Raw genomic sequence first — 72,089 nt, 5'->3', positions numbered from 1 at the left:
TTCATGGACATTTATCAGTTCCCAAATAATACTCTTATAATTTCCTACACCTATCTTACTTTAATCTCTTAATCCTGTTATCTTCGTAAGCTGAGGATGTACGTCACCTCAGGACCACCATTGTAAAAATTGATTGTAAAACATGTGTGTTTGAACAATATGAAATCAGTGCACCTTGAAAGAACAGAATAACAGCAAATTTAGGGAACAAGGTAAGACAACTATTAAAGTCTGACTGCCTGCGGAGTCAGGCAGAATAGAACCATATTTTTCTTCTTACAGAGAGCCTATAAATGGACATGCAAGTAGGAGAGCTATAGCTAAATTCTTTTCCTAGCAAGGGATATAATATTAAGACCCTAGGAAAAGATTGCATTCCTGGGGGAAGGTCTGTAAAAGGCCTCTCTGAGAGTGTCTGTCTTATGTGGTTGAGATAAGGACTGAAATACACCTTGGTCTCCTGCAGTACCCTCAGGCTCACCAGGGTGGGGAAAAACCCCACCCTGGTGAATTTGAGGTCAGACCAGTTCTCTGCTCTCAAACAACAAGGTTTGAGAAAACAAGTTCTGTTGTTTAAGGTGTTTATCAAGACAATACATGCACAGCTGAACAGAGACCTTCATCAGTAATTCTAATTTTGCCCTTTGCCTTGTGATCTTTATTGGCCTCAGAAGCATGTGATCTTTGTGACCTACTCCCTGTTCATACACCCTCTCCCCTTTTGGAGTCCTTAATAAAAACCTACTGGTTTTGCAGCTCAGGTGGGCATCACAGACTGACCAATACGTGAGGTCACCCCCAGAGGCCCAGCTGTAAAATTCCTCTCTTTGTACCCTTTGTCTCTATTTCTCAGACCGGCTGACACTTAGGGAAAATAGAAAGAACCTATGTTGAAATATTGGGGGCATGTTCCCCCTATACCAGTACCGTACTGTTTAGATTATAGCTTCGTAGTATATTTTGAAATCAGGAAGTGCGATGCCTCCAGTTTTGTTCTTTTTGCTCAAGATTGCTTTCAGGGTCATTTGTGGTTCCATATGAACTTCATGATTTTTTTCTATTTCTGTGAAAAATGCCATTGGAATATTGATATGGATTGCATGGAATCTGTAGATCATTTTGGGTAGAGGAGGCATTTTAACAATATTAATTCTTCCAATTCATGAACATGGAATACCTTTCTATGTATTGTGTTTTCTTCCATTTTTTTTTATCAGTGCTTTATAGTTTTCAGTCTACAGATCTTTTCCCACTTTGGTTAAATTTATTATTTTATGCTAACATAAATGGGATTGTTTTCTTAATTTCTTTTTCCAATGGCTCACTGTTAGTGTATAGAAATGTAATTTATATGTTGAATTAAGTATCCTGAACTTTACTGAATTCTTTTAATAGTTCTAACCACCTACTGGTGGTATCTTTAGTTTTGTATATGTAAGATCATGTTGTCTACAAATAGACAATTTTACTTCTTCCTTTCTGATTTCGTTTTTTTTCTTTTTCCTGCCTAATTACTCTGGCTAGGACTTCCAGTACTATGATGAAGAGAAGAGTAAAGAAAAAACACTTTTGTTCTGTTCTGATCTTAGAGGAAAGGCTTTCAGCTTTTCATCATTCCATGTGATGTTACCATATATGATCTTGTCATATATGGCCTTTATTATGTTTAGCTACATTATCTCTATATTCAATTTGCTGAGTTTTTATCATGAAAAGATGTTAAATTTTGTCAAACGCTTTTTCTGCATCTACTGAGATAATCATACAATTTTTTATCCTTTATTCTATTAATGTAAAGTATCACATCTATGAGCTTGCATATATTGAACCAACTTCACATCCCAGGGATAAATTCCACTTGATGATGGTATATGATCCTTTTTATGTACTTTTCAATTCAGTTTCCTATTATTGTGTTGAAGATTTTTGCATCTATGTTCACCAGGGATTTTGGCCTGTAATTTTCTTTCTTGTAGTATCCTTGCCTGGCTTTGGTATCAGGATAATGCTGGATTTGTAAAAGGAGTTTGGAAGTAATTCTCTCTTCAATTCCTTGGAAGAGTTTGAGAATGATTGGTGTTAATTCTTTAAATAATTGGTAGAATTTAGCAGTGAAACCATTGGGTGCAAGGCTTTTCTTTGATGAAAGACTTTTTATTATTGATGCTATCTTCTTATCCATTTTTGATAAGTTCAGATATTCTACTTCTTTATGATGCAGGGATTTATCCATGTCTTTTGGGTAATTCAATTTTTAGTATAAAATTACTTCTAGTGATCTCTTATGATCCTTTGTGTTTCTACGACATCAGCTATAATGTCTCCTCTTTCATTTTTAATGTTATTTATTTAAACCATCTCCTTTTTTAGTCTATCTAAAGGTATGCCAATTTTGTTTATTTTTTCAAACCAACTCAGTTCTATTGATCTTTTCTACTATTTTTCTAGTCACTATTTCATTTATTTCTGCTATGGTCTTTATTGTTTTCTTTTTCCGCTAAGTTTGAGGTTAGTTCATTCTTCTTTTTCAAGTTTCCTGCAGTATAAAGTTAGGCTATTTATTGAGATCTTTAATTTTTCTTAATGTAGGCAATTATTTCAATAAACTGCCTTCTTAAAACTGCTTTTGCTGCATTTCATAAGATTTGGCATGTTGTGTTTCCATTTTCATTAGTCTGAAGATTTTTTTTATTTCTCTTTTGATTTCTTCTTTGATTCCTTGATTGTTCAACCACATGTTAATATTCATGTATTTGTGAATTTTCCTTTTTTTCTACTATTTATTTCTAGTTTTATATCATTGTGGTTGAAAAAAATGCTTCATATATTTTAATCATTTAAAATTTGTTAGGATTTGTTTTATGGCCTAACACATGATCTATCCTGGAGAATGTTTTGTCTGCACTTGAGAAGAATGTGTATTCGGTTGCTATTGGATAGAATGTTCTGTGTATGCCTAATAGGTTCATTTCTTTTACAGTGTCATTCAAATACACTGTTTTCTTATTTTAGGTCTAGGTGAGCTATCCATTGTTGAAAGTTGTGTATTGAAGTCCTGTAACACGATTGTATTTCTGTCTATTTCTCCCTTCAATTTTGGTAATATTTGCTTTAGATCTTTAGGTTTTCTGATGTTGGTAGCATATATATTTATAAGCATTTTTTTTTTCCTGATGGACTGATCCTTTTATCACTATAAAATGACCTTTTTGTCTATTTTTATCATTAAAGTGTATTTTATCTGATGTAATTATAAGCACTCCTGTTCTCTTGTAGTTACCATTTGCATAAAATATCTTTTTCCACCTCTTCACTTTTAACCTATGTGCCTTTAAAGCTAAAATTAGTCACTTATAGGCTGTAGATAAGGAATATTTTGTAGTTTTTAAAAATCAGTTCAACAACCCTATGTCTATTAACTGGTGACTTTAATTCATTTACATTTAAAGTAATTTGTTCCTTGTTTCCTGACTGTTTTGTACCTACTTTGTTCCTTTTTTCTTTCTTCTTGACTGTGAATTGATGGTTTCATGTAGTAGAATGCATTAATTCCTTTATCTTTTGTGTATCTTCTACAAGTTTTTTCTCTATAATTACCATGAGGCTTACATAAAACATCTTAATAGTTACAGCAGTCTATTTTAAGCTGATAACCACCTAACTTCAATGGCATAAAGAAACTACTTTTTAATTTCTCTTCCTTCAAGATTTTGTTATGACTGTCACAATTTACATGTTTTATATATTATGTCTCCATTGACAAATTATTGCAGTTTTAGTTATTTTAATACTCTTGGCTTTTAACTTTTACACTAGAATTAAAAGTGATATATACACTGCCTTTACAGTATTAGAATACTCTGAATTTGACTATATTCTTACCTTTACAGTGAGTTTTATACCCTCATATGTTTTCATTTTGTTAATTAGCATCCTTTCATGTTATTTGAAGAAATCCTTTCAACATTTCAGGTAAAACATTTCTCACAAGTAATAATAAATGCCCTCAGCTTTTATCTGAGAAACTCTTTGTTTCTTAAGAACAGATTTTCCAGGCATAGTATTATTGGTTGGCATTTTTTTCCTTCCACAGTTTGACTATATTATCCCACTCTTTCCTGGCCAACAGGGTTTCTGCTGAGAAAGTTTTATGGGGCTTCCTTGTATGTGATGGTTCAATATTCTCTTGATGCTTTCAAAATTATTTGTCTTTGAATCTTGAGAATTTGATTATAATGTATCTCAGTAGAGATCTCCTTACATTTAATCTATCTAGGCTTCTTTGGAAATCATGGATCTCACTGTTTATTTCTTTCTCTGGATTTGGGGAGTTTTTTGTCACTATTTTTTTTTTCTTTTTCTTTTTTTTTTTTTTTTTTTTTTGTGACGGAGTCTCGCTCTGTCGCCCAAGCTGGAGTGCAGTGGCCGGATCTCAGCTCACTGCAAGCTCCGCCTCCCGGGTTCACGCCATTCTCGTGCCTCAGCCTCCCGAGTAGCTGGGACTACAGGCGCCCGCCACCTCACCCGGCTAGTTTTTTGTACTTTTTTTTTTTTTTAGTAGAGACGGGGTTTCACTGTGTTAGCCAGGATGGTCTCGATCTCCTGACCTTGTGATCCGCCCGCCTCGGCCTCCCAGAGTGCTGGGATTACAGGCTTGAGCCACCGCGCCCGGCCCGTCACTATTTTTTAAAAAGCTTTCTTCCCCTTTCTTTTTTTCTACTTCTTCTGGGATTCTGAGAAGATACAATTTGTAAATTGACTCACTTGGTGGCTTCCCATAAGTCTCATAGGCTTTCTTCACTCTTTTTCATTATTTTTTCTTCCTGTTTCTCTGACTGGACAATTTTAAATGACCTGTCTTTGAGCTCACTGTTTCTTTCTTCTGCCTATTCAAATATGCTGCTGCTGCAGCTCTCTGTGTAATATTTCAGTTTAGTCATTTTGTTTAGCTCCCGAATATCTGGTTAGTTATGATGGTTTCTATGTCTTTGCTGAATTTCTCATTTTATTCATGTATTGTTTTCCTGATTTCATTTAGTTGTCTATCTGTGTTCCCTTGTAGTTCATTGAACTTCTTAAAGAGATTATATTGAAATATTTGTCAGGCAATTCATATACCTCTATTTCTTAAGGTTTGTTACTGGCACTTTATTTTATCCCTTTGGTTGTGTCATGATCTCTGTGTTCTACAATTAGTGTCTGAATATTTGAGGAAGTAGGCATCTTTTCTAGTCTTTGCAGACTGGCCTGGCAGGGAAAGCTCTTCCTCAGTCATCCCATCAAGAGAGTCTGAGCAAGCTAGCTAGCTGAGTTTGCAAGCAGGCTTGCCTGGTGTGTGAGTCAGTTCATGGTGGGCCTGGAGCCTAAGTCCACAGGGACAGGCCAGCACTCAGATCTAATAGGGTGGGCATGGCCCCTAAGCCTATTGAAGCGGGCTTCAACACTGGGTCCACTGGAGCCTAGTATCACAGGAGCCAGTCTGGAGCCTGGGGCCATGGGGACTTGCCTGACATTAGGGCACGCTTGAAGCCTACATCTGTGAAGGCCAGTCTGGCTCTGAGGTATGCCTGGAGCTTAAGATTGCAGAGGTGTACCTGGAGCTTGGGGCTTCAACGACCAGGATGATGCTGTGGCAGGTCTGGATCCTGGGTCTGCAGGGACCAACTTGTAACCTGGGACCGTGAGGACCAGCCTGGCACTGAGATGGGTCTAGTGCTGGGGATGCTCATTTCACTCTCCTTCCCCTATGGTGAGGGTATCTCTCCTTGTGCTGCTCTGTGCAGGATTTGAGGAGTGGCACAGATAATGGGAAACTGTCCTTTCTACCATCTTTAGTGTGTATTTTCTTATTTCTGTGTTCTACTCAGGTGGCATTATTAACTGAATTCATTGTGAAGTTATTTTTATTTATAAATACTTATTCAAATTGATGTTTCTCCAAGAGGATAAGCACTAAAATTCCTATTCTGCCATCTTGCTGATGTCACATGGTTGTTGGCTCATCACAAGTTCATAGTGTAGACAGGTTTCTATAAAGGTACATTCAGGTCCCAGTAATGCATGTCCAAAGCTCTGACACTTCTGATCTAACTGAAGACTTCAACCTCAGGCCAGTAGCAAGATGGTATACAGCCACCTGAATGTTACATACAGCCTGACAAATTCTATTTCACACAATTTCCACCAGAAAAAATTTTTAAAACATGTTATAAAATTACATATTGCACCATTACATACTGCATTATTAACACTATTTTTGAGAATATTGATAGAAAACAAATTCTCCAATTATAGTTTATACCCATGATCATTAGAAAAATTCTCCACAGACTTATTTCTGGATCCATACCATGCAAACATTGTTTTTGTTCCATTAGACACATAATTTAGAAGCTGACCAACTTAAATATATTCATATCACATATTCATATTACGTTGGTTACATACTAGTGAGTCATGACATTAATCATGTTGGCAGAGTGATCAATAGGAGTACATCTGGAAGCTATTTGTATGCTAGAATGAGGAAGTGGTAACTTAAATATATGTGAAGTAATTGTCTGAAACATTTAAATATATTCCACTAAACCAAACTAAAATATATGTTCCACCCAAATTTCCTTAGAGACACATTGTATGAGGTCACTCCCAAACCACAGAAATGTACTGGAAGAAAAGTCAGAGAGAACAAAACAGACCCAATTTGTTGCAGTTAAATATCTAGCAAAAAAAAATTAAAATTGGTATGGTCAAATTTACATATTGCTAGGGTACCTCTTGAGGTATTCTTATACGTAATGGGCCCTAAAGTTCAAGTTTTATTAGCTTCAAGGTAGAGCCACCTCCAATCTGCCCCCCTCTTCCTGGTTTTCTTCCCCTTTCAATCTCAGAAGAAGCAATAAATTATTTGAGCCCCTTTGGAATCTTACTTTTCTAACCCAAGTGCTTTTCCAATTTGTGGTCACATTCATTTTTTTTCCATTCTCTTTGCTTCCACACTTCAGAACCTGAATTTCATGGTGTTGCAAGCCACCAGAAAAGATAATTGCTTGGGTGTGATAATGGTAACTGACAATTTCATCTCCATGCTATTTATCAGTTCACACTCCATATACCAGGAATCAAGAAAACATGACCTCTCTTGTCAGTAAAACAAAAAAAAGTATTGTGACAGTATTTCAATTGAATTTTTCACCTGGCACTCAGCACATTATTATTCAGGTAAAATGCCTCCATTTATTATTCCAAAAAAATTTTGATGCACTAGACAAAGTAAATGAATTTATACACAAATATACAAAAGCTGATACTCCACATGATCTAGGTTTTCACCATTTTCAAAGTAACATGTCTTAATTATTACAACTTTTTTCATTTGCTTGCAACAATAAGTCAATCACAGGTTCTTCTTTTCTATAAGTGAGTTATTCTTTTCAGCAGAAGATGACTATTGTGCAAAACAGTAAGCAAAACATGTCAGTCTCAAAGCTCAACCTAAAGTGTCTTTTCATTACTTCTAAATTATGGTAAAGATGTCAGTCCAAAATTTATGTAAACTCTCAAATGGCCTGACTGCTGTCCTTGTCTAATGTGAAGCTCAGACTTCTGATGGTTTGGGTAACTTCTCAAAAGTTGTCTGAAAAATAGACTGCCCTGTATCCCAATGCACTCTCCTCTTTTATTCCCAAGGACACTTCTTAGCCTTCAGGAATCAGTGGATTGTGGTGGTACAAGTCATGAGCTGAACTAGAAAGTCACATGCAAGTGTGTTTACTTTACAGCTCTGCCATGATTGGTGGTAACTAGGAAAACTGATCAAATCCTGTGACCCTCAATTTTTTAGTTTATACATTTATAAGTTATTTTATAAATTATAATGTTCTTTGTGAAGTAGTTGAATAGATTAAGTTAGCCGATATACATAATTTAGCACATTGACTGGCAAAATGTATAATCACTTTGAATTATGCTTTCCCGCTTATATTTTCAAATTAAAATTGTCATTTTGTTCTCTGAAAGAGCATTAGAAAGTGACCTAATAAAAATGGAAAAGCAAGTCAACCTGTTCTTATAGAATTGACCCTAGTTTTCTATCCTAACCACCTGAGCTGAAGTACTCCAAAGCAAAAGCTTTCTATCATTTTTACCTTGCATACCACTTTAGTTTTTTGATAAACCCATCATGACTATCAAAATTCACCTGTATAATAAACAATTTTTGAGGGATTTTAAAGTTTTTTATAAAAGACATTTTATGAGACAGACTTTGTCTCTTCAGTTTTTCATGTATATCTCATTCCAAATATATCTTCTCTTCATACATGTTTTTCCAAAAGAACAAGTACAAAGATGAAAAATAAATTTAGCTCATCAAGTTGTATTAAAAATACTAAACCAAACTTCCAGTTCCAAAATGGCAGCATAGAAGCAAGCTAGCCTCATTCCTTCCCTCACTGAAAACCAAAACCAAGTACACACTGCCAAGATTCTCACCAGCAATATCTAAGAACTCAAATATGAGGGAAAACAGTTCCCAGGGCCATAGAGAAGTGAAAAAACTTCAAGCAGATGACAAAAGAATCAAACTTATATATCTATATCCCCTCCCCACAATCTACCCAGCACTAAGTGTGTGGAAAATTTCCCCCTGACTCACAGTGCCTACAATAGAAAAAGCGAGATTGAGGTGGGCAACCAGCTTCTCCACCATCTTAGGTTACCTGGCAGAAGATCTGTCTTTGCCTTAACCCATGAGAAACACCAAGAATGCCTGATGGGAGAAACATCCCTGAGGACAGACTGAGCTGGTGATGTGGGGGCGGGGCAAGACTACCATCCCCAACCCTGGAAACTCTGCTCTCTATCTTCACAGATTGGCCAACAGAGATGTCAAATCGGAGTGGCTGTTCAGAAGCACCACATTGTAGAAGGTTCATTCCACAGCCTCTCTTGGCACAAACCCCTAGCCAGCCTTCTCACACAGCTCGGATAACCATTTATGGACCTTTCCGATTCAGGATGGGTAGTGCTCTGATCATTTACTAGAGCTGAGGCAAACTGAGGCTTAAGGCACCAAGCAGTGTCAAAAAGGAGGCAGTAATATAATGGGGAAAAAGAAAGAAATTCAACAGGTAAATTACAAAGTATCTCTAAACAAATGTATCCAATGAAAACAAACAAACAAACAAAAAAAATGAACAGAGAAGAAATAAACAAATAATGCTTCAATGCAAAGACATAGACATCTATCCGTAAGAAACAACAGCAAACAGGGAACCATTACCTCAAACAGACAAAGTAAGGAACCAGTGACTGACTCTAATGAGATGCCAATATGTGAGCTCTCTGACCAATAACTCAAGATATCAGTTTTAAGGAAACTTGGTGATCCCCAAGAAAGGACAGAAAAGCAATGCAGAAATTTGTCAGAGAATTTTAACAAATAGATTTAAATAATTTTTTAAATAGAAATTTTAGAACTGAAAAACACATTTGCCAAACTGAAAAATTTATTAGATGCTCTCAACAGCAGACTGAATCAAGCAGAGACAAGAATCAGTGAACTGGACGACAGCCTATTTGAATATATACAGTCAGAGGAGAAGAAGCAGTGAAAAGGAATGAATGAAGAGCACCTACAAGATATAAAAAATTACCTCAAAAGACCAAAATGAAGAATAACTGGTGTTCAAGAGGGAGCCGAGCAAGAGAAAAGGCAAGAAAACCTATTCAAAAAAATAACAGAAAACTTTCAAAAACCTGAGATCTAAATATCTAGGTATAGGAATATCAGAGAACACCAAATAGATCTTACCCAAATAGGACCACCACAAAACATATAATAGTCTATCTCTTAAAGGTCAAGGACAACAAGAGGATCTTAAAAGCAGTAGAGAAAGCAAGCAAATAGCATATAAAGGAGCTCAATTTGTCTGGCAACAGACTTCTCAAAAGAAACCATATGTACCAGGAGGGAATATTATGACATTTTCAAAGCATTGAAAGAAAAAAAAAAATAAAAAGTTAATCCAAGAATAATATAGCCAGAAAAGCTGTCCTTCAACATAAAAGAGAGACAGAGTCTTATCCAGACAAACAAAGATAATTCACCACCACCAGACCCATCTTACAAGAAATGCTAAAGGGAGTTCTTCAATTTGAAGAGAAATACACACCACACAGACACACACACACACACACACTTACATTCAAACAAAAAGAAGAAAAAGAAGAAGGAGGAGGAGGAGGAGGAGGAGGAAGGAGGAGGAGGAGGAGAAGGAGGAGGAGAAGAGGAAGAAACATTTGAAGACATAAAACCGACTGGTGAAAGTAAGCACATTGACAAACCCATAATACTCTATTGCTGTAACTGCTATGCAAGCCATTCATAAGTCTGGTTTGAAGCCCAAAGCAAATCAATCAAAAACAGTAACAGTTACAGCAACCTGTTAAGAGATATGCAATGGAAAAATATGTAAATTGAGACAACAAAATTTCAAAATGTAGGAAGGATAAAGTTAAAGTGTGGAAGTCTTTTTTTTCTACTTTTTTCTTTGCTTGTTTCTATTCTTTTTTGATATACTTTAAGTTCTAGGGTACATGTACACAATGTGCAGGTTTGTTACATACATATACATGTGCCACGTTGGTGTGCTGCACCCATTAACTTGTCATTTACATTAGGTATGTCTCCTAATGCTATCCCTCTCCTCTCCCTCCACCCCACAACAGGCTCCGGTGTGTGATGTTCCCCACCCAGTGTCCCAGTGTCCTCATTGTTCAATTCCAACCTATGAGTGAGAACATGCGGTATTTGGTTTTCTGTCCTTGTGATAGTTTGCTCAGAATGATGGTTTCCAGTTTCACCCATGTCCCTACAAAGGACATGAACTCATCCTTTTTAATAGCTGCATAGTATTCCATGGTGTATATGTGCCACATTTTCTTAATCCAGTGTATCATTGATGGACATTTGGTTCCAAGTCTTTGCTATTGTGAATAGTACCGCAATAAACACATATGTGCATGTGTCTTTATAGCAGCATGATTTATAATCCTTTGAGTATATACCCAGTAATGGGATGGCTGGGTCAAATGGTATTTCTAGTTCTAGATTCTTATGGCCAGTGATGATGAGCATTTTTTCATGTGTCTGTTCACTGCATAAATGTCTTTTTTTGAGAAGTGTCTGTTCATATCCTTTGTCCACTTTTTGATGGGGTTGTTTGTTTTTTTATTGTAAATTTGTTTAAGTTCTTTGTAGATTCTGGATATTAGCCCTCTGTCAGGTGGGTAGACTGCAAAAATTTTCTCCCATTCTTTAGGTTGCCTGTTCACTTTGATGGTAGTTTCTTTTGCTGTGCAGAAGCTCTTTAGTTTAATTAAATCCCATTTGTCAGTTTTGGCTTTTGTTGCCATTGCTTTTCGTGTTTTAGTCATGAAGTCCTTTCCCATGCATATGTTCTGAATGGTATTGCCTAGGTTTTCTTCTAGGGTTTTTATGGTTTTAGGTCTAAGATTTAAGTCTTTAATCCATCTTGAATTAATGTTTGTATAAGGTGTAAGGAAGGGATCCAGTTTCAGCTTTCTACATATTGTTAGCCAGTTTTCCCAGCACCATTTATTAAATAGGGAATCCTTTCCCCATTTCTTGTTTTTGTCAGGTTTGTCAAAGATCAGATGGTTGTAGATGTTGGTATTGTTTCTGAGGGCTCTGTTCTGTTCTATTGGTCTATATCTCTGTTTTGGTACCAGTACCATACTGTTTTGATTACTGTAGCCTTGAAGTATAGTCTGAAGTCAGCGTGATGCCTCCAGCTTTGTTGTTTTGGCTTAGGATTGTCCTGACAATGTGGGCTCTTTTTTAGTTCCATATGAACTTTAAAGTAGTTTTTTCCAATTCTGTGAAGAAAGTCATTGGTGGCTTGATGGGGATGGCATTGAATCTATAAATTTCCTTGGGCAGTATGGTCATTTTCATGATATTGATTATTCGTATCCATGAGCATGGAATGTTCTACCATTTGTTTGTGTCCTCTTTTATTTTGTTGAGCAGTGGTTTGTAGTTCTCCTTGAAGAGGTCCTTCACATCCCTTGTAAATTGGATTCCTAGATATTTTATTCTCTTTGAAGCAATTGTGAATGGGAGTTCACTCATGATTTGGCTCTCTGTTTGTCTGTTATTGGTGTATAGGAATACTTGTGATTTTTGCACGTTGATTTTGTATCCTGAGATTTTGCTGAAGTTGCTTATCAGCTTAAGGAGATTTAGGACTGAGAAGACGGGGTTTTCTAAATATAAAATCATGTCATCTGGAAATAGGGACAATTTGACTTGCTCTTTTCCTAATTGAACACCATTTATTTTTTTCTCCTGACTTATTGCCCTGGCCACAACTTCCAACACTATATTGAATAGGAGTGGTGAGAGAGGGCATCCCTGTTCTGTGCCAGTTTTCAAAGGGAATTCTTCCAGTTTTTACCCATTCAGTATGATATTAGTTGAGGGTTTGTCACAAATAGCTGTTATTATTTTATGATACATCCCATGAATAACTAGTTTATTGAGAGTTTTTAGCATGAAGGGCTGTTGAATTTTGTCAAAGGCCTTTTCTGCATCTATTGAGATAATCATGTGTTTTTTTTGTCTTTAGTTCTGTTTATATGATGAATTACATTTATTGATTTATGTATGTTGAACCAGCCTTGCATTCCAGGGATGAAGCCAATTTGAATGTGGTGGATAAGCTTTTTGATGTGCTACTGGATTCAGATTGAAGTATTTTATTGAGGATTTTTGCATCGATGTTCACCAGGGATATTGGTCTAAAATTCTCTTGTATTGTTGTGTCTCTGCAAGGTTTTGGAATCTGGATGATGCTGGCCTCATACAATGAGTTAGGGAAGATTCTCTCCTTTTCTGTTGATGGGAATAGTTTCAGAAGGAATGGTACCAGCCCCTCTTTGTACCTCTGTTAGAATTCGGCTGTGAATCTGTGTGGTCCTGGCCTTTTTTGTTGTTGTTGTTGTTGGTAGGTTATTAATTATTGCCTCAATTTCAGAGAAGGAAAACTAACAAACAGAAAGGACATCCACACCAAAATTCCATCTGTACGTCACCATTGTCAAAGACCAAAGGTAGATAAAACCACAAAGATGGGGAGAAATCAGAGTAGAAAAGCTAAAAATTCTAAAAATCAGAGCACCTCTTCTCCTCCAAAGGAATGCAGCTCTTTACCTGCAATGAAACAGAACTGGATGGAGAATGACTTTGATGAGATGAGAGAAGAAGGCTTCAGACAATCAATAATAACAAACTTTTCCGAGCTAAACGAGGATGTCCAAACCCATCACAAAGAAGCTAAAAACCTTGAAAAAAGATTAGACGAATGGCTAACTAGAATAAACAGCGTAGAGAAGACCTTAAATGAACTGATGGAGCTGAAAACCATGGTGCGAGAACTATGTGATGCATTCACAAGCCTCAGTAGCCGATTTGATCAAGTGGAAGAAAGGATATCAATGATTGAAGATCAAATGAATGAAATGAAGCGAGAAGAGAAGTTTACAGAAAAAAGAGTAAAAAGAAACAAACAAAGCCTCCAAGAAATATGGGACTATGTCTGATTGGTGTACCTGAAAGTGACGGTAAGAATGGAGCCAAGTTGGAAAACACTCTTTAGGATATTATCCAGGAGAACTTCCCCAACCTAGCAAGGCAAGCCAACATTTAAATTCAGGAAATACAGAGAAAGCCACAAAGATACTCCTCGAGAAGAGCAACTGTAAGACAAGTAATTGTCAGATTCACCAAAGTTGAAATGAAGGAAAAAATGTTAAGGGCAGCCAGAGAGAAAGGTCGGGTTACCCACAAAGGGAAGCCCATCAGACTAACAGCAGATCTCTCCGCAGAAACTCTAGAGCCAGAAGAGAGTGGGGACCAATATTCAACATTCTTAAAGAAAAGAATTTTCAACCCAGAATTCACATCTAGCCAAACTAAGCTTCATAAGTGAAGGAGAAATAAAATCCTTTACAGACAAGCAAATGCTGAGAGATTTTGTTACCACCAGGCCTGCCTTACAAGAGCTCCTGAAGGATGCACTAAAGATGGAAAGGAACAACCAGTACCAACCACTGCAAAAACATGCCAAATTGTAAAGACCATCAATGCTAGGAAGAAACTGCATCAATTAACAGGCAAAATAACCAGCTAACATCATAATGACAGGATCAAATTCACACATAACAATATTAACCTTAAATGTAAATGGGTTAAATGCTCTAATTAAAAGACACAGACTCTCAAACTGGATAAAGAGTCAAGACCCATCAGTTTGCTATATTCATGAGACCCATCTCACGTGCAGAGACACACATAGGTTCAAAATAAAGGGATGGAGGAAGATCTATCAAGCAAATGGAAAAAAAAAAAAAAAGCAGGGCTTGCAATCCTAGTCTCTGATAAAACAGACTTTAAACCAACAAAGATCAAAAGAGACAAAGAAGGCCATTATATAATGGTAAAGGGATCAATTCAACAAGAAGAGCTAACTATCCTAAATATACATGCACCCAGTACAGGTGCTCCCAGATTCATAAAGCAAGTCCTTAAAGACCTACAAAGAGACTTAGACTCCCACACAATAATAATGGGAGACTTTTACACACCACTGTCAACATTAGACAGATCAACAAGACAGAAAGTTAACAAGATATCCAGGAACTGAACTCAACTCTGCACCAAGAGGACCTAAGAGACATCTACAGAACTCTCCACCCCAAATTAAGAGAATATACATTCTTCTCAGTACCACATTGCAGTTATTCCAAAATTGACCACACAGTTGGAAGTAAAGCACTCCTCAGCAAATGTCAAAGAACAGAAATTACAACAAACTGTCTCTCAGACCACAGTGCAATCAAACTAGAACTCAAGATTTAAAAACTCACTCAAAACCGCTCAACTACATGAAACTGAACAACCTGCTCCTGAACGACTACTGGGTACATAACAAAATGAAGGCAGAAATAAAGATGTTCTTCAAAAGCAATGAGAACAAAGACACAACATACCAGAATCTCTGGGACACATTTAAAGCAGTGTGTAGAGGGAAATTTATAGCACTAAATGCCCACAAGAGAAAGCAGGAAAGATCTAAAATTGACACCCTAACATCACAATTAAAAGAACTAGAGAAGCAAGAGTAAACACATTCAAAAGCTAGCAGAAGGCAAGAAATAACTAAGATCAGAGCAGAACTGAAGGAGATAGAGACACTAAAAAAACCCTTCAAAAAATCACTGAATCCAGGAGCTGGTTTTTTTGAAAAGATGAACAAAATTGATAGACTGTTAGCAGGACTAATAAAGACAAAAAGAGAGAAGAATCAAATAGACACAATAAAAAAATGAGAAAGGGGATATCATCACCAATCCCACAGAAATACAAACTACCATCAGAGAATACTATAAACACCTCTATGCAAATAAACTAGAAAATCTAGAAGAAATGGATAAATTCCTGGACACATACACCCTCCCAGGACTAAACCAGGAAGAAGTTGAATCTCTGAATGGACCAATAATAGGCTCTGAAATCAAGCTTGTTTCTATTATTTTCCTTGTGGTTTAAGATAAGTTGCTGTGTCTTTAAAATACTTGTTCTCCATGTATCTTTGGGACCTGTCAGTTGTGGCAGTCTCCCTTCCTAGCCATGGAAGAGCATATTCTTATTTATTGGCAAAGCTGTCACCATTTAATTGGTATCAGATTCTGACTTGCACAAGTAACATTATTCACTGTTAAAAACCTGGAAGGTGTCGAATTATTGGGCAAACTTTTCTAAGCTGTTGTTCAAATGTTTCTAGGAAGCTGAACTGAACACATTACGGTGGATGATGGAAACATAAAACTATCAAGAAATCCAAAGTGGTAATGGGTGAAATCTATTCAGCATCCGGCAATGGTATCTTAGTTGGGGAAAGGATGTTCTGAATAATGTTCTGGAAGTTATCAGGATACCTATTTTCAATATAGGCCTGAATTTTTTAAAGTAATATTTAAGGTGGTCCTTGATAATTAAATAAAATGCTTAATTCATGTGGCTAAAATAAATAAATAAATAAATAAAAATAGAAAAACTTGTTATATTTATAAGATTTTTAGTAAGCCTTATGACAACCACAAGGCAAAAGTCTGTAAGAGATTCATTAAAAATAAAAACAACTAATTAAAACATACTATGAGAGAAAAATCACTTAACGACAAAGGAAGACAGTGAGAAAGGAAGAGAGGAGTTATAAAACAACCAGAAAATAAGCAACAAAATGGCAGCAGTAAGTCCTTCTTCTCAATAATAACACTGAATGAAAATACTAAATCAATTTTTAAGAGAGGTAAATATTGAGTAACATTTTCAAAACAAAGTTTTGAAGACAGTTTTCATTAAGGAAAAAAAGTCCTACCTCAATAGTACCATCTGTAAACTAGGCAATTTTATCATCAAACTTTATTGTCTACTCAATGCCAAATACTATGTTGGATCCTAGAAATAGAAAGAGGTAAATGACAAGTTACCTGCCACAGAAAAGGACACTGTGCTGTTACAAACATAGAGCCAAACATAAAAGACATTACAAGACTGGCCAGGTGCAGTGGCTCATGCCTGTAATCCCAGCACTTTGGGAGGCTAAGGCAGGGGGATCACTTGAAGTCAGGAGTTTGAGCTCAGCCTGGTCAGCATGACAAAAGCCCGTCTTTACCAAAAATACAAAAAAAATAAAATAAAATTAGCAGGTGTAGTGGCATGCACCTGTATTCCAGGTACTTGGGAGGCTGAGGCAGGAGAATTGCTTGAACCTGGGAGGCAGGGGAGTCAAGCTCGTGTTACTGCACTCCAGCCTGAGTGACAAAGCAAAAGTTGTTAAAAAAAAAAAAAAAAAAAAAAAGCTACAAGACTGACAAGAAAAAGTGCCACAGTGCCTCAGCAAATGAAAAGATCAATCGATTATAGGATCATCAGTAAATGTTTTACACAGAAGTTACAATTAAGTCTTGCTGTACACTAAAACATGAAGTCATAAAACGTCAGACTTTCTCAAAGGCTGACATCAGCACAATGTTTCTTTCTGGCCTTCCAGAGAGGAGTTCCAGATTTCATTCACTTCTGCTGTCTACTCCAAGGCCCCCTCATCCCACTGCTGACCTGGATGTTATACTATAGCCTCTTAACTGTATCACAGTGGAGTGTTCAAAGAGGTCAAGGCCACATATTTGTGTGATGTCTCTCCCTTCTAAGATGTTTTAATAGCAATAAGAGAAGCAAAAGCCTAAATCTCTCCTCTATCTTTGTTTTTCTGGACTCTGACTTCCAGGAGTGTAGTGAAGTAAGGCTAAGCTTGGGATCTATTTCCCTTGGGAGAAAGCCCGCTCCTGTTCCTTTCTCTTTTCTCCATTTTTCTTTCTCTTCTCTCCCTTCTCTTTCTTTTTTCCTCTTCAGCTGGTCTATTTCTTGTCCACAAGGAAGCTGAATCAGTTGGCTTACTAATGCAGCCCAAGAGAGTCCAGGGAGGGTTCTCTCCATCTCCATCTGTCCTTGTCCTTATGTCTCACACACTGGACCTGTGAGTGGAGTAGTCGCCACATGGGAATGATAAGACCTAACTGTGGATTGAATATTGAGGTAAAAATGGTCTGAAGGTCCTTTTGGTCTTCTTTGCTTCCAGTATATTCAAGCCTGTATATACTGTATGGTTCAATATATACTGCATAGTTCAATATATACTTCAATATATAGTTCAATATAGTTTAGAATGTTTCATGAAATCTTGATTAGTTCCCTTTTATTCTGCTTTGGAGTTTGAGAGTCAAGTCTGTTTAATATGATGTCACTGTCCTCTGTTGGTCAGTGTACGCTGCATGGATCCTCTGTTGGTCAGTATATCCTGCATGGATCCTTATTTTGGATATTTCTCAGAGAAGGATAGCCAAGGCAGGACAGGACTTAGATACTCATGAGTCCCCTGGCCAAATGCCATCCAAGTATCACGTTGATATCAATTCAACAGCTCCTGTTTCTTTATTTTGAATAACTCTGTATGGAAGGCATAAGAACAAGTAAATAGGAACAATCCAGTCTGTCACGAATATGTCCTCCCTTTGCCTTTTCAAAACATGAGCAACTAGTTGAGGACCAGAGTTGACTTCTAATTTCTCTGACAGAAGGAGCCCAAGAACCTGGAAGATATTCCCTTTTATTTTCTGTGATTACATATTGGCCAAACAGGATTTTCTTCATCTTCAATTTTAGCAACAAAAAAGAGCCAGGTTCACCTGAAAATCATATTCACCTTAATAAACAAGTTTTTAAAAGAAAAAAAAAATGGCCCAGCAGATTGATGGCAGTGGGCCCAGACCTGCTGTTTCTTGGTTGGCCCTAGGGTAAGTTTCTGAACCTAATTTTGGCTTCCTTAGCAGCAATCTCTAGAATCTGAGGCATTTAGCCCCTCTTCTGCTCAGTTTTTGGCCTTAACTAAAAATCTGAGACAATGAGAAAGTCCTCCTTAACCTATTAAATTTGTATACTTGCTCCAAATTTGGTAGAATGTCAGCAAAAACAGCAATGTATAATATAAACTCTGGAAATGTCAAAATAATCAATGAAATATCATAATTATTAAAGTTTTCTTCACAGTTGGAAAATTATCAAACCTCTTTGCCATGAGCAGTTCTAATTTTATTCTCAAAGTCTCCCTGACTATTAAAAATATGTATATGCAATATATTTATAGATGTGTATCACACTCAGAGGATGTGCCAGATAGATATGCCTACTTGGAAAAATGATAATATTCACAAGTCAGTTGCTGACTTTCCCTTCAAACCCTCCGAGCTGGCTATATGTCATTTGGCTCACAACAACCTTCCCAGCCTTCTGGAATCTCCTCTGTATCACAAGATGGCTTGGAGCCTGCAAACTATATCTCACAGACTTTCTCACCAGCTGCTTTCCAGTAAGTTTCTGCCAACGGGAGGCACTGTTGGGGAACCGAAAGGCAAAGGGAGGGAGAAATCTCTCTCTCTCTCTCTCTCTCTCTCTCTCTCTCTCTCTCTCTCTCTCTGTGTGTGTGTGTGTGTGTGTGTGTGTGTGTGTGTTGTTTCTGGAGGTGCATGAAAGCATTAGAGAGGGGGCAGGGCAAGTGCATGCTCTAGGTCCTGCTCAAGCAGTGCAATTCCATAGCGGTGGCAGACCTGGTGCTCTTGCATCGTGCTTTTGGGCTCTGGCTCTAGCAGCAGTAACTGCAGCCTCTATAAAAAGAGACTATAGACCTGGGTTGTGCAGCCCAGCAGGCGTATGGGCTTCCAGCTGCCTGCAAGAAATGGTGATAGTTGCAGCAGCAGCAGAAGTAGAACCTCAACAGCCTCTTCATCACAACAATCCTTGTGGGTAATTCCATTTCCTTTGCTGCTTCTGTTGCCAGACAGGTGGTAGGTAGGGGTAACTTCACCTTCCCCTCGTCACTTCTTCAGTCTTCCAACAATTTCCTAACCAATTCCTTAAATGCTTTAGCAGTTTCCTGAATGAGTACTTATTAATATGCCACTCTATCTTTCTTAATTACGAAAAATCAAGAGAAAATAATAAAGATATATAATTTTGTTGATTTTTCATATAGACATGTACATACTTGCTGAAAGCTGTGATATCTTATAACGTAAAAATAACCTACAGAGGCGGAATTAGTAAATCCCTTAAGTGCAAAACATTAAAAAGTTACAGAATGCAGGTTAAACGTAATGGATTAAACACATACATTTAATCTTGAAATGGCACTAAAATTACAGTAAAGGAAGTAAGAATGTATAAAACCACAAAGACAAAGAAAATGGAAGAGGGAGGAGACATCAGGGATGGTAGACAAGAGAAATCAACACAATTTTGTAAGATGAAAAGGGCATGGATTCGTTTTGTTGTTGTGGTTGTTTCTCTTTTTTTTCTTTTCTCTCTTTTTTTTTTTTTTGTTTTTGGAGACAAGGTCTTACTCTAGGCCTAGGTTAGAATGCAGTGGTGTGACCATAGCTCACCGTAACTTCAAATTCCTGAGTTCAAGCAATCTTCCCTCCTCAGCCTCATGACTAGCTGGGACTACAGGAACACACCACCAAGAACAGCTAATTTTTGTAATTTTTATAAAGATTGAGTCTCACTCTCTCTCTCAGACTGGTTTCAAATTCCTGACCTCAAGTGATCCTCCCACCTCAGCCTCCCAAAGTGTTGGGATTACAGGCATGAGCCACTGGCAAGCATGAGCCACTGTCCTGTGGTCTGCCAGAACAGGGATTAGTTGAAATTGATTAGCAAAACTCAGAAAACTGAAGCTGAAGATTCAAGTAGCAAACCCTCAGAAAAATCTCTGTATAGGAACTCTGTATAGTTCTGAAGGCAGGAGTATGAGATAGAGTAGGGCTGAAACAGGAAGACAAATTGAAAATTTATATCAGGCATGGTTTGCTCCTTAGAGTCCCCACCCCAGCCCTTGCAATTATGCTACTGTCCCACCCCACTTATCTTTTCATTCTTTAGAAAAGATGGACAAAAGTGTCTAGACTCAAGGAAAATAGCATAATTGACATTAGGAATGAGGCCTAATCTAGCTTAGTTATAAAATGAAAGTTTTTATACTGAACATTGACATCACCACTCCCACTGGCCAACCATTTTTTGCACAGTAGATCACCCGGGTTTTTCCCTCCAAGAAGAAAATTGGAGGACTACCCTCTAGGGAAATTTGCCAGAATAAAAGAAAAGATCTACAGAGACTAATATTTTGGTGTCCCCCAAGGAAATTGCCTTACAATTTCTTACATGTAAGAAGTTCTATCTATCCATGCGCTCAGAACTTCCAATTCAAATTTTTCTACCTCAATTTAAATAGGAGAAAATGGTCAAGGATGACTAGATATGGGAAGGAACTCTCTAACCTTAAAAACAGAAACCAAAATAAAAGAACAGAGCAGAAAAACTGAGTAAAACAAAGGCAATATTGAAACAAAAGTCTAAATATAGTATGACTATTCCCAGGGAGAAGATATTATACCCATGAAATAAGACCAGAATACTTTAAAAAATAGTGTTCAAAAAACGAAAGAAAGAAACATTTACAAAAAGAGCTATGGGAAATTAAAAATATGATTGCAGAAATTCAGTAGAAGAATTCGAGATAAAGCTGAGAATGATTCTCAAAAATATAAAAGACAAAAGGATGGAAAACAGAAGAATAACATTTTTTCAAATTAGGCGATCATGCCTGGAAGTCCAACATCCAGATAGAAGTTTCAAAGAGCAAGAAAAATAAACAAAAAACTAGTTGAAGAACTTAACAACCAAAAAAGTTTACAAAAATAAAGAATTTAATTTTTCATATTGAAAGTTTGCAATTGGAGTCTAGCATAGTGAATTTTAAAAAGACCTATAAAAAATTCATAGTGAAATTTCAAAATATCAAGGATAATAAAATATTCTAAACAACATCAGAGATTTTTAAAAAGCCAGTCTTCTACAAAAATAAAAAACAAAAAAAGACAACCTGGTATTTGAGTGGTATCAGATTTAACAATTGCAGCAACAAATCAGCAGAAATCAACAAATTAATGTTTCCTAAATTCTAAGAGAAAGTTATTTCTAATCTAAAACTTTATCATAAGCTCTAATTTAATCAAATGTAAAGGTAGAATATAAAACCTTGTCAGCATCTCCAAAAAAGTTTTATCTTGTATGCAACCTTTATCAGAAATACTAGAAGATGTGCTTCATCACAACAAAGAAATAGACCAAGAAAGAGGGAGACATAAAATCCAAAAATTTAGGGAATTCAACACAGAGAGAAAAAAGATAAATGGAAAACAAAGAATAATTCCTGGTAATGACAACCTAGAGTGTCAGCTAGGATACTTGGTCTAGAGAGTCACGAGTCCAGATTTTCACAGGAGGACAGTGGACTCCAGAAGGACAGACCTAAAGAAAATTAAAAATGAAAAAAAAAAAACAGAAAGAAAGAATAAAAACCTAGAAATTATGTGTTCAATAACATGGACTGTAGTGAAACCTGTTTTACAGTTCTGTGAGAAAGTTTAAGGCTAAAATAGTCATAGGGACCTGGATAAAAAAAAAACAGTTGATATAATAAAAACTGTAGTAAAAAGGGAGAGAGGAGATACATAATCACAGTACAATGCAAATTTAAACTGTGAGTGTTAATACCTTGTCATTTAAACACTTAGCGTGTTCACATTGATGAAAGGGCTGTTCACGCTTTGGGTGGGGGCAGTGTCTTGAACGATGCATACAAGATTGTGTAGGTAGTGCATGCAAGTGGTGTCCATTGTAGCAAATACTTGTTTCCTTCTAGGTGTACAGAGATTTAGAAATCATGTTTGATTATGTGCCTTTGTGTCCGACATCCAATAAAAACTGTACTCCAAAAAAAAAAAAGCATGATATAACTATATCGGGCGAACAGGAGGAGAAAAAATAAGTGTATGCGTGTATGCATTAAAATGAGTTGAAGAAGGAGTGTGAAAGAGATAATCTTCTTTAGAAGGTAACTAATAAAGTCTAAAATTGAAAAAACAAGCTAAAAGCCATAGAACTGGTAATGAAGTATGGTAGGAGAAAGTGGAAGGTAAATATAAGAACAAACAGCTAAAACGGATTGAAAATAAATGTTTCCAGGGAAAGGGAAGATGATAGGGGTTTGCTTCTATTTATTTCTTTATGTACTGTTGTAGTACTTTTAAAATTAAGCACAAATACTACTTTGAGAATAAAAAATAACATTTTTTAAAGTAAATAAGAGGTAAGAACTTTGGAATTCATATACTTACAGAACTCTAATCAATAACAAATTGTAGCATAGTAGTAGTTTTTTAATGAAATTAAACATTAGCTATTTAATGTATTTCTTGCGGTCTTTATGTACTAATGCACACTGCAATTTTCATAATATGTAAAGATTAATTTTAGACCAAATCAGTTAAAACTTCTATAAATTCTCTATTGTATGAACATCAAATTATTTTGATTACTAAGGTATTCTCTTAGGTCCCATTTTGATTATTATTGCTACATAATGAATAATTCTAAAACATAGTGGCTTAAATCATTTAATTATTATGTCTCTTAGTTTTGGGGTTCTTGTTCCAGGTCTTTCATGCGGTTGTATTCAGATGATTGCGGTGGCTGAATCCAGAGTAATCCCAAAGTCTTCCTCACACACATGTCTAGCAGTTGATGCTGGCGGTGATCTAGGAACTCAAATGAAACTGTTAGCCAGAATACCTATTCATGGCCTTTCCATGTGGTCTGACTTCCACACATCATGGCAATTGGGTTCTAGAAGTGAGCCTCCCAAGTGAACCAGCCAGAGCTTTATGACATAGCCTCAAAAGTCACATAGCATCTCTTCCTCCATATTCACAGGCCTCTCAAGGTCCAAAAGAAGGGAAAATGGATTCTCACTTCTCAATGAGAGGAGTGTCAATGTCACACTAAAAGAAGAAAGTGTACGACAGGAGATCTTGCTGCAGCTCTTTTGAAATATACAATCTCCTGTAGGTCCCTTGGTTCCGATATCAAAAAATCTACATTCACATAATGTTGAGTAACCATTAACTATCTTAAAAAGGAGACATGATCTGACCAGCAGAGTTCAAACTGGGATATGTATAGTTTGGTAGCATGAATAATTTCAAGGAAATAATTGCTACATCCTGAACTTAACATGTACTCTTTCCTAAAATTTGACTGTCAGAATATTTATTCTGGTTTTTCTTATCCTTGTTATCCTTGTCACACTTTCAAAAAGGGGTATGCTTGTCATCCATTTTACCATGGCACATTGAACCTGAGTGTAAAAATCTCCAGAGTTTTAGGACAATTCAAAATATTGGTATTAGTGTTGAGAAAGTAAATGACCCTACTAACTGAATAATAAAACCTAGAATTAGTTTCAATTCTTTGCCTTTAACAAAATTGAAAGAAAACCTAATTGAGATGACAGCTGGTATATCATTAAAAATAATTTTTGATGATAGATAACTATGTGATTTTTGGCATATAACTTGGAAGGAGTTCAACTATTTGAATGACACTGCTAAAACACAACTCTTTCCATTCCCATCTACTTATTTATGAGAATACATTTTCTCAGATCTCATATCTATAAAAACAAAAATAGAATAGATTGATGCTAAGCTTTGGCTCATTCTAGCAATAAGTAATATTCAGCCACAGATATATATATTTATTGAACAAGAAATAGCTCAATCATGAGAATAATGAATAGAATTCTAATATATTTTAGTTTCTTATGTTTATTATCTAAAAGTTATTCATGATGTTTAGGTTAATTATATATTAATATGAATAATGAAAATTGAATTCAGAAGAAATCTTAACACCTGGAGTCTAAATTGCCAAAAAATTTGAATTACTTTTTCAATGTACATTCATATTTTTATGGTAGGAAAAAGGTAATTACTAAAAGATTTTGAGGCAGAAAGAATGCATTAAACTAGCCTAAATCCTATTGGAAAAGTGGTATAGAAATAGAAGTTCAGGGAGAAGAAAAAATGAATAATTTGTGACTGTTACAGATGAATTTATATAAGTATTTTAATATCGATTTTTCATGAGAACCAAAATGAATATATCTCAAAGAAGATACAACTTTTATGTCAATATTTACAATTTGCTGTAAACTGTATATTTTACAATGATTTAAGCTTAAATTGAGAAATTTTAGAGGTCGAATTATTTAGAGGTCAATTTTAGAGACATATAAGTTTTTAAGACGTACTTAAGATCACTGATTTACAATTTTAAAATAATCACCAAAACAACATAAAATTTGAACCTGATTTAACAGTATTTTACTTAAGAGTTATTTTTACTAGTTGAGGCCGGGCTCAGTGGCTCATGTCTGTAATCCCAGCACTTTGGGAGGCCGAGGCCAGCGGATCACAAGGTCAGGAGATAGAGACCATCCTGGCTAAGACGGTGAAACCCCATCTCAACCAAAAATACAAAAAATTAGCTGGGCGTGGTGGCGGGCGCCTGTAGTCCCAGCCACTCGGGAGGCTGAGGCAGGAGAATGGCGTGAATCCGGGAGGCGGAGCTTGCAGTGAGCCGAGATGGTGCCACTATACTCCTATACTCCAGGCTAGGCAACAGAGCGAGACTCCGTCTCAAGGAAAAAAAAAAAAAAAAAGAATTATTTTTGTTAATTAAAAGGAAGAATTTCTGAACATTTTCATATCCTGTTCACCTATACAGTTATTTTTATTGTACATTGTACATGTAATTGTGAGGCAATTGAGTAGCACAATAAAAGAAGAAAATCTTGTTTCATTAAACCTGGAAGAAAATTGGTATGGCTGGATTTTATTATCATGCCTAAGACTAATTAATTAGAACTGAGATTTCTGGTGTTGCCTAGAACTATTTTTATATACACAAAGGAACATGCCTAGAGTGTAATTGGAAATCTCTTTATTATGACATTTTTGAGGAATATGAGGGATATGGAAATGTAGAGATAAATGCTTGTCCACTTTTTAAAGATTATTAGTGACATTTACTGAATATAATACATCGATATCTAGATATGTATTCCTTGCTCTTTTGAGTGACTCAGTGCTCTGCCAAAAGCAAGCCGATACACTCAGCCTCAAATAATCTTAATGATATTATTTACTCCAAGGCTCATCATTGGTGCCTGTCACAGGGTAGATGTTCAATATCTGTTTGTTAAATTATTGAATGAATGAAAAAACTGGAATTTATCCAGTTAGTAAGTCAGTCAGGAAGACTTTTTCACTTTCAGAAATGTTCTATTAAAGTACAAATGTACATTGTACAATGTTCCCAAAAGTCAGCTCATATTCTTGACTGCATCAGTGTTACCCAGAGTGTGTTATAAATTTAACTTCCTGTACCCCACCTCATACTACTACTACTAAATACTTTAAGCAACATGAGGTCTAAGAATCTTCAATTCTAGCAGTCTCCCCAGTTGACTGGCATGCACAAAATTGGCAGAAAGCTGGAGAATCAGTTTTGAAAATGAGAAAAACTAGGGCAGATTCATTCAGAGAATGAAGAAACGGGAAAGACAGAGTCTCAGGGGGAAAATAGTCTGGTCAGGGCACCACTGCTGTAAATGAAACAACGTTAAACATTTGTTTCACTGTGTTCAAGATTCAAATTTGAGGAAAGGACTCACTACAGGACTACCTGGGGTCAGGTTGGTATCTTTTGTTTAGGGTGAGGTAAGGGCCACGATTAATAGTTTCACTAGACTGTATCAGATCAAGAAGAGGTTTTTCTATGAACATAAACAAAAATGCTGGTAGAAATTAGGAATGTTTTCTAGGAAGCCAAAAATAAAAATTACAGACGTAAGGCTATACACAATGAAACGGAGTGCCTCATAAAGTAGCATGTGTCCTGTCAACACAGAACTAAACACCAGACTTTCGCTCAACCTGAGCAATATAGAAAGAATTCCTGCCTCAAGTGCCATTGGATAAACTTGAAATTTGTCTCTTATTCTGAGAGTCTGCTGCTCTGTGTTACTAATTGAATTCCAAAATCATCCAATTCAGTGTTTAAGAATCAATTAAACATTGTTTGAAATCCTTTAGAAAAACAAAAAACAAAATAATTGGTTATGATGGAAACTTTTTTGCTTTTACACATTTTAAATGTGTCTAATGATAGAATACTGGGTAATGTTTATTGTTGGAAAGAATAATCAATCATCATCTGCTCAATTCTTGGCCCTTCTAGCCAACCTAACTCCTTTCACCCATCATATGCCCACTGTTCCATAGAGGAAAACCTCAGTTATCTTATGCTCTACCATTGTCAAATTAGGACATTGTCAAAGAACCACCTGTTCGCTCCCAAAAGGCTTTTGCTCTTTTCATATCTTATTTCTTGGCTAAAGTTTTTTGGCCTAGTTTTTGACCCAGAAAATCTAACTTTCTTTCCTTCCTCACAGATTTCTTCTTTCTTTCCTCTGACAGATTTGCCAGTCCCTTTGGCTCACTGCATTCGCATGGTCCTGGGTAAGAATTGCATACTCTTCATTGTCCTGGAACCTAATTAATAACCCCTTCTCAACTTGGTTCATGTTGGCCAGATCATTCTCCAACTCCCATTTAGGCAGGAAAGTTTAATTTAATATGTGACATATTTAAATAAGTATGTGACATGGTTGAATATGGAGAGGCCCACTATTTAGCCAGGAAGTAAACTTTGACAAAACATCCAAGTAATTAAATAATTTCATAGCCATATCATTTTTCAGGAATTTAAATGTATATGTGTTTGGCTTTTCTGATTCATGCCATTATTCTTTCAGTGATAGAATGGACATGGTACATTGCTCTGAGAGGAATAGCTCATTACCTTTCACAGTTCTCTGAATTTCATAGTGTTACCTAAAAATACCTTTTCACCAAAAGAGCCTAGGACAGCACACAAAAGAGAGCTGTGTTTGCCATTACACTGATCTCAGTCAGTAGATGCCAATGGATTATTGAGCTGCATGCTGCTCATAAATCAACACACATTATACTTGTACTCTACTGCATTTTAGTCTTTCATCTATGTACTCTACTGCATTTTAGTCTTTCATCTATGTACTAAGTGACATTTAATGTTAAACTAATGTAAGGATTGTATCTCTATGGTTTGTTTTCGATTATTTTCTCTAGTATATTTATGAATGACCAACTTCTTCAAAAATTCATACATACTGATGATCTATGTAATGTATCTGGGGAAATAATTTTATTTATCTCAAGAAAAATGTGACATATTCATTGAATCAACATTCAGACTATGATGAAAACCAACTTTTTGACAACATAGTCATGCTGTAGTTGAAGTCTTTATTGGTGCCACAAAGAAGTCAATTCTGAAATAGATCTCTAATAGAAGCTCACTGGCTATTCACCCGAACTCTGTTCACACAGGAGGTGACATTGGTTCAAGTATTATTAAAGCACATGAAAAGATAAAAAGTAAGCCTATGCCATGAAATTAACTCTGGAAAATTGACTAGTTCTAGGTGATACATTAAATTGATAGTTTTGAAAATTCAATTATTGTCTAATGCTAAGGTATATGAACTCAACAGACAGATAATTCTTACCTGGCAAGAATATGGTTCCTAAGTAACATTTGAGGGATAACAGGAAATTCTACACCAGATACAGATATACAGGATGGAGGCACTGGCTAATAGCACTGAACCTAGGATTAGAAGATCTGATTTGATCTTACACAAACCAGTGACTGTGATACTACATGTCTTTGAGCCTGCATTTCTTGATCTTTAAAATGAAAGCAGAAACACCTCTCTTACAGGGTGGTGAAGACAGTAATGCAGATAATAGATGTAGCAATGCTTTGTAAATTCTAAAGTGGTCTAGAAATATAAGATACTATCTCTTCTGTTTCTTGTTAGTGCCATACCATAAGCTATCAAGGCATAATAATAATCCTGGAAAGCACACATTTAAGGCAAAACATTTGTCAAAGAAACTCAATTGGAAGAAGCAATATAGACAAGTTTAATGAACAGTCTTTCCTATTTTTCTGGATACAATGGTAAGTAAAATATTATCAAAGATATTAAATAAAAGGTTCCATTAAAAAGGCTGTGCTAAAATGTGCACAGAGTCCAAGAGATCCATTCCATAGGAATTCACACAGTCAAGCCTAGCAATGTCTGAACTGTTACCCAAGCAAACTGTCTCAAAAATTAATTATTTGGAGTTACTATCGCAACACCAATACAGGTGAATGTAGTGGCATGCTATTCTTGGGGTATCTACATGTCTGCTAGATACCTGTTAATATCCAATTAAATAAATAACAGGCTGCAAAAATGGAAAAAAGTCATTGCTTATGTCAGCGATAGAAAAAAAAATGTCTAGAAATAAGGAAAGAATTAGTGATAGAGTTGAGCACGCAGAATAGCTACCACTTTAAAAGCTATGTGGACTTAGGCTTCCCAGAAGTCCCAGACCTGTCATTCTCCTAGCTACTATCACTCCTTAAACCAAAGCTGTCAGGTTTGAATAATAGAAAAGCTTCTGTTACTTTCTCTGGATACTCAGTTCACTGAGAGGGAGGCAATTTAACTATCCCTCCATAGTCCCAGTTCTTTCATCCCTGACAGATGCAACATCTTCCCAGAATGATCTTCCACAACAATGATGAAAAATGAGAGTTGAAGAAAAAGATTGTCACAAATTCAAACTAAAGGATTGGTAAAATAGTTTAATAAGGTATGCAATATAATTTTAGAGTTAAAAACAATATACTCTAAACCAGAATTTTCTTCTAAGCTTTCATTAGTTGGTTAAGACTCTACTGTTCTTGGCAGTTGCTTAAGCTCAAGTATATTTGATCACCTTTATTATAATCTTTAAATTCTACGAAATAACAGTCACTTGGATATATAAATTGTGGTGTATTTATAGACTAGAATATCATGAAACAATGAAAATAAGTGAACCACAGACACATTCAACAGCATGTATGACTCTCATCAACATTGTTAACTGAAAGAAGTTAGACACAAAATAATATATTTTATGTAATGACGGGTATATAGAATTAAAAAATAGTCACCCCTGGTCTATTGTTAGAGGTCAGTGGAGTTTCCTTGAGAGAGAAAAAAAGGTATATTCTTTGAAAGGGGCTGAATGGGCTTTCTGATATGTTGGAAATGTTTTATTTTGTGATCTGGTTTTATTTGGTGATCTAGTGGTTTCATAGGTGCATTAACTTTGTAATAATCTACTGAAATGGACACTTATGTTTTATGCACTTTTCTGCACATTTAAAAAATATGTAAGTTCTTAGTTTGGCCTTTAAGGTTGACCATGATTATTTCCCCATGTGTTACTCCAACCTCACCCTCAAGTTGCCTCCCTAAATATTTTATTCCAACTATGTTGCTTTATTCACTCATCTCAAACAAGGTATTATTTTTAACCTGGTTCTTTTGCTTTTGCTGTCTCTCACTAGAAGTCATCTTCTATGTCTCTTCATATCAAAATCCTAATCATTCTTCAGAGTTCAACTATACCTCTTTTATGTAGCCTTCTCTCATTTCAGCAAATGTTCTTTCTCCATCCTCTGAGTTGCAATGATCATTTGAACCTCTCTCATCAATTTGATTTTAACTACTCCTGAATTAAAAATAAGTTCATTTGTTTTATTATGTAACAGGTATATAAATTATTGGAGAGCCAGGAACTATATATTACATATCTTGAAATTCTTTTCCTTACTTCACAGATTAGCTGTACATGGTGCTAAGTGGATAATTGAATGAGTCTGTGAATAAATGAACAAGCAAATAAGCCATTGAGTCAATTATTTATAAACATCTATGATTATTATATACCTCTGAGGGGCCCTTGGTTCAAGTTTCATCCCAGCCCACGAATAAGTGTTGGTAAGTCCTCCAGTTCCCTCTTGGTTCTGGCCAAGAAATCAGTAGATGAGCGGTGGAAAGTTATATAAAATCTTATATCTTACTACACCCCAAAAGTGAGAGAGAAACAGACTGAAAGTCTAGAATTAGTAAATATACTACCTGTCCAAGGCAAAATTGTGAAATAAGTTGTTCCTTCTCTACCTTTCCTCCAAGGATCACGCCTTTTTCCAACCCCACCTCCACACTGTCTTTCTCCTCTTCCTCCTTTATTTTCAGAGGTCAATAGTGACATCTGTTGATTGCTGTATTAGAGTTCTCTAAAGAAATGGAGCCAATAGGATATGTGTATGCAAATTTCCATGTCAAGGGCAAAGCAAGAAGGTTATTGCAGGATCTACTCTGCAAGATTGCCAAAGGCCTATGTTCTTGGCACATGACTGAGGCAAAGCTTCACCAGATGTCCTTATACCCACACTACTGCCTTAAGGGATGGCAGGCAGCCTGACACCTTTTTCCTGAAATGTCCCTCCAGCATCCTCTGCTGATAAAGGTTAACATAGGTCTCACTTTAAAGGAGAAATACTAAAAGGAATTGTCTATTATCATAGAATATATATAGAAGGGTGAATTTGGAGCCAAGAGGCAATAACTTAATAACTGGCATACAGGCTATGAGTATCACTTACGAGAGCCAATAAATTCCCCTTTGGTTTTAGATCTTTTCAGCTGGATTTTCTGAATATTGAACTGAAAGACTATTAACTGACAAAAGGTCCAGTCCTCATACCACCTAGAGCAAAGCAGTTTTTCATTGAATATTGAATGCTTTTCTGAGTCTTTTTGCCACTATTTTCCTTCAAAACCTTTCCGCGTTGGTTCCATTTTTTTTAGTTAGAATTCTACTTGTTGTCTTTGATATATATGTTAAAAGCCTGTCAACAACATATTTTTATTTTAATAATAGAATTCTAGAAAATGAAGGCTTTAAAACAGAAGAATGATAGAGTTCGGTATCTTTAAAAGTTGATAGAATATCTTAGGACAACGGGTACTTTGGTTTCCTTCAAATAATTAAGCTATAATCTATAATAACAAAATATAGTTAGAATTTTTTTTTTTGAGACGGAGTCTCGCCCTGTAACCCAGGCTGGAGTGCAGTGGCGTGAATATAGTTAGAATTTTTAATTCAATTAGGATTGCTCTCAAATCCTCCTGGTAATTCTAGAATTGCACCTTGACAACAAAGCATAGTCCCAAAAGAAAGCATTTATTTTCAGTAAAAATTAAAAATACCTAAGTAAGCAACTTTAATAGGGTTTACAAAAGTTTCAGTTAAAAGTAAGATATCTAATGCAAAAGGCAGTTGCTTTCTGTGTTATTTTTAAAAACAGAAGTGCCAGATAGTAGAGGAATTAAGAAAATAAAAACTTTACACAATGGTAAAAAATGTGTTAGTAGCTAAAATAATTACTTTATGAAGTAGATTCCCAAGGAATGTATAAATGTTTCCAATTAGACAATATTGGCTCTTTGAAAAGCTTCATTTTAAGATTTAGACTAACATATATCTTTTTTTATTCTTGGCTTCAGCAATTTCTCCTAAATGCCTCAGTAGTCTAGTCTTCCTCGGGTTTTATAACCACAAAGTTTATTATTAAAAAGTTTTAGTTCACCTCAAATACTTTCTGTGCTATTTGGAAAAAGTATCTAGGGGAAAATTCATGTAAGAAGAGTAAACCCAATTTAACAGAAAACATGAAAAATTGTTGATGAAGGGCTTTCTGTGTGTGTGTGCTCACCCCAAAGGAAGCATCGGACTGGCTGTGGGAGTGGGAGGCAGCGTGAAAAGATGTAGTATCTCCTCCTCTGCCTGCTTGTGTTGGATAAATGAATCATTTTATTGTCAGGTTGGCTGAGACTGAACGTCAACATTATACAGGAAAGTCCCAAAGGTAAGCAGCAGAGGGGATGCTATACCAGTTTCCCTCACTTGATGCTATTAAATGAGCTCACAGTCTGTAAGATAAAAGTTAGATACATTGAAGGACAATAAGTACCTAGTTTTATAGCAGTACTTTATGTTCAAATTCCTCATGAGTTTATACGTGTTTCTATGGAAAGACTGCATCTAAAACAATGCTCTTAACAAATTAAATTTATAAGAGAAAACAAGCCCTGTGAATTGCTATACTAATGAGTGGGGGTTTTTTTCAATAACAGTAGTACGATAGTCACTTACAATGTCTGAACATTCTAAGCCCTAACAATAGATATTACATTTGATTTAAATTTTTCATAAATATGTTCTACGTTCATTTAGAAATTTTTTCCTGTGTTACACGTAAAGAACATTCATTCATTCATTCCACAAAAACGTATTTGTTACCTTCTATATGCCAGGAAACCACGATTTCTGCCATTGCAAATCTGTCTAGCGTATGAGAAAGGTTACTATAAAAATCTGTGATTATCATGTGTTAAATGTGCACCACACTTCAACCAGGAGTAATAATCATTTTTATATAATGATACAATTTCCAAATGCACACACACATACATATATGTATGGAAAGCGAGAGAGATAATGGTAATGTTCAATATATTTACCAACTGCTACAGCACAGGTTCCAACAAACCTAAATGCAAATGGAATAAGATTGATTTTGGAAAAATCTATAGAATACAGAATCTCAGCCACTATGCCCACTTGCAAGTATGGTTTAGCAAGCTCCCACTGATCCAAAGACAAGATCTTAAACTGCGACCTTTTCCCCATCTTCTCACTGTAATATGAGAACTTAAAAGAGGTTATAATATTGGAAATTAGAAATTGATCATTAATACATATTTATTACTTTCATACTATGTGTCAAAAACTTTGCCTGCTGTTCAATCAAGGCAAGCCAAGTTTCAGGTTACTAAGGAATAAATATAAAATAAACAATAATCAGGTGGTACAATGAGAGAATATTGATTGTGGTAGAAGCATGGCTGAGGAGGAAGTTGTAGAGAGATAATGGAAACGCAACTAAAAAGGTGATCATTATTAGAGCAAGAACTTGCAAAAGGGAGAAGGTTTGAGGTCAAAGCCAAGAGGAAAGGGGTAAAGGAAGAATGACTATGTTGAAGGAGGAAAGAAAATAAAGATGGGTAAGAATTGCAAATCAATTTAGAGTTGTAGGATAAGTAGAATAAGTCCTAGAATGATAGGAATTTGGAAGGAAAGAAAGAGGATCATCCAGAATGAGAAGAATAGATGAACTCCAGGAAGAACTTATAAAGGAAAATTTTTCATGACTGTAACAACTATTTCCTGTGAAGTAGGGAAGGTAATCTGCAAAGAATAAAGAGTGCAGCATTAAGTACAAAGTTTTAAAAGCAGTAAAAATTTTAAAAAGAAAGCGTCATAGGAAATAGGTAAGTATCTGTAAAGATTTCCTAGAAAAAGATTGAGAGTTCAAAGAGGACTGAAATCATAAATGTATAAGGCAGACAATCAATATGGTTATGTGATTTGCTCTAGGATTATTCAGTGCCTGGTTTCAGGATCAGAATAAACAGATGGTTGGGTTATTCTAGAATTGAGGATTAGGAATAATGGAATGAGAAGAAGGTCGTGAGAGTGTTGGGAATTAAGAGCGTCAGTGAGAGAGAGGTTTAACTGAATGACCGTGGATTGTCAGCTGCAGTGAATAAGGAAATGAAGCCAAATAAGGCTTATTGATCAAGAACATATGAAGCTGACAAAGTACAGAAGAATCAATGGGAGTAAAGAGCAGTCATTCCCCTGAATGAAACCCCTCAGGGTATTCTGCAGCCTGGATGATAAAGTGTCATTTACTTCTTAAAACATACAAGACTGTTTATAATCTTGCCTGCCTCTCAAGCTCATTGCTAATTCCTTCTCCCAAATGCCTCCAGGCATTCTGTATGTCCTGGCAGGCAGAACAAATATGATGCTTTCTGTCTTCATGTTACTGCTGTTCTTTTAAAGGGCTCCTCTTCTTCTCCTAAACTTCATGTCCTCTATTCACTAATGAACTTCTCAGTTTTCAAGACCCACTTCAAGCATCTCTTTCTTATTAAAGTCATGTGTAAGATACAGAACAGAAAACCAAACACCGCATGTTCTCGCTCATAGGTGGGAACTGAACAATGAGATCACTTGGACTCGGGAAGGGGAACATCACACACCGGGGCCTATCACGGGGAGGGGGGAGGGAGGAGGGATTGCATTGGGAGTTATACCTGATGTAAATGACGAGTTGATGGGTGCTGACGAGTTGATGGGTGCAGCACACCAACATGGCACAAGTATACATATGTAACAAACCTGCACGTTATGCACATGTACCCTAGAACTTAAAGTATAATAATAAAAAAATAAAATAAAATAAAATAAAATAAAGTCATGTGTAGTACTTAGTATGAAAAAAATGACTGCCAAAGTTTCCTTCCACCCTTACATACTCATGCCATTACTCCCACCAAAAAAAACCCTTGATTCTGGGCAACAAATAGAATGCTGTAGAACTGACACTATTCCAGTTCTAACCTAACCCAACTGCCATATTGCGAAGAAGTTCAGGCTCTCTTGCCTGGAGTATGAGATACCATGCAGAGAGAAAATCATAGACAGGAGAGATTACATATGGCAACTATATCTCAGACATATGAGTGAGATCTTCTTGGCCATTCCTATTCATCCCAACCACCAGATGAATGGAGGTGGAGCCCAGTCAACCTACAGAATTATAGGAAATAAGAAATCATTTCTATTTTAAGCCACTATGTTTTGGGGTTTAATTATTCATTTATAGATAAATGATATCTCTCCCATTTTCAACCTAAGTGTAACTGTTCAAACTTTCCACTGTATCACACTACTGCACCTATAATATACCTGTATTTTACTTATCATACTAGGATTGCAAAATTGTTTTCACATATCTACTCCCTTCCTATTCTGTGAGATGAAACAATGTTTCAGGGCTAGGGTATGTTTACACTATGTGTGTGTAGGTATATGTGTCTGTTGTGTGAGTCTGTATTCTAAGTCCTACCACACAACATACGATAAGTATTTAATAATTGACTTGAACTACATTAAATAGGGATTGAGTTAGTGGAAGTTAGAAAGAGATAGCTATGAGGTTCAGTCATTAGAATTGTATGGTTAAGTATTTCATAAAAGGAGCAGTTCCCTGATTGACACGGAAACATGTTGGAAGTGAAGTTCACTTAAGGATAGTCTAGGAATTCAGGTGGGGTGGTAGAATCATCAGGGATGTGGACTTGTGGCCTAGTACAATTACAGAATTTTGTGTGGAATGGAATATGATGCTATCCAATGGGAAGAGATTGTGAACTTCAGAAAAAGACAAACTGTGAGTGACAGCTTTCTGAAGAAAAGGCTCTTAAAGTAATAGTAAACCATTAAGAATATGCAGGTTCAACATTCTGCCCAATGTATGTTTAAGGGAGAAAAAGTCAGTTTCCATTTCACAGAGTTATGTGGAAGTTGTACTTTAACTAAAAGAAGTTTCCCTTTAAGTCATCTGAGTGCACCTTTTTAGTCTCCTCCAACGACCCCTTTTTTCCACTGCCACTGAAAGCTTTCTACACAGTCCTCTGCCATTCTCACTCTACATCTCTTCTCTGGAACATGTGAGCCACTCCCACAGCTTCCATGATTACTGGTATCTCCTACAGCTGAGCTTTCTGACTCTATTTCTTTTATGAGCGTCAGAACTATTATTTACAATTCTGTTCTGAATATCTCCAGTGTTTTGCCTACTACTTATGTCAAACTCAAGATATTAAGGGACGAACTGATTATCTGCTATTCAAAACATGTTTTTTTTTTTCCTCCCGTATTTCCTAGTTTAGTAAATGGCATACTGGCCACTCCAAGAGTATAGAAAGAAACAGCCAGCTCAGTGGTTAAGAGCTTGGATTCTGGAATTAATCAAACGGAATGTGCTCAAATTTGGCCTTCATAAATTACTAACTGTATGGTAATTCTAGTCTGCTCAGGCTGCTGTAACAAAACACCAGAAGTTGGGTCACTTAAACAACAGACGTTGATTTCTCTCAGTTTTAGAGGCTAAGAAATCCAAGATCAGAGTTCCAGCATGCTCAGTTTCTGGTGAGGGCCTTCTTTGTGGCTTGCAGACAGTTGCCTTCTCACTGTGTTCTCACACAGAGCTACTTCTCTGGTCTCTTCTTATAAAGGATACTAGTGCCATCATGAGTACCTTTATGACCTTATCTAAACCTCTCAAAGGCCCCATCTCCAAAGGTCATTACATTGGGAGTTAGAGTTTCAACATATGAATTTTGGGGGCACACAATTCAGTCCAAAGCAGTAACCTTGGCAAACTACTTAACTTTTCAGAGATTCATTTCTCTCACCTGTTAGAATCTCCAAAACCTTCTGAAGAGGATTAAATAAAGGCTTTTCCACGGTTCTTCACCGTCAACTTTCCCGCGCCCGGGAAAGACACGGGTCGACTGCGCAGGCGCAACCCGACCTCCGACGGGAAAAACCGGAACCCGCCTAGCCACGCCTACCGCCCCGTCCCCGACCCGCCTATGTCCCGCCCACTGCCCGCCCACTCCCGGGCCCAGGACATAAAAGCCGCTCCCGGCGGGCGCGCAGTGCGAACTTCCTTGGCCAGTCCTCGTGCACGGGACCCGGGAACCTCGTCCGAGAACGCCCGAGCGAACTTCCTTGGCCCCTCCTCATACGCGGGACCCAGGAACCTCGTCCCAGAACGCCGGTGCGAACTTCCTTGGCCCCTGCTCCTGTGCGGACCTAGGAACCTCGCCCGAGAACGCCGGAGTGACTTTGTCGGCCTCCACCGCCGGAGACCGGTGAACCTCACTCCCTCCTTCACATTAGCTTGTAAATAAAGTTTTTTTTGCCTTGCCTAAAAAAGAAAAATAATAATAAGCGCTTTTCCAAACCCTCAAAACTAATCATACGAACTAGATCTCTTGAAGCCATTCTTACCTTCTCCCTTTCCCTTAGTACCCACCTCTTCCAAACAACTGACCACCAAATTCTGTTACTTCCATTTCTAAAGTATATCTTAATATATGCATTTGTCCATTGTCACTTCCACTGTGCTAGTTTAGACCTGGACATATTTCAACCAGACTATTCTTGACCTCATCTAACCCATCTTTCACTCCATTGCCGGAGATAATGTTCTAAAAAATATAATTCTGATAATATCCGTTTTCTTCATTTTCAATTTTTTTTCAGTAGCTCCCTGTTTCCTACAAAAATCATGCCAAACTCTTTAGCACCTGACTTTTGCAGTCTTTTTTCTGAACTACCTTTCCAGGGCCACTCTACATTATTTCCCACCATCCCCTGTATTTAAAACTGTCATTCTTTGAACATATTCTTCTGCCTTCATGTCTATTTCCTTTCCTAAATCCTCACCTCCTACTTTTCCCCCTGAGAATTCCTGCTCAAACTCCAAGACCCAGCTCGAATGTGATTTCCTTTCTGTTGTCTTCCCAAAACCCCCAAGTGACATAGAATGCCCCCTCATCTGTTTTCCCACAGGGCTGTATACAAACCTGTCTGGCCTTTATTACACTACAGTATAGTTATTAATTTACTTGTCTATCTTCCCAGCTAGACTCTGAGCACTTCCTCAGAGGCAAGGATAGTGAAATATTTATTCTTGCATTAAAAGTCCATAACATAGTTCCTGGAAAATACTAGTCAGTATATGTAAGATGCTTGATAAATGTCGGTTGAAAGAATGAATAAATAAACTATGTAACTTTAATGGATGCCTGCTATATGTTAATTCAGTTCAAATTTTTCAGGTATAAGTTCAAATTTTTCAGGTATATATAAAAAGTAAATCATTAAAACTGGGCATTGAAAGAAGTAGATTATCTATACGTATTTTTCCCAACTTTAAAATTCTATAATCTTATTGTAAACTGGGCTAAAGCTCTTCTCCAGGCATATAGGATTAAAGTCTTGTCTGAGATAGACTTAAAGTTGTAGATAGGATCTAATGGATTGTTTAAGGTATATTTCCAATTTATTCTGTTACATTAGCTTTTATAAACTGATATTTTGTGAATTTTATACCTTTCAATTAAACAAAATTGAATTATATGCAATAACTGATCTTTCAAGATGGTAACATGGTGAAGAAAGTGTTTTTTTTTTTTTCTGAAACCTTGTCAGCTTGAGTGACATGTGAGTACCCAACACTAAGCATCTGTTAGGGAAATCTTATTACTCTGTGTCTGTCACTAGAAAATTGGAACAAACATTGTAAGACCTACATACTTAAAATGTTATGATGTGTTTTTTAAAATTGCTTTCCACAGAAGGTCTTTTATTTTATTAGAAAATTATAAGCAAACAAGGCTTCTTTAATGGCTTTCAGAGTATAAGCACATTTCATGTCAAAATTGTATCACTTTCAACTGCTGAGTTGTGTGAGAAAGCTGTCGGCCCCGGTGCCCAAGAAAATAGGGCACCATGGCAGAAATTTCTTACTGAAGGATATAATGTATGCTCAATTAAACCGATACAATGTGTGTAATGGTCTACTTCTATCTTAGAACGTACTGCTAGCTTTCTGTTCTGGAATCAGAATTTTCCTAATGCCTGGACTTTTTGTTGAATGCCATTTAAGAAGTAATGCAATCTTTGAGTTTATATCTCAGGGAAGGTTGGTATCTTTCTTTTCTCCTTTCAACATTCAAAAATTCTCAGATATATTACCTTCTCATTCTGATAATCTATATATACTCTACACCTTTTCCATACTTCTCTTAGTTTATTAAATATCTTAGCTGACAATTAAAGAAAATATGCATGAAATGCTAAAATTATAGCCAGTTTTTCAGAGGAATCAATTGTTGGTTACAGCATTATTTTTCTTAAGAAACATTCCCAAGTCCTTTATTTCTTCAAATATCATAGATATCTATATGTGCTTCAAATGAATGGGGAGGTAATAAAATATGATGAAAAAATCCTGGAAAATTCCAACACTCCTTATATTGTTTGTTATTTGACGAGTTTATAACAACTTTGCTTCTTTAAGCCAGCAGAGAGCACCCACAGAGGTGGTAGATGATAACTTTTCCACAAAAGATGGCAATAAATAGATAACATTTAAGATATATATTTTCCTATATATTCTAAGAAAGGATGACTGCTAAACATGAATTCCCCCGTGATAGAAGGATATTGTATGTTACTAAACTGCCATCTACTGGATTTGTTCACCCAGTACACAATATCATCAATAAATTTGTATTTTTCAAGGAATACATGACTTTTTTTCCCAGCTATTTCCTGACTTTCTTTCTTTCCCTAGTTCTAGAAATGCTTCTAATGACCAGGAAAAAAAAATTGTTTCAACTAATTATACTCCAACCAAAGTCATTCACATCATTTAAGAATTAGATTGATTATTCATAGTGTCATGAAAACGTCAATTTGAGACAAGAAGAGGTTTAGAGAGGCTTACACTTTTCAGAGTACCACCTATCTCCAAAGGGCACAGTCATTAAGAAGCTCCAGGTGCAAGTTGTGGAAGCAAAACAGCATAATGAAGTCCTTTGCCTCTTTGTGCACCTTTTGATTAATAACATTCTCCTTCAATTCTAGCAGATTGTACACCAGTGTATGCCACAAGAAACCTAAAATACAAGCCTACTTTTTTATCCTTCTCTGAATAGAGTAAATCACCATTTATCTATGGCCAGAATCAAAAGAATTAACAAAATAAGGTATTTGTGGCACAATCTACTTTTATAAGAAAAGAACAGCTAATAAGCCGACTGATGATATTTACTTGATAACAATGTATAATATGTGGCACTGATCAAATTCCACCTAATCTGTCTTCTCTGTCCTATAGTCACACATGGAAATGCAATTGATATTTGGCCGGGCGCAGTGGCTCACGCCTGTAATCCCAGCACTTTGGGAGCCCAAGGCAGGCAGATGGCCTGACGTCAGTAGTTCGAGACCAACCTGGCTAACATGGTGAAATCCCATTTCTACTAAAAATACAAAAAATTAGACGGGCATGGTGGTGCATGCCTGTAATCCCATCTACTTAGAAGGCTGAGGCAGGAGAATCACTTGAACCTGGGAGGCAGAGATTGTAGTCAGTTGAGATAGCGCCATCACACTCCAGCTTGGTCAACAAGAGTGAAACTCTGTCTCAAAAAAAAATGGGGGAGGGGGAGAAACGGGCATTTATTGAATACTATTTACTAGACTTTTTTTTTTTTTGAGACAGAGTCTTACTCTGTTGCCTAGGTTGGAGGGCAGTGATGAGATCTCGACTCACTGCAACCTCCGTCTCCCAGGTTCAAGCGAGTCTCCTGCCCCGCTGCCCATATGTACTAGACATTTTCATGGGCACAATCACACTTTATCTACATAGTAGCCTGGTTAGGTAAATATCGTTATCCTCATTGTCATCACTGAATGTGATTGAAGGCCAGAGTGATAATAAGAGCAACACTTACTGACTACTTAATATTTTCCTGGCATTGCCTTTATTACTTTAGAAAAATTGACACAATTAATTCTCAAGACCACATTATGGAAAACACGTTGTTACTATCCTCATTTTACTAGAGGTGACTCCAAGAAGCTAAGTAACTTGCCCAACATTACACAAATAATATGCAATAGAGTTTGGATTTGACCCCAGCAAACCGGTTCCAATGTCTGTTCTGTCAACTTCAACATTATGCTGTTTATGAATGTGTGTGTGTGTGTGTTTATACTTCAGTATTAAATGGGCTATATTATTGTTTGTTTCTGAAAATTAGTAATTGTGTATTTATTGTCAGGCATTTTATATGCATTATCCATTAGAAATACCACATATATGTATCCCCATTTTACTTTGATAAAACTGAGGTTTGGAGAATAACAAGAATAAGAATAATCATGGTAAACACATTACACATATCATGTGCCAGATATTCTTCATGTGAAGAGTTTAAACATAGTACATATTTAATACTGACAACAACAATATGATGCATTGTTACTACTACTATACAGGTGAGGAAAAAGAAAGGTAGCACCTTGACCAAAGTCGCAAGGCTATCAGGAAGCAGTGCAAGAAATCTAGTTCCAAAGACCCATGATTTTATCCACTACTGTAGACTTTGAAACAATTTAGAATAGTCATTCCTTGCTTATTGCAGCAAATGTTTGCAACATGCCTTAACTATAGTAGCATTCATCACAATCAAACATTTTGTTGCATACCAAGTAAAATAATTACGCACATTTGGTAAAGAGTGAGAAAGAATCAAGCCTGTACAGTTTCACATTGGTCAGGCTTATGCATAGTTTCAATAATGGTAAAAATAAAATTTCTCTCTTCATTTATCCTACAAACATTGAGCACTAACCTTGTTCGAGGTGCCTGGGTAGTGAAAATAAGGTTTATTTTATTCTGTAAAGAATTGGAGATACATAAAAACAAATAAGAAATTGCAACATAAAGGGATAATTGCTAAAAAGAAGTTTTGCTTCCTAAATCAAAGCCACAGCCAGAAAACACTTTATGTTACCTGGTTTCATGACTCCAAAAGAGGTCATACACAGGGTAAAACTAGAAAAAGAATAAAAAGGCAGAAGAACATTCTTTCATAAATATATAAAATAAGGTGCTTAAAGTTGTTATAATAGTTGCAATTTTATTTAAAATTCTGTTAACATTTATGTCTGAATCACAGGTGGAAGTTCAAAATAGCTTCATGATATATGTTTTCCTTGTTTCACATCTGATATTCTTCTTTCAGTACTACTCCTTCCTAGTGGGTTTGCCTGGTCCTGAGTTCCCAGGTCCTCCCAGTCTGGCTCATGCCAAATTCAAACTATCATATTAATCAGAATTTTTAGTTGCAGGTGACAGAAACCCAGTGCAATGTAGCTTAAGCCAAAAGAAGGTGTGCTGACATGACTTAGGTGACTGGGAAGTCCAAGAGATAGACATGCCTTGACAGAGCTATATTCAGGGATCCAAATGCTATATTCAGAGTTCACTTTTGTCCCTCGCCAACACGTCCCCCTCTTTAATTCTCTCCATCTGTCAGCTCTTATTGTATCTACTTGACTTCCTTTTGTGGGTAAACTCTCTCTATACAGTGGGTCTCACATTCACATATACTGGGTTAGAAACTCTAATGAAGAAAAAACTTCTCTTTCCCAATAATCCTAAATGAATCCTCAAGAATATTCTGATTGGCCTTGCCTGGTTCATATATTCATTTTTCAGCCAATCACATGATTAGGTGAGCCAATACACAGAATTTGATGATCAAAAAGGACTCACAAAAATTAGAAATAGCATCAAGCTTTCCTAATAATTTCAGGAGTACAGGCAATCGAGAGACAAAGACAGAGCAGAGAAAGTCTGGGACATTCTGTGTGACTTTGCCAGATGCTTCCTATCCACTGACCCAGAATGATTGACTAGGTCTCTGTACATAGTTTTGCTGATTATTACCTCACAGAGTAGAAGCATGTAATTTATAATACATCTGCATTTTATACCTCAGAATGTTATAGAATGGCATTCCATTACATGACATTCTCCAGAGAAGCCATTCATGTCCCCATAAATCAATAGATTCCAGGTTTATTTACTAGAAGTAATCCTTATCCAGGGAGATCCTGCTAAGGGCTTTCTGTAGAAACATCCCCTTCTGTCTAAAATCATTATTCTATTTATTAGAGTGTTTAGTTAGAAAGGAGATTAGAACAGATTATCTGCCTTCCTTTCTTTTCCCTAGTGGTACCCCTATAGGAAAAGAAGTGAATGGTCCACAGGGCTAGCTGCTTTATTCCTTCCCCTGCATCAGGTGACTGGACATTCTGACTGAACATCTAGAGACAAGAATCTCAAACTGTGCTCGGGGGTAAAGGAAGAACCATGATTGACAGGCCCCCCAGAAGCACCTGGACCATGAGATGGTGATAGAAAAGCACGTTAGGTAGATATAAACTGCGAGTGCTCTTGTTTATCGTACTGCTCCTGTCCAGACAAGAGACTTTTAAGAGTTCTAATGATGCTATAACTTTCCTGTTCCTAAACTTTGTCTGTTTCTCTCTAGTTTCTAACTGTGAAAAACTCTTCAGTTATGTTCTGTAACTCATAGATTACAGCAAAAGAACAAATAGTGACACCAAAGAATGGAAACAACTATGCCAAATCTTGGAGTCTGTAGGAAAGCAATCCAAAAGAATGCTGAATAAGACCTGGCAATGAACCCTTAAGAGGAGAAAGAATATCCCAAGGGTTTTCCATCTAGGCTTATGTCCTCATATCCATTTTCTTACAGAAATCTAAAGTTCTAACATAGCAAATGAATTTTTTTTAACAGTCAGGGCACACAGACAACTATCTTACTGACCTGATAATCCAGAAGAATGCTTTTTTTTTTTTTTTTTTGGCCAAGACAGTGTTTATGTTTAGATTGAATTTGAAAGGCTTTGAACAACTCGTCACATTCTCTCTCATTCCCTAGTATTTTACACAGGCCTGCTTCATTCATTTATGTTACTGTCTGAACCCGGTAAACACTTGAGATTTTCATTTAAGGTTTAAGACTTGAGTTAACTGAAAATCCCTTTATAAGAATGTAAACTTTAGGCGAGGTGCAGTGGCTCACGCCTGTAATCCCAGCACTTTGGGAGGCCAAGATGGGTGCATCGCTTGAGATCAGGAGTTCAAGACAAGCTTGGCCAACATGGTGAAACCCCATCTCTACTAAAAATACAAAAATTAGCCAGGTGTAGCAGTGCATGCCTATAACCACAGCTACTCTGGAGGCTGAGGCAGGAGATGGTGGAGGTTGCAGTGACCCGAGATCGTGCTATTGCACTCCAGCGTGGGTGACAAAGCCAGACTCCATCTCAAAAACAAACAACAAAAAAGAATGTACACTTTAAACTGTTTTTAGTTATTTACACTAGGATGTAAACAGTTTTTCAACTGTTTTTCACAGTGGGAGATGAGAAGCTTTTGAAGAAGTTAAGACTGAAGGAATAACAGGGTGGGGATTAGGGTGAGCCAGATGCCTAGGGTTCAACATTTAAGGAGGCGCTCATTCTCAAGTGATACCTCCAGGCTCAGCACCTAAGACTGCCTCCTTAAGTTTCATGCCCTATGTGTATTGTTTGCCTCACTCTTGTCCCAGTCCTTCAAGGATAAACTTTAACCAGCTTTGGTTTCTGTTACTTGTGATGAAGTACCCTAATTGCATTTCCCTTCCCCACCCATGAACTGAGGGAGTCATTCTTCCTGGGAACACCCATAATATCCTCTGATTATACCTATACTATACTTACAACACAGTTTTCTCACTATTTACACATCCATATGCACCAACACTCTGTGTGCTCCTTAAAGAAAGAGACTGTGACATAATCTTCTTTATAGCTGCAATATCTAGTCCTGTACCTGTTGAGTGGGTAAGTGAATGAATGAATGGACAAATAAATAAATGAGTGTGTTGTCAGCATTGAACATGCCATACCCGCTGTGGCATGGAACACCTGTGAAATCCTTTTGTCAGTAAAAACGTTTTACTTTTGCTATAGATAGATGGCAAACTTCAACCTGCTTTTATTCTAATTGTGATATGATTTTTCTCATAACTTTGTAGGTAGTCTTTGTATTGTTCCAGTTTTTTATTTAAACGTATGTGCTCAAGAAAGAACTGCAGTAGATTTGTGACTGACACCGTATTTATGCTTTTGCCCTCAGTCTCCAGCAGGGCCAGGCTCCTTGACCTAATTAGACTTCTCCACTCCCACATGGCTGGTAAATACTATAATTAATTTATAAAGGACTCTGAAACACCAGCTGGCAAAAGTTTCCTATTAATGATTTCTATGGAATGAAAAGAGCATTTAAGTTGTAGAAGAGTTGTAGTGTGTGTGCGCATGTGTGCGCGTGTGTGCGCATGTATTCACATTTTTTAATGTAGTGAACTTCTAAGAATGTCAAATCATAACATGTACTAAGTAAGCAAGGTTTAATAATTTCTTGTCATTTCTTTCAGCACATTTATTTTAAATTGTTGAAAGAAATCTGTGTGACAAAATATTCTTAGAGATGTATATTTGGGGTATGTGAGACTTGAATGTTCATGAATATTCACACACATCCCATAAACTATGTCATTCTTAAAAGAAAGTTAAAGAGAAAAAGGTGGACCATCAGTTTAAGAAGCATGTCTCAATGCTTTGAGAAAGCAACAACTGTAGTGGCCTTTTGGAGTATTTGCCTATTCAGAAGCCATGGTTGGCAGAATTTCAAGATGGCTTCCAAGATTTCTGTGTCCCGGTGTACATGCCCTGTATTATACCCTCTCTGTGAGTGTGGGCAGGACCTGTGAATACAATGAAATGGCACTCCTTTGATTAGTTTATGTTAGATGGCAAAGGGGATGGAACCATCTCTCCTCTGATTACATTACATTATACAAGACTCTATAGTAGTATTAGTTATAGTAGTAGTGGATAGAGTAATGGTAGTGGCAGCAGCAGCAGTCGACTGGAGAGAAATTCTCCTGCTGGCTTTGGAGAAGTAAACTCTGTTGTGAGATGCCATGTGATTAGGACCTGAGGGCAATCTCTAGAAGCTGAGAGAAACTCCTGGCCAACATCTCACAAGAAAATAGGGACCTCAGACATAAAGTTGCAGGGAAGTAAATTCCACTGACAACTGAATATGCCTAAAAGATAATCCCGAGCTTCAGATGAAATTGCAGCTCCACTTGGCACCTTGATTTCTGCCTAGTGAGACCCTAAGCAGAGAATCCAATTAAGCTATGCCCAGACTTCTCATTCACAGAAACAGAGATAACAAATACATGTTACTTTAAGCTTCTAAGGTTGTGGTAACTTGTTACGTGGCACTAGAAAACCAATACAAGAACCAACTGCTTTTTCTTTTCTCTGCGCACTGCCCTTTACTCCCCTTTTCCCACAGGAGTGCCTCCTAGCAGTCAGGCCTATACATTACACCATGCTCCTGAAAAACTGACATAGCTGATTGAACAGAGATGCACACTTGACTCAAGCCAGAGCAACTAGAGTCTGTCTGGAAATTTGAAGATGGGGCTAAGAGGCTCCAGGTGGGAATTTCTTGAATGGAAGAAACAGAAACTTGAACACTTTAGCAACACTATCTTCTGTCCAGGGTTGCCTATAGATATTAAAAGCCTTGAGGAAATATTCAAGGAGAGAGAGAATTTATCTATAGCACTCATCTAATTACAAAAATAATTATAAAAGTCATGAACCCATGTGAGATGGAGTGATTTGCTGTTAAAGAGTCAAGGCAAGGAAAAGCTACTAACATAGCTGCTTATTGTCCAATCAGTGAACATAAAATTTCACCTATTTGTATTAATTATTACTAAATAAACCATTCCTGTTTAATTTCATATTTACCACTGCAAGGAAAAGGTAGCAACACTATTATCATTCACAATGCCATGGCTCCTTGGATCCTATTATAATTGGAACCGTATAGATCTTCTTGCCTCTGCAGTTCCATAACGCCGTTTATTTAATGCTGATTACAGCATTACTCATATTGCTTCAACATCCATTGTACTGCCTGTGAACACTAGATTCTAATGATTCAAATGTTGTTAGTGTACTTTGTTGATGATGACCACAAATACAGGTCTTACACAGAGAATGCAGGAAAATGCAAACAATTATTCATATTGTGGTCGTTAATTTATTGTTTGGAATTTATTAATAGCATTTATTTATAGAACTTATTTTACTAACGTAGAACAGCACATCTCTCAACCATGTCCTCTCTTGAATTGTCTAGACCTTAATCACTACATCCCTAGAGTGTGATCCTTTTAAGGTTGGCTGCAGCCCTGCCTTCCATGTATAGTTATCAGTGGTGAAGATAGATGAGGGACCCTGGATAGATGAAAAGAGTCATCCCATTTGAGCAACCAATGTCCATCACTTGTTCAACAAGGCTTATGACCAACTCAGAACAGGAGGTTACCATGTTGATTAGAGGTAAGAAAGGACATTGATTGAAATGGGCCATTGGCTTTGTGTTGCTACAGTCTCAAAAGCCCTCAAAGGAGGCAAGCATTGCCATGATAAGTCATGTCTGATATGTGGCATGGAGCTTGCAGAGGGGTGATGTGACTGCCCTAATTGTCAGCAGTAGGATGAGGACTGGAGACCCTAGGATAAAGGATGTCTGCAGACACACATACCATTTTCAAGTGCTCTCCACTAGAGGTGGCTCCTTGGTCTGAGCAGTCAGGGAAGAGCCCACATACTGGCTCACACAGTCAGCTCCAGACCAAGGATGCATGGCGGACAGTGGTGGCCTAGAGCACTGAACTCATCCTGTGTCTGATATTAGTGAAAATCACTCTCAAACCACTGAAAAAGCATCATTCTGGTGGCCCAAACTTGTGCGATGAAAGAAATAACGCCATGAAGAAAATAATGCCCCAGTCAGTGCAAGCTTTGGCTCTCCAAGTTGCTCTCCAGCAACTGGCAGGGCCATCCATCCCTAAGCCACCCTACAGGTGCTAGTCCCAGAGATCCTGGAGCACTGGTGGGACCCTGAGTATGGTAAGAGGGTCGTATGGTCAGGAGGGCTTGAAGGGAAGAAACAAAGAAGCCAATAACATTTTATCTAGGCTTAGGGTGTCCCACCCAACAGGTCCTGCTGACTTGGCTGGTCCCCGCCACCAAAAGCAATAGAACATCTCAGGACTTCCATTGTCCAGGACGCACATAGTACTACATTTTGGCTCCATCCTGCGGAATGGTCCAAGACACCCCAGGGGAATTAGGGCATCTCAAGGAAGGCGAGGTGCAGGACCAGGTTAGGAGCCCTGGTTGCCCAGGTCTAAGGGCAGTATTGCCTTTTTTTTTTTTTTTCAGTCTTCTGAACTAAGTAACAGAAAAGCTAGTCTGAGGAAAGAATACTGTGTATGCAGAACGAATTCAGCAAAGAGACAGAGAAAGGGTGCTGCTTGAATAGAGGATAGCTTCTGAAACTGCACTCCTGCTCTAGCATTCCATCAAACACCACCTTCTCTTTATAATATGCTCCCCCTTTTTGTAGTTTAAGTCATTTTATTTTTATTTTTGTTCCTTGCAAGCAGAGTGAGCACTAATGCAATATTTACACCAGATTCTTAGCTTTGTAGAGTCAGAAACTCAACTTTACCATTTCCACCAGAGCTAATCTCCTGGGGACCAATATATTAAGAGGACAAATAAACAACTGATATGCATTTCAGAATGCCAATTTCTTAATCTATAAAGAGAGCTTAATCCAGATTAACAAATTGTGTGGATAAATTCACTCTGGGAATTTCACCATGGTAGGTTAAGTGTGCTCAGGAGAGAAGACAAATTATCAGAGGACTGTTTGGTGAGCATATAGTAAGAATAAAGAAAATGGGTAGAATTTTTCTTTCAAATTAGGATAGCTGAAATAAATTTCTTTTGCAGGAATATTTATCTTTGAAAAATCAGCTATAGTCCTTGAACTCAAATAACCTCTTCTGGTCATTATCAGATGTATTCACAAATTTTGTTCATTGTTATCCTAGACTTAATATAGAGGATTTTTCTCTTGACAAATAATTCTCCCAGAAAAATTTTGCTAATTACGGTTAGTATAGTTGATTAACTGTTGTTGCATTAACTGCATGTCATCTACCAGCTCTGGCATCTATTATTCCTATTGACCCCATCAAGTCACTATCTCCTCTCTACTCTCAAGGGTGATCACTATCCAAGATTAGTTTTGCTGCTTTTGAACTTCATGTAAATGGAGTCATATAGGATATGGCATTTTGTGTCTGGCTTTTTTCAATTCAAGACTGTGTTTGTGAGTGAAATAAATACTAGTCAATAATCTGATTGTAATTTGTTATTCTTGTTACTGTGTAGAGCATTCCAACTGTGTAAATATATGACAATTTATTTATCCAGGCTACCATTGATAAGCAATTGGGAAGGATGACTGTATATGCTGTATTCTAAAAAAACTTATTGCTTAATCCAGTCTGTCACAGATGGACATTTGGGTTGATTCCAAGTCTTTGCTATTGTGAATAGTGCCGCAATAAACATACGTGTGCATGTGTCTTTGTAGTAGAGTAATTTATAATCCTTTGGGTATATACCCAGTAGTGGGATGGCTGGGTCATATGGTACATCTAGTTCTAGATCCTTGAGGAATCGCCATACTGTTTTCCATAATGGTTGAACTAGTTTACAATCCCACCAACAGTGTAAAAGTGTTCCTATTTCTCCACATCCTCTCCAACACCTGTTGTTTCCTGACTTCTTAATGATTGCCATTCTAACTGGTGTGAGATGGTATCTCATTGTGGTTTTGATTTGCATTTCTCTGATGGCGAGTGATGATGAGCATTTTTTCATGTGTCTGTTGGCTGTATGGATGTCTTCTTTTGAGAAATGTCTGTTCATATCCTTTCCCCACTTTTTGATGGGGTTGTTTGTTTTTTTCTTGTATATTTGTTTGAGTTCTTTGTAGATTCTGGATATTAGCCCTTTGTCAGATGAGTAGGTTGCAAAAATTTTCTCCCATTCTGTAGGTTGCCTGTTCACTCTGATGGTAGTTTCTTTTGCTGTGCAGAAGCTCTTTAGTTTAATTAGATCCCATGTGTCAATTTTTGCTTTTGCTGCCGTTGCTTTTGGTGTTTTAGACATGAAGTCCTTGCCCATGCCTATGTCCTGAATGGTACTACCTAGATTTTCTTCTAGGGTTTTTATGGTATTAGGTCTAACATTTAAGTCTCTGATCCATCTTGAATTAATTTTCGTATAAGGGGTAAGGAAAGGATCCGGTTTCAGCTTTCTACTTATGGCTAGCCAATTTTCCCAGCACCATTTATTAAATAGGGAATCCTTTCCCCATTTCTTGTTTTTGTTAAGAAAATGTGGCACATATACACCATGGAATACTATGCAGCCATAAAAAAGGATGAGTTTGCGTCCTTTGTAGGGACATGGATGCAGCTGGAATCCATCATTCTTAGCAAACTATCACAAGAAGAGAAAACCAAACACCGCATGTTCTCACTCATAGGTGGGAACTGAACAATGAGATCACTTGGACTCGGGAAGGGGAACATCACACACTGGGGCCTATCATGGGGAGGGGGTCGGAGGGAGGGATTGCATTGGGGAGTTATATATGATATAAACGTCATGCACATGTACCCTAGAACTTAAAGTATAATAAAAAAATAAATAAAGAAAGAAAGAAAGAAAGAAAGAAAAGAAAAAAAAAAAAAACTTATTGCATTTGTATACCAGAATCTATGCATAAGAATGCTCATACTGGTGTTGTTTGTAATACCAAGCCTGAGAAACAGAAGGAATAAACTGTCGCAAAATGGAATAGTATCAGTATACATCAGTGAAAATAAAAGAACTACACCTATATACTTCTACATGCAACTACCTAGGATTAATTTAGAGGCATAATGTTGCATGAACAAAAAAAGAGTACATAATCAACTATACTTATATAGCTCATCAAATTAAACATACATGTATGTTAGGTTTTGAACGGAAGTCGAGGGTTAAAGAAAGAGAGGGCTGCTTAACAGCAAATACAGAATTTATATCCAGCATAAGACCTACAGAGGTTGGAGATCAGCTTAATGCCAGTGCCCCTAGCGCCTTACAGGCTGGGGTAATTTATAGGCCTAGGTGGGAGTGGTCTGGGGTACCATGGCCTGCTTCCTGGGAAAATGTTGATAAGGTATTCCCAGGATGAGGAAGCTCTAGCCCTTTTTCTGGTGGAATGTGGTACTTTCTCCCAGCAGAATGTAAGAGGCAGCCTGTTCCTCACGGCCCAAACCCCGTGGATGTTTCACTTTGACTAATGAAATGCAAAATGTCTGCAAAATGGCAGGGGGCTTACAAAAATGGTGCAGTTTGGACTAACAGTGTACACAAATTAAATTTTTAAAAAGAAAATAATAAATGCCAAATATGGGAAAGTGTTACCTGTGGAAGAAAGTAATGGGATGGTATCAGGAAAAGACACTGGTAATTTAAACAATGTTGGCAATATCTCAGTTTTAAAATTACCAGTTGGTTCCCATGTATAAGTTGTTTACTTATCTGTTACACCTATTTATGTATATATAAAAAATAGGTTTCTTAACGACATCCCACGTGTATGAAATAATATAATTTTTGTGCCTTATTAAAATAATTTCCCTAAAAATTTGAAGAGCCCGAGCTGCCTCTTGCCCTAAAGGAACCCCAGGCCCCTGAATTGATCAGTCACTTCCGCCTCCACCTTTCCAGCTCCACCTATGGAAGCGGAAGTACTTTACTCTTGGGTCCTCCCACCTGTAGGGGGCTCTCCGAGGCTTCTAGTGCCACGAAGGCCTCCTATCTGGGTTGTCCTTATGACGCCTGTTAGTTTAGTCTAGAAAAGATATTTGTATTTTAACTTTTTCATCTAAGAAACAGTAGCACAGGCATCTTAGTCTGGACAACAACGTATAAGCTGAATTCCTGGTCAGTTCCCTCATTATCAAACCCTGACGCAGTAGTAGGCGCGAGTCAGGCAATATGGGGACAGCCCCGAGTTGCCGAAAGTCCCCGGCCCGCTTTCCTCCTGTGAAGACATAGCTGCGGGTGGCTGTGCTGGTGGCGTTCAAGATGTCGACCAAGAATTTCCGAGTCAGTGACGGGGACTGGATTTGCCCTGACAAAAAGTGAGTTCAAGAAGGGTCCTGAATTGGGGCGGAGTTTATTAGTGGAAGCTTTCCGAGGTCCGTTCGGCATTTTCCTTTTCTATGATTTCCTGTGCCTCAAGACGGGTTGAGGCGACGAACCGCCAGTTCCCGGGCGGGAATGAGGCTCCCAATCTCCTCACGAGAGAGGTCTTTCCGGAGTCTTTGTTCTAGATATGTCTTCAGCGTTTCGTCGACATTACCTCTCCAAGGTAGCCTCTCTTTTTAGAGTGCGAGATGGCCTACCTTTTAGCCCCACGCCCCACCCCCGCCCCGGCCAGGTTTCAGCGATAGGAAATCTCTCCGGTCAGGCCGGCTTGGTGTTAGATCTCCCCCACGTGACTTTTCCCTGCAGAACTTTATTCTTGTTCACGGAAAATACTGCTTCCTCGCACTCGTCCTTTTGCCTCTTACAGTTCACCTTGTTTTGTATTTTTACTCAGACTTTTCCTCCGTACTGTTTTTCTCTTTTCCCCAAACTCTAACCTCTTTGATTTGGGAAATTCTGACATTTTCTTTGTGGATCTTTTCTCCACAAGAATTGGGCATTTCGCCTCCTTAGAGCCGAAAAGGAGGGAAGAGGCCTGTGTTTTTGCCTACTCAGCCCTTAAGATGCCTGCAGCAGAGAAGCACGTGTGTTAGTGGCTCTGCTTTTTGACATTGTTGCCCATGCCAATGTACTCTACTAAATTGTTAATCAGATTTTTTTTGAAGGGTGCACAAGTAGATGTATCTATTCGGAAATAACATGGAAAATAATTTGATGTACAACTCATGTTCATATAAAAGCCTTTTATTTATTGTACCTAAGCTGGCCACAAATAAAGAGGTTTTGATTGTAAAGAGCAAAAACTTTGGAACAAACCTTGGTTTAGTTAAAATTCTATTACTTATTTAACTGCTAAAAAAGGAATAGAATTACTTTTTTATGAAAACATGAAACAACATGGATAAGGTGTGTAGATAATGACGTGTAGCAAATTCTAATGGGTAGCTATTGATAGTAATTTGATATTAAGATGACCTGAAGGAGTAGTTCAAGCCTAACAAATGATATTGAATAGAACCAAAGTTATGTATTATCGATAGTATTGCTCTGAGTGGTAAGACGTTACTGAAAACGTTCAAAAGATTTAGAACAACAACTTCTGACTTTGTCGTTACCTGTAAAATAATGTGCTTTTGTCAATGTCTTTAATGACAGCACACCCAGATATTTGAGGTAGGACTCTCAAGAAGAGTGCATTTCAACTCATTTACAAATATATGAATAGAAAGTTGCTTGTACAATATGTGTAAATACAGGAGAAATTTTCAGAGTGTATTTTCCATGCTTAATGGAGTTAAAAGGAATATTTTTAGGGGAAAAACTTAGCCTAAATATTATTTAGAGTGTTTCGCTTTAGTGTCATCCCATACTTCACATCTGTATTGTATTCTAGTATAATGCCTTAAAAATCAGCTTTTTAAAATTTAAGCATTACATGTCATTCAGAGCATTTAACGTACTTTTACCAATATACACGTGCACTTCTAAGGTCATGTGAGTGAACCAGTAATTCTTTAGGTTTGAGTTTGTTGAGTATAAACATAAAGTCATACTGTACTACATATGTTGAGATTATTGGTTTTGGTGATTGTGTCATTTTTTTTCCAGCTAAGTCTCAGAGAACTGAGTTTTGCCCTGTAAAACTCAGTTTTCTTAAAATTATTGAACCTTTTTGTATTTTTAGTTAGTACAACCTATCTTTGATTCCTTACCATCCTACCTACTACCTGTAAAAATATAATTTCATTAAGATCCATGAAGCCCTCCTTGATTTATAAGTGTTTTCCTCATTGGTCCACCCCTGGGGTTTAAAACTCCCTTGTACCTTGTAAGTAATTACTGAAGTGGAGTTAACTGTCACTTCTAACTTTGTAAAGGGATTATAACTAATGATATCTGCTAATGTGAGAACTTGAGGCAGAGATCCTAAGTAACTTAACCAAAATCACATAACTGGTAAATGGAAGATTGGGATATCTTATTTTGAATTTGTGATTCCAGTCTAATGTTTTTCCCCCAGTAAATTGTGAGGAGTTTTTTGTTGGTAGTATTGACATTAACATGATTAAGATATATTAGAAGTTATGAATTCCAGGTATGTAGTGAGGACAAGTTAAAAAGTAAAATTTTACAAATTTAAATTTTTATAAATGCTTTTTATTCTGTTTTCAGATGTGGAAATGTAAACTTTGCTAGAAGAACCAGCTGTAATCGATGTGGTCGGGGTAAGTATTTAAAGAAGATTCTATTTATACTGTATATATATCATTTATTTATTTCTCCAGGTTCATATTGCATGATTTTTCTGTTTTCAGAGAAAACAACTGAGGCCAAGATGATGAAAGCTGGGGGCACTGAAATAGGAAAGACACTTGCAGAAAAGAGCCGAGGCCTATTTAGTGCTAATGACTGGCAATGTAAAACGTATGTTTTTAAAATTATTGTCTGCTCTTTCTTCCAAAATAATAGATCTGGCCACTACTTGTTTATATTACAGCTCTTATTAACCACATTGACAAGCCAGGATAACCTTTTAAATCCAAAGTATTGTTATTCAGTCTCACCTTTAAGTATAGTATAAAGAAATTTTAAATTATTCTTTGCATTTTTTAATGATAATAGTTGTCACTGTGATGGATTATGTATACCAGTAAACAAATGCTTATGGTGAGCTAAAAACCAACTGGGGGGTGGCGGTGCTTAAAAGTACTAAGGCCTACTTCTTCCTATTATTGAAAAATCCCCCCAATTTTTAGACTGTATAGTTAGTGTGAAATACACCATGAAACTCATTTTGCCTATTTACAAAATAATGTTAGATTAATACGTTGTGTGCCATAAGTAATTATGTCTAATTATAGGTAGGTTTCTTAATGATTTTTATTTTCAGGCTTAGATTTAATTCTTTATTGATTTTTCCAACTTCCATCTTTTCTCTGTGCAGATGAATCCTATGTGTATGAAAGAGGAGTAAACCAAAAAAGTATTAAATAAATTTCTCTTTTTGTTTGTTTGTAGTTTTTGTTTTGTGTTTTTTGTTTTTGAGACGAGGTCCCACTCAGTCACCCAAGCTGGGGTGCAGTGGGGCGATCTCAGCTCACTGTAACCTCTACCTCCCAGGCTCAAGCAATCTTCTCACCTCAGCCTCCTTAGTAGCTGGGACCACAAGCCTACACCACCATGCCTGGCTCATTTTTTTATGTTTTTGGTAGAGACAGGGTTTTACCATGTTGCCCAGGATGCTCGAACTCCTGAGCTCAAGCATTCTGCCTGCCTTGGCCTCCCAAAATGCTGGGATTGCAGGTGAGGCATGAGCCACTATTCCCCACCCTAGAGTCTTAAATAAATTTCTGATCCTCTAGATTATAAATTTGTATTGGAAAAGTTTCCAGCAACAGATTTGGTCACTGGATTTGGTATGCTTTGGAATTCAGTGCTTGAACTGATACCTCAAAAAAGTAAATTAACATTATTTATAGGGTATAACCATACTCTTTAAGGTATATTCAGAAACTGAGAAATTAGTGGAGCCTTTAATTTAAGGTTATTTTTTTTCATAAGGCATCAGAATATCTATACAGGTTCAGTATCAGTTATCTGAAATGTTTGTGGGTTCAACATCCCTAATCTGAAAATCTGAAATGCTCCAGTGAGCGTTTCTATTGTGTCATGTCCTCTCCCAAAAAGTTAGATTTTGGAACATTTTTGGATTTTGAATTTGTGAATTAGTGATACTCGACCTGTGGTTATAGTTTGTCATTTACTTCTCAAAATTACAAAGGCATTCTTCATACTATATAAATTTTGCTTCTCTGCTTAAATGGTTCAGTCCATTGTTGGAATCCGCATTTACTCTTCAGACCATTGTACATTTTCTTTGTTTACATTACCACTTAATAAACATGTTGATAGTGGTTTCATCCTAGTTTTTATTTTAAAATTCTAAAATATCTAAAAATTTGATATCCATCTATATTATAGCCTACTAATTTGGTGTTTTTCACTTCTAAAGTTGCAGCAATGTGAATTGGGCCAGAAGATCAGAGTGTAATATGTGTAATACTCCAAAGTATGCTAAATTAGAAGAAAGAACAGGTACGATACAACCACATTTTAACCAAATGATTTTTTTTAAAGCACTAAATATTGAAACAATAATTGTATCACCTTCGAGTAAGAGCCACAGTAAGTGAGGATTCTGTTTATTCTGCTCTGAATGTTTCTTACTGGAATTTTTTCTCCCCATACACACATACAAATCTGTTGTTTCACAATTTCACAATTTATAAAATAACAGTGTTAGGGACCTTTATCCTAACAAGGAGGGACATAAGAGTACTTTTAGAAATATTCTCCTCCTCTCCCTTTCACTGGTTTGTGTGTTTATTAGTAATGATATAATGATATCATTTTTAAATTCTTTTGATAGTCTGCTGTGACTTAAAAGGGCAAAGCCACACAATTTAAAGTGTTCTTCTAAAGCTTTGGCAATAATTCTGCAACTTAACTATGTGTGAGGATCATCTGAAAAACTTTTTAAAATACAGATTGCAAAGTGCAGACCTGTTGAAGTTATTTGGTGGTGGGTTTCCAAAATCTGCAGGTGTTTTGGTGTTTGGTAATCATTGGCCTAATTAATAGCTGATCACTGGCTTTGTGTGTTGTTACTGGTGAAATGAAAATGTTTACCTAATAGCATACAGTTTTTCCATTATCACCAATTAGCCCAACCACATTATCTGTTTACTTAAAATCTGATTTGTCATTCAACTGCTTATATGTCACATGATCAAAAGATTCCTTCTATATATAGTCACCCTGTCACACTTAGACTTGGTGAACTACTTCCCTCTTTTCTTTGCCTCTCTAACTTTAGGCCATTTTCATTGTCTGTTTAGTTTCTAGGGATCAGAGGGCCACTGTTGAATCTTTTCCACCTAGCTCTTCCAGACTTCAACAGAAATTCTACTTTTATCTCCTCCACCCCTTTTTAAAAAATTATATTCACATATGTGAGAACATTATAATGTCCTCGATCCGCCCCTCCCACACCCCACCACCATTTTCAATCCTCAAATCCTACCTTATTCTTAGGAAGTGATTTTGCCTTTCCACTGATTGGGTAAGTTAAGGCCTTCTGACAAGGATCTGGTTTTTTTCTTCCCTCATCTAAGGTACACCGGCACCCCTCCCCCACCCCATTGGATTGATTGATTATTCTATCTCCTTTGCAGGTTTCTCTTCTTTTGGCCACTGATGTTGGGATTCTTCGCAGCCATCCCTGACCCTCTTTCTTTCCTCTGTTTTCTAGATGTTTTCTTCTAAGCCCAAAGTTTTAAGTAACTTTGCCTTGATACCCAAGTTTATGTCTCCAGCTCAGACTTCTTTGACCCATATATCCAGCTGCCTATTCAACATTGCCATGCAAATATCAAACTCATTATATTCAAACTGAATTTGTGATTTTTACCCCTGGGACCTGACCCTCTTCCAATGATCTCTTTCTCATGATTAGTACCACTCACCATACATTTGTTACATAAGCTGGAATTCTAGATGTCCTTCTTAGCCTAGATAGCTCCTTCTTGGTATCTCCAATACCCCAAAAATTCTTTTTCATTACCACCTTAGGCAAAGATATTATTATGTTTTGTGGAAAAATAGCCACCTAGCTGGTTTCTACATATTTGTATTTCCAAATTTAAAACCCTTTTTTAAAAACTCCATTTTGATTGCTTTTAGAATAAAGTCTAAAATCTTTTTAACAGTTTCAAAACTTAAAAAAACTTTTGACCTATTTCCTGACTCCTTTATAGTTTCATTATCACAAGAACTATAGTTTAACAAAGAAGTAAGCAAATTTTATATTGGTAACTTCTCACATTTCTTTACTCGTTGTCATTTTTCGGTCATTCTGGTGTTTTGAACCTTTCTCACTTCTGTTACTACAAGTATTTGTCTTTGCTGGTAACAGTTGAAGGTGTGAAATGACTTACTCTGTTGCTGTCCACTTTCTTTTCGCTATTTATAATAAAGCAGTGCAGGATTCAGGGAGCATTTCGTAAGCATGAGACAGATATGAATAAAAGAATGTGATTCACTACCTCTGAAAGATTGCTGCCTTATCCTGTGTAATTCCATCAAATTGTTCAGTAATTTATTTCTTCTGTTTCGGGATTTAGGATTATTTTTTTTTTTGGTCAGCATTAAAAAAAAAAAACATTAAAGATAATGGCATAAAAACAATCTTAGCACATTGCGGTTTTTATTCTTTTGGATTATTTCCTTAGAATAAGTTCTCAGGAGTTGAATTAATTGTTCAGAGTGTAGAATCACAGAATTTTCCTGTTAGTGCCTTGGTTATTCCTTTGAAGTACATGTTATATTCATCCCCCTTTCCCGCTTTTTTTCCATTGTCACAATCCTGATCCAAACATTAATTTTAAACCTGTGTTTCTTTCCTGTCCCTTGCTCAGCTTTTATATTATACTGTGAGACAAATTTGAGAATATATTCATTGTAAGACTTACACAGAAATTCTTGGTTACTTTCTAAAGCATTCCGAAGAAATTCAAATTCATTAGATGATTCCAGAATTATGTTTTCTGTATTCATTTCTTGAAAACATTTATAGGCCACTGTGCAAGGTGCTGGGGATACCTAAGTGAGCAAAATAGTCTTACAGCACCAAAGATTAATGAAGTCCTCTTTAGGAAAGCTGTGCTTAAGCTAAGAAGTGAAAGATGAGTTACCTGAGTAATGGATTAAACACTCTTCTTTCTGTGTGTGGAGAAGTAATTAGGAGAGGTGTGGCAAGAGTGGAAATAAAACCAATTTATACGCATTACCGAAAATGCTTTAAATCAGTAGAATGAAGGAAACATACATACCATTCCATTGATTCCACTATCTCAGGTATTCAGTGAAAATGATATGCTTCAGTTTTTTCACGATAGGGAGCTAGTGTATTTTCCATTTACAGGGAAAGAGTTATGAGCTAGATTTATATTGTATGGGTTCATACAACATACCTTACTAATGTCTTTGTTGTCAACAGACTATTTTGCTGCCTTTTAAAATAATTTTATTTACATACTTTCGAAAAATTAACTACGTGAGTTATAGTTCACTTTCTGATCTTACTATGATTTATTTTTGAGCTTTCCGTATTTGTCATTTTTTTCAGTTTTTTCCTATGTAAATTGTTTCCCATTTAGATCACATGTATGTTTAAAAATATTTTTATTAACTTCCAACTATTTTGAAGTTTTCACTAGTACAAAGTATAATGAAGAAAAGATGTTGTATTAGTGTGGGTTTTTTTTTTCCAGAAAGTGAAATTTTAAAAATGTTTTTTAAATGTTCATGATAGGCAAATTTTAAGTTACAAGTCCTAATTTTTATAAAATATTTTTATTATAAATCTGTTTAATATTTTGCTGATGAATGAAGTCCCTAAGTCTGAAAATCACGGGCCGTATGTCCTGATACTGCTCTGGAGTATGTGACCAGTTAGATTGTATTACTCTTGATCAACATATACCTCTTTAATTTTCAACGGGAGACTTTTTCAGAATATGTCAGCTCACTTTTCCTAAAGCTAGCTCATTTTCTTTAATTCCAGTCTCTCCTTTAAGCTTATGTCAGAGATCTGCCAAATGAATTGTATACATTGGGTATGACATGAAAGAACAGTGGTTTGCTAATCTTAACTACTTTTTAATAGAATAATTTAATTTCAAAATGTACTGGCTACTTCAGAGAACCTATGTGACTTTTACCTATGTGTTTATACCAATTAAACCAGGGCCAGAAGATGGCGTTTATTGTGTTACTGTGTTTGTCTGTATAATTAGGAATTTTCCAAGCTCTAATAAGGCCTGCTACATTTTAAAGTAGCAAAATTTTAGTGTATCAGAAGATTTCAGACTATTTGCCTCTGGTAAACAGTGGAATTTAATGCTTGGTTGTTACTGAGCCCAGAAGAATTCTTCCCAGAAGAATTATGATAAACTATAGAGGAAAGTCCTTTAAACTTTGTAGCAGAAGTTTGAAATGTTTTCCACCAATACATTCTATGAATTGAATAAGTCGTAGGACAATTTGGAATTGAAAAGAGCTAGAAGTATAGCCATGTGACGTTCCAACTAAGTTCTATTTATTTTCTGTGGTGATTTCTAATATGCTTTCTTAAAGACTAGTAATTTGTTAGATGGGTAGGCAGCTATTGTTGATTAGATTTTTGTTGTTGTTTGGAGATTTGGGCATGCTGTGTTTATTATTTAAATCAATTGTCATCGGGTAACAATTTGTGCCCTCTTTTTTAAGGATATGGTGGTGGTTTTAATGAAAGAGAAAATGTTGAATATATAGAAAGAGAAGAATCTGATGGTGAATATGATGAGGTAAGCTATATATTGGTGTTCAGATTGAATATAAATTAGAAAAACATAGAAAAAATTCTTAAATGCAAAGGAAAACTTAAACGTATTTTATTTTTGTAAGTGCAATTTGAGTCTTCAGCAACTATCATTTTCAGGAAATCATAAATATCTAAAAATAATTTTGTAGAAAATGTATTAAGTTTAATGCATTGTCAGCTGACAAGTATTTTGAAATTGTTTTTCTCTAGTTTGGACGTAAAAAGAAGAAATACAGAGGGAAAGCAGTTGGTCCTGCATCTATATTAAAGGAAGTTGAAGATAAAGAATCAGAGGGAGAAGAAGAGGATGAGGATGAAGATCTTTCTAAATACAAATTAGATGAGGTGAACAATTTTCTTGTCCTATTTCCCTTTTGTGTTATGTGAGTTACACTATAATATGAATGCTTTTGACAACCTCAGACACTTGGTGAAGATATATTCTGTGTTTTCATTTGTTCTCACAAAGGTTTTGGGTTTCCACTCTGCCAAGTACTATTTGTACTTAGAACATTACTGTTCTGGAGATACGGTAGTGACCAAAACAGAACCACCTTTCTCTTATTCAGTTCTAGAGGAGGAAAGATATAAATAGATAATTTTGATAGCAATAGTCTTATGAAGACACATGATGTGATAACAGTTTAGAAGCAACTTTGGTTTTTGCTGATGGATAATGTCTGAGGAGGTGAAGTTAGAGCTGATAGGAAGTTTGAGCTGATAGGAAGGAGCCAGCAATAAGAGCTGAGGTGAGAGCATATTTAGGCAGAGAACAGCAAATACAGGTTCCCTAAATAGGAGATAAGCCAGCAGCCTTCAAAAATATCATACATAGGCCAGTATAATTAGAGCAGAGGGGAGAATGAGATGAGGGGGACAGCACACACTTCAGGTCTGGTGATACTTGTTCTGTCAGGCCAGAGTGTAAGTTTTATTCCATATTAAGAGTACCTTAGAGCCTGATCATAAGAGGTCCTAGAATGCAACTAAAGAAATAATAAGCCAGTTTTAAAGTTTTTAAGAAAAAAGTGAGATGTATTTATCTGGCCTGTGTTTCAGAGTGATGACTATCAGTATATTGAGATATTAGAGAGACAGAGTGGATCTTCAGATTTGAGGAGACCAGCTAAGAGGTTACTATAATATGCTAGAGAATAAGAAACAGAGTTTCTAAGACCAAGAATGGTGGATTCAAGGACTTTTAAGGAGGTGGACTTGAAAATTATTGGGTGATGCATATGTGTGACAGAAAAAGTGTGTATGACCTCCAGGTTTATGTCTGTGCAATACCTGAGACAAAGCTGTCAAGTGTGTTTATTTGAGATGAGTTTAGTAGGTGAATTTTAGAATTCCGAATGAATTTGCTGAGATACCTGTGATATATGTATATGGAGGTGCTCAGTACACTTAACTGTTTTATCTTTCCTGGTAGGTAACACTAATATCTAAATGTCTAATTATAATTGAATTTTTGTTAGGATGAGGATGAAGATGATGCTGATCTCTCAAAATATAATCTTGATGCCAGTGAAGAAGAAGATAGTAATAAAAAGAAATCTAATAGACGAAGTCGCTCAAAGTCTCGATCTTCACATTCACGATCTTCATCACGCTCATCCTCCCCCTCAAGTTCAAGGTCTAGGTCCAGGTAAACGGGTACAGGTCAAGGGTAACACCAGTCAAAATGTCAGTATCTAACTTTTTTATTTACAAATTTTGTTTTTCTTGACAAGATAAACTTTCCTTTTTATTTTAAAAATTTAATTCAAGTCAACTTTTAAAACAATTTTTCAACTTAGTGCCATACAGTTGTTGTCCAGTATTTTTAGAAATGTGAAGTCTTAGCATGAAACTTCCTTAATTTATTTTAGTCTCATGCTTTTGACTACAATAGACTTAAAAACTGAATTGAATTTTTACATACACTTACATTTAATTAATCTAAAGAGATAGCTTACATTTAGAAATTAAGTAAAGGGAAGATCTATATTTTCATTCAAGATGTTAAAGGCTAGCACAGAAATTTTCTAGGCATTAAATCATTGCTTATTATACAATGTTTAAATAGTTTGCTTTGATATCAGTATTCTGAATAAAGGAGCAAATTCAGCCATGTTAGTTCTGTTGACTTAATGTTCATAATTTTGAGAAGTCCAGGAGTAAACTAAATAGAGGACTCATTTGTTGTACTTGAATATTTTTTATTTGTTGATGTAAACTTTGTAATCTCTGATTTTATAGTTAACAATAAAAATAAAATTGTAGGTGAGTGAAAGCAGTGATTTAAATTTAACAGTGTCCTCTTGAAGAACCTTAATCACAGTTAAGTGGTGGCATGGGCAATGAATTTTAATCATATTTAGGAATAAAATATTAGCTATTAGTGTATAACAATTAGATATATGTTAATTGAGCACTACAAAGCCTGAAAGCTTAACAAAGTGGGGCTATAGCTAGTAATTTTTTGGTAAAAATATAGTGATCTTTTTCTACAGGTTATTATTATAAAAGACAAATTATAGTTGTAAATTAGATTAATGAATTTTGTGAGTTTTAAAATTTGTATGAACCATGTCTCCCCTTGTGTCATATTTTCCAATAATATAATTACCTAACAATGACAGAATTACACATTTTCCCTTTAATTCTCTAAGCATTGAGTAAACAGAAACATGTAGGGATGAAATACACACATGCCAACATTCAAAACTTTGTACTAACTAGAAACAAAAAGGGGATTTATAAAGGAAAATGATGGAGACATTTTAGAGAAATTAAGTATAAACTGCAGCATTCTGTTTTCTTGGATGTATTCTGGGTAGCTTCTAGTTACTTGTAAACAAAGTATTCATTGTTTTTGTAATAAAGTGATAATACTTGATGTTTTATTTGTCTAGTTGAGTGGCTTTAGGGTAATTTAATCACTTGGAAAGTGATAGTTATTTTTTTAATTACCTTTGTTACTGAATCTTATCTAATTTAAAATACTATGTTTTGAAAGTATATATCTCGTATAGTTATCTTTTTATATGAAAATGAACTCTAATACATATCTTTCTTTCAGTGTTCATATCACAAAGCTCAATTAAGTGGTCCTGGAAAAAAAAATCCTTCCATGTTGTTCCAGGTCCCGTTCAAGAAGTTCTTCCAGTTCGCAGTCAAGATCTCGTTCCAGTTCCAGAGAACGTTCGAGATCTCGTGGGTCGAAATCAAGGTGAATGAGGTAGCATCTCTCTGTAAAGCAGAGAGAAAAATATTTAAAGGCTGCAGAAGGTGTTGCTGCTTTTTCCCCCCTTATTTTGCTTCTACTTGTCAATTTTATTTTAGCATTAGAAAACTAATGCACTTGCCTCAGCTTAATTTTCTCACCATGAAATGTTTCCATTGCCAGCAGTGTGCCAAGACATTCCCATGGTTGAAATCAGGTGTCTATTTTGCATTATGCAGTGTTTATTATTTTGGCACTAAGATGTGATGAAGTAGGAAGATGAAGCCAAGTCTTATCGCCACATCGTATATTAAGATTATATATGGCCAGGCACAGTGATTCATGCCTATAATCCCAGTACTTTGGGAGGCTGAAGTGGGAGGATCACTTGAGGCCAGGAATGTGAAACCAGCCTGAGAGACAAGGTTATAGTGAACCTTGATCACTGTAATCCAGCCTGGGTGACAGGAGTCAGACGATGTCTCAAAAAAAAAAAAAAAGTAGTAGTTCAAATAAAATTACATATGTAAATAAAAAGAAAAATTTTCTTCATTATTAAAAGGAAGAAAAATAACCCTGCCTCAAAACAGGTTCTGTTTTGCACAGCAGTTGTTTCAATATTTTCAGAAACAAATTTGCCATTTATATCAGATCAAGTTCCTAGAGAATACTGTACTCTCATTTTCCTTTCTAGTTTTACACACAGTGTTACTTATAGAGCACAAAACACTCTCAAAACTAAATCAGGAAATCTAGTTGGTTAGTTGAGATAGGATGTGGTCTTAAGTAGTAGACAGTGTTGTAAACTTTCAGGTTGCATGTACTCACATCTGTAGAGGGAAACATAATTTGAAAGATGCTCTTTCAGGAAATTTTTCTGTATTTAGTCAAAATATGCTATCTTTGTTTTTAAGTTAATTTATGATGACCTACTAAAAGCATCTAAAATAAAAATAAGAAAATGAAATTCCATATTTGTGGAAATTCACGTTGAAGTCTCAACGTGGCTCTTTTGGTAAAAGTACTTGCTGCTTTGAATCAAATTTAGCATTAAAGGACTGCCACAGTGTAATCATGTTAAGGAGAAAAGAATGATGTGCACACTTGCATTATAAGCCAATAAGAAATAGGTAACAAGGCCAGGCTCGGTGGCTCATGCCTGTAATCCCAATACCTTGGGAGGCCAAGGTGGGAGGGCTGCTTGAGCCCAGGCGTTCGAGACCAGCCTGGGCAACACAGTGAGACCTTGTCTACTAAAAATAAAAATTAAAACAACCAACCAGGCATGGTGGTGTATTCTGTAGGCTGAGGTGGAAGGATCACTGGAGCCCTGGAGATTGAGGGTGCAGTGAGCCATGCTACTGCACCACAGCCTGGGGAACAGAGCAAGACCCTGTCTTAAAAAAAAAAAAAAAAAAAAAAGCTGAAGTAGAGAGCAAATTATTTTTTATTGTTACCATTATTATTTAAGTGCTTTATAGGTAAAAATCCCTAAGTTATGGTATTCCCTTTGGGAACCATTATAATTTAAGGTTTACAGAACAGCCTTCATATTCTTCCCATTTTTTCATTGCTTGTAACTTTCCAAAGAATTCTCCTTTTGGGCTTTCTGGTTTTATTTTAAGCCCAAAGGTGAATTTTTTGGGAAGTTTGAGCTAAATTCCTTCAACCAAAATATACAAGTGAAGAAAAAAAAATTGTATTTAAACATTTACACATTTACTTCTACGTGAAGCATGTGAATGTCAACACTTCATACTTCATAAATAGTGGGTTTTCATAAAAATAAGTATTGTAAATATAAATCATTTTAAAGTTACTTTTTATTTATTTTTGAATATTTCGCAATTTAGTACAGTTACTAGTCTTTTGTTTCTGTCCCATATGCCTGATTTTTCCGTAACAGTTTAATGAGTTGAATAATTCCACATGGAATTGTGTTTATTGTCCTTGGGAAGTGGTATATAAGATACATATTTTCTCCTCAAATGTAAGGATGTAGTTTCTAAACATAAAGTCTTGTTAATGCAGTTACCTGCTGATTTTATAATACTATAATATTTGTGTATACTTTGGAAAGTCTTAAAAAAAGTTTTAAATTCTATTTTGATATAGTAAGCAGGGTTTTAATTACACATGATAAAATTTTAAAGAGAAAAATTAAAATAATGTTTTAAGTAGAATGTTTTCATGGTTGATCCAGAAGTCTTCTGTTGAGTAAGCAGTAAGTATTCTTCCTTATAAAATTTTCATAGTTGTTATAAATCCTGTTTGTTTTTGGAGCTATCTGATAACTAAATAATCTTCCTTATTTCTTCTTTTAATGAAATGTTTGATTTGTTTCTCAATCAATGAAGATCCAGCTCCAGGTCCCACAGGGGCTCTTCTTCCCCACGAAAAAGATCTTATTCAAGTTCATCATCTTCTCCTGAGAGGAACAGAAAGAGAAGTCGTTCTAGATCTTCTTCATCTGGTGATCGCAAAAAAAGACGAACAAGATCACGGTCACCCGAAAGGTTTGGGTTTCTGTAGAAATAAGAATGGGTGTTCTTAAGTGTGTTTAATAGATAAACTTTCCTAGTCAAGGGTTAGATTTTTATTATCTCCTGTGTTCCAACTTTCTACTTTTCAACTTTGAACTTCAAAAAAACATTACTTTGTTTATCCTTTGTATTTTGATCAGTTTGTTTAGAATTGTAGATCAAACCATTCTTTGATCATTTTATTGTTTAAATTTTTATTTCCATTTATAATTTTTATAGCCAACTCTCGGTTATTTCTGTCTTTTGAGATTGCAATTGAGGAGCTATATGTCGAAGTAATTTATGAGTTGACTTTTATGTTTAGGCTTCTTTCCATACTAATAGTCAAGAATTCTAGAGCATCTAATAAAAAATTAACTTTCAGATCACTGGGAATCTGTCCTCATTTAAATATGTGTAAATGCATTTCCACAGCAAATGCTTCATACCCTTTATCTATAAGGAAATTACTCCTTGTAGCTAATACATTTTTCATATTGCAGTCCAAATCTTTTTTGAGAAAGGCCTATGTTAGGTTACTTTATGTGTACTGACACTTTTAATATTGGAAGAGTGCAACTGTCATCTGTCAGCCTTTTCTGCAACAGGCTAATTACTTAGTTTCATTAATTTTCACTGTTCTCAATTACATAGTCATTTTAATGGCTTTATTTGTAGTTGCAAATTTTTCATATTTTATTAGCTCATGAAAATAAAGATTATGTAAAGTCTATTGATTGCTGGGTTCAGTGGTAGGATTATCTCATGATTCCTACTTGTACAGAATGATTAGTTTTGCTTCTTCACATTTTCGAGTTTAGATGTTAAGATTACACACAGTCTTGTTTCTCTGCATTTGTTTCTTTGTTAAAAAATTACTCTGTTTTTGAGTGGAATTCATTCTGTTGCTTTCTTACCACTTCTGCAAATTTTTATCTTAGCCACATATAATCCCCCTAGTTTGTTGTCATCTAAACTTAATGAACATGTTCTCTATTCCATAAGCCAGGTGATTGGTGAAAACACTAAACAACCCTGAGCCCAGGGCCAACCCCTACGGAACACCACTACTTTACCCAGGTTGATATTGACTTATTCATACTAGCTGCATGAATATAACCCTATAGCAAATTGTACAATCATCTTGTGTGACCTAGGTTTCCAAAACTTATTTATGAATATATTTTCTCATACACAGAAGCCTTGCTGTATCTTTTTACATAATAGACTTCTTACACTTTCTACACCGTGTCACAGAGATTGCTTTAGTCACACTTCCATTACCAAGTTTATATGCTTTTGTTGTACATTTTCTGTAATTTTACACATTTTTGCAAGGCTTTTCTTCAATATCTTAAATAATTGAGAGGTGGCTATATTTTGAAATGAGATTCTTTTGAAATTGTAGAGAATTTTTAATTGTATTTATATAACTGGGCTCATATCCAAAGTCTAAACATATAATTTTATGTGTGTAAGTTCCTATCTCAGTTTTTTATTTTTTTGCTAGCATCATGGTACTGAATTTTGTATACTTTCACAGTCTTAAGAATGAATGCTGAAATTTAGCTCTAGCTTACTTGAATGCCTGCTCTCTCCATTATGTCTTACAGACGCCACAGGTCATCTTCTGGATCATCCCATTCTGGTTCCCGTTCAAGTTCAAAAAAGAAATAATGTATTAAAATTTACATCTTAAAAAAATCCAGTTCAGTGCATGAAGCATATTTTTAAAGAAGTTGGTGTCTTACTTGGTCAGAAGTGCTAAATCTGCTAGTAGAGGTGCATGCCTTTCATTGCTTTTCAAAACAATACAGCTGTGTTTATTTGTGAAGTTAAAAGTAAATAGCATTTTAAGCCATAATGTCCCAAAATAGATGCTCTGTCATTCATTATTACAACCATTTGCTTCATTTAAAACCATTTCAGCTGTAACAAAGTACTTTGCTTCCTAATTTAAACCCATTTTTCTCATTTTCAAATACATCCTGTCCATTGGCTAAGACAGGATTACTTAGGCTTTCCTGAACTTTGGGTTTGGAGGCAAGACTGGAAACTAGTTGGAAACAACATACTTGTGGAAAAGACAGTCAACCTGTTTATGCTGTTAACAGATGTCAAAGTGATTCTCATCAAAAAAAAGTTAAACTATATTGTAAGCAGCCAACTGTAAATGTCTTTACTTTGAAATTCCCTCTGCTAAGGGTGCCTTAGAATCATTGTGTCTCTTTTATCCAGCTTTACTTTTTTGCTCCACATTTAATGCGAAAGAATCTTGTGACATCTACAAGGAGAGAAGTGGGATTTATTTTCCTTTTTGACACACAATTTGGGACAAAAAAGAAAGTCATAAGAGTTTATCTCTTCTCTACTGATATGGTTGCTTGATAAAGACATCTCAAAATGTTTACCAATGTTTTAAGAAGCTTTGTGTGATATTCTTCAAAATCTAGTTACCAAATATGATATGGTAGAAAAGGTAAATCATAGTCAATGAGCAAATTGAAGTAAGCTTTTAAAGTATATTTCTCTTTTGGTGAAAGGCCAATGGAGATATTGTGAATTTAAGTGAACATTTGCCTCAAGATGTTAACTATAAACATACTGCATATAATTTTCTTCTGAATAACAAGTGAATGCTTATCTCTACATGATGTAAGCAAAAATCATTATTTTTCCTATTCATTTGAAGTAAGTTATGGCTTAAAATGCTTTCGGAGTTCATTTCTCAAAATTAAAATCTGGTCACGTGAGCTTCAGTTTGTTTTCTGGTTTAAAAAATAAAAAGGTTTCTCTTAACAGTATTTCCAGTGACAATGCAAGGTAAGTATATCAAAGAAAATCAACAGTTGTGCTTGGGGGCTTTTTGTTATGGGATATTGATTTCTTTTTCTTGTTTTTTTTCCGTAACATTGTCTGCTGCAATTTAAATAAAAAATTACGACATTTTAAGATATTTCGTAGACAGACCAAACAAAAATATATGTTTTTATTTTAAAATGAATGTTTTTCTCTTCAGCTGATCTAAAAATGAAAGCAAAATATCTAATGTAGAAATATTTTGATAATATTTTTACAGTGAGCTTTCCCATGTTTGTATGTCTTAATTTTCTTTGCTGCGTTTATGTAGGTTGCACAAGAACTTTTACTCACTTGTAATTGTGCCTCAGACTTTTTGAAAGTCTACCTTCTAAATTACCCAGATGATCTAGATTCTACATGTTACCATTGGTTTATTCTTGTGCTTTCTGTATTTAAAACTTTGGCTGTACTAAGCAAATGCAAGGTTATAATTTAGCTAATAGTAGTTTACAGACAATTCTGATGATTATGATTTCATTTGGTTTAACTAAACTGTACTAGTTCATTTCATAAGGAAATGATACTGTAGACAAATGTAAATAAAGCCTGTGAGTCAAGCATCAAGTGGTGTTTGTTAGAAATAAACTAGAGATTTTTAAACTCTGATCTAATGTTCATTTTTAAACTAATTACAGTTTTCTTTGTTACCTTTGATGTGTTAATTTTTTATACTCTTTATATTTACCTACCTTTTATATATGATTGCTTGGTATTTTAAATTCCAAAGCCATTATCACTGCAACCTCAGAATTTTTAATTTTAATCTTTTTTTTTCTTTTTAAATAGAGCTCCTAAATTAGTTGCACACTTCTTGCCAAACATTACATCCCTCATTCCGTGTGGTAAAATACCATATCATAGTGTGCTTCTGTAACTACTCTTAAACTGTCACCTTATATAAAGCACTCAGCTGTCCACTTAACAGCTAAGTTTTCTTAAGTTTCTATTTGGAATCCTTTCATCTAAACAATATTGAATGATATCTGGTAATAAATGTCCAAGTTTAGAACTAGATCTAAATACAAGATCATCTCTAGGCACAATTACCAAGCTTTATTAGGTCTTTGAAACCATGTCATCTCCCCTTCTTGCTCTCTTGTTTACATAGCTGGTGTTGTGGATGTTGGTAAGAAGGTAGGGAATTTCTCCACTTTGCCCCCTGTTTTTGACATAAGGGTTAAATATTTTTTTAAATAGAAATAATCTCATGGCTTTCCTTACCTGGAAATGGTATTTCTGTTTCTGGGAAAATTGAGTAGACAGGTTTAACTAAAAGAGTGTGTGTGTGTGTGTGTGTGTGTGTGTGTAAAAGACAGTTTCGTGTGTGAGATTTGCAGGCATTATCTAATTCTCCCTATAATCTTGTGAGGGTATATACTCTTGCATATCTTCTGTTTCGCAAAAAGGAGGGTTAAAGCACAGGGAAATTAAAAACTTGCCCAAGGAAGCCACCGGAATAGCAAAGTAGGGAGTCACCCCCAAGCGTGATGGAAATTTTCAGTATTATGTCTAATAAAAGCCAAAACTCTTTGAGAAAATAAATGTGAAATTGTTAAGCCCAATGGTCAGGTATGTTTTAGTCTGTTAATTTGGTAGAGAATATATAATTTCAGCCAATTATAGTTAGGGAGGTTAGACAAACACTATTTTGGATAACTTTAGATTTACAGAAAAGTTGCAAAGATTGTGCAGACAGTTCTCATATACCCTCACCAAGTTTCTACAGTCATTAGCGTCTTATATTACCATGTATGTATATTTCTCAAAATCAAAACCAACATTGGTATATTACTATTAATTACAGATTTTACTTGAATGTTAGGATGTTTCCCCTTAGGATATTCCATAATCTAGAGTACCATCTTGTACTACTAATATCTTCCTATTCTCTTCTATTCTATGACAATTTTTCATTCTTTCCTCATTTTTGATGATTTTGATAATCTTAGTACTAGCCAGGTATCCTCTAGAATATCCACCACTGCATTCTGTATTTGACTGGTTTTTCTCATAATTAGACTGAGACTATGGGGTTTTGCAGAGAATACCACAGAGGAAAAGTGTCTTTCTCGTCACTTCCTATGGAGGGTACATCATAACCCTGTGACTTCACTGGGAATGTTAACAGTCGTCATTTGGTTAAGGTAGGGTTTGCCCTGATTCACCATTGCAGTTACTATTTCTCCTTTTATCTACTCTTATTCTTTCAAATCAGGTTATACTAAGTATAGCCTATCATAGTAAGACGGGAGAATTAAGTTCCACATCCTTTTGGGGTTAAGTATGTACACAGTATTTGGAATTTTTCTATAAGAAAGATTTGTCTCTATTTCTTTTATATATCTACTCAGGTATATTTATTTTATACTTGTTATTTATTTTTTAAATTGACTTTTTTGACCTTTGGCAAGCCTTTATTCTCTGATAGAAGGGAAAGTAGATGGAGAGAGGGAGGGAAGAATTTTTGGAGAGGTATCAAATAGGAGAAAACGTGGGTTCTAGAGCCGTGGCAAGGCGGTGGGGGGTGCCTTCAACATTAAATGAGAGCCTCCACAGTTAATTACAGTATGAGGAGGGATGGGTCCAGATTGCATTACAGCCAAGTTTGTAGTCATTGAGAGTGAGCAGTAAACACTTAATGGATTTTTTTTTTTTTTCCCCAGCCACATTGAAC

At 36.2% G+C, this 72,089-nt stretch overlaps 1 protein-coding gene and 1 non-coding gene across 5 annotated transcripts; both read left to right on the top strand.

Moving 5' to 3' along the window:
- The first annotated feature begins 15,665 nt into the window (after positions 1-15,665).
- Positions 15,666-15,796, top strand: LOC117094065. Its single transcript, XR_004441392.1, has one exon. It is a non-coding gene; the product is annotated as a small nucleolar RNA SNORA24 (small nucleolar RNA).
- A 36,186-nt stretch (positions 15,797-51,982) lies between these two features.
- ZRANB2 (zinc finger RANBP2-type containing 2) lies at positions 51,983-70,021 on the top strand. 4 transcript variants are annotated; one of them, XM_033225293.1, is made up of 11 exons: positions 51,983-52,334; positions 54,574-54,626; positions 54,717-54,825; positions 56,414-56,496; positions 60,730-60,806; positions 61,034-61,168; positions 62,302-62,471; positions 63,951-64,037; positions 66,389-66,547; positions 67,559-67,633; positions 68,167-70,021. In XM_033225293.1, the coding sequence occupies exons 1-10, from the start codon at positions 52,279-52,281 to the stop codon at positions 67,590-67,592; spliced, it is 963 nt and encodes a 320-aa protein (XP_033081184.1). In that variant the 5' UTR covers positions 51,983-52,278; the 3' UTR covers positions 67,593-67,633; positions 68,167-70,021. The 4 variants fall into 4 exon arrangements, with proteins under 4 accessions (XP_033081184.1, XP_033081182.1, XP_033081183.1 ...); XM_033225291.1 differs by lacking the exon at positions 67,559-67,633; XM_033225292.1 differs by having other exon boundaries at positions 67,559-70,021.
- The last annotated feature ends 2,068 nt before the right edge of the window (positions 70,022-72,089 follow it).

The sequence above is a fragment of the Trachypithecus francoisi genome, unplaced genomic scaffold (genome assembly GCF_009764315.1).
Source record: "Trachypithecus francoisi isolate TF-2019V2 unplaced genomic scaffold, Tfra_2.0 Lachesis_group12, whole genome shotgun sequence".
Taxonomy (NCBI): domain Eukaryota; kingdom Metazoa; phylum Chordata; class Mammalia; order Primates; family Cercopithecidae; genus Trachypithecus; species Trachypithecus francoisi.
The sequence above is the reverse complement of the archived record's forward strand: the minus strand, read 5'-3'. Positions and strand labels throughout refer to the sequence as shown.

What these genes read in the sequence shown, in the direction of transcription:
- ZRANB2 (XM_033225291.1), top strand. Translation starts at nt 52,279, where the DNA reads ATGTCGACCAAGAATTTCCGAGTCAGTGACGGGGACTGGATTTGCCCT. An exon ending in TGGATTTGCCCTGACAAAAA is followed by an intron (nt 52,335 to 54,573) that starts GTGAGTTCAAGA and finishes TTCTGTTTTCAG; the next exon opens with ATGTGGAAATGTAAACTTTG. An exon ending in AGTTCAAGGTCTAGGTCCAG is followed by an intron (nt 62,472 to 63,950) that starts GTAAACGGGTAC and finishes ATGTTGTTCCAG; the next exon opens with GTCCCGTTCAAGAAGTTCTT.